Source organism: Rattus norvegicus, chromosome 1, assembly GCF_036323735.1.
Source record: "Rattus norvegicus strain BN/NHsdMcwi chromosome 1, GRCr8, whole genome shotgun sequence".
Classification (NCBI taxonomy): Eukaryota; Metazoa; Chordata; class Mammalia; order Rodentia; family Muridae; genus Rattus; species Rattus norvegicus.
Window position 1 is genome coordinate 243,973,596 of NC_086019.1, and position 61,891 is coordinate 244,035,486.

The 61,891-nt window shown below is 40.8% G+C and overlaps 1 protein-coding gene and 1 pseudogene across 4 annotated transcripts; one reads left to right on the top strand and one right to left on the bottom strand.

Moving 5' to 3' along the window:
• Window positions 1-3,035: 3,035 nt before the first annotated feature.
• Window positions 3,036-3,192, bottom strand: LOC120100493 (small nucleolar RNA U3; annotated as a pseudogene).
• Window positions 3,193-6,836: 3,644 nt separating this feature from the next.
• Tnks2 (tankyrase 2) lies at window positions 6,837-60,034 on the top strand. 4 transcript variants are annotated; one of them, NM_001107607.2, is made up of 27 exons: window positions 7,151-7,349; window positions 14,660-14,884; window positions 17,015-17,110; window positions 19,165-19,201; window positions 20,046-20,121; window positions 20,366-20,460; window positions 22,632-22,698; window positions 25,097-25,283; window positions 26,299-26,420; window positions 29,405-29,496; window positions 29,587-29,665; window positions 32,712-32,883; window positions 33,811-33,890; window positions 37,847-37,992; window positions 38,737-38,902; window positions 39,928-40,147; window positions 41,388-41,497; window positions 42,707-42,895; window positions 45,884-46,136; window positions 47,023-47,105; window positions 48,515-48,635; window positions 51,238-51,335; window positions 52,609-52,683; window positions 54,325-54,430; window positions 55,240-55,426; window positions 56,383-56,539; window positions 57,310-60,034. In NM_001107607.2, exons 1-27 carry the CDS (start codon window positions 7,151-7,153, stop codon window positions 57,370-57,372), a joined length of 3,501 nt encoding a protein of 1,166 aa, NP_001101077.2. In that variant the 3' UTR covers window positions 57,373-60,034. The 4 variants fall into 4 exon arrangements, with proteins under 4 accessions (XP_038936562.1, XP_038936561.1, XP_063121260.1 ...); XM_039080634.2 differs by lacking the exon at window positions 42,707-42,895 and having other exon boundaries at window positions 6,837-7,349; XM_039080633.2 differs by lacking the exons at window positions 29,405-29,496; window positions 29,587-29,665 and having other exon boundaries at window positions 6,837-7,349.
• Window positions 60,035-61,891: the final 1,857 nt, after the last annotated feature.

The window sequence follows — 61,891 nt, forward strand, 5'->3', positions numbered from 1 at the left end:
TGGGATGTAAAACCTTGCCAGGAAGTTTGGTAAGATAGAGCAAGTCGATACCTGGAGACTCCGTGGGCACACACCTGAGGCTGAGGTGACTCCTGGCCCTGCCAGACTCCTGACTTGGAACATGTGCCTTGCTTCTCACATAAAGGAAACGTGTCCTATGGTCCTGTAGGCTCAAAACAGAATTCTCCATGCTAAAGGCCCAGATGGCTCAGCCAATATGCTTCCCTTCCCAGACATTCCTCCCTGCAAAAGGTATTTAACCTCGGACCCACCCTGAGAAGTGGGGCATGGTCTTACACATGCACTTTCTGCCATGACAATAAACTGTTTAGAACCATGGACTGCCTCTTTTCACCAAGATCCACTGTGCAGAGTCATGAAGAAGGTGTTCACTTACAGAGCCACAGCCTAATCTCCCAAAGAAGGCCTCTCTGTATTTCCAGCCACGGACCACCACCAAGCCTGCCCCTGCCAAGCTAAGGACAGTCATCCCTGTGGGACAAGCCTGAGTTCCCCTTTTCCCCAGGGCCCTGGCTAGATGCTGTCCCCAGCCCACAGGCCCCAGACTCCATTCTCTGCTCTTCTGAGACTCCTAGAGGTGCCTGGATGTCCAAGAGTCTGAGAACCCCATGGTCCAACTTTGTCACGGGCCCAGGGACCCCCAAACCAGTTCCAGCTTTTCCACACCAAAGACACCCCCAGAGTCTCTGAGCTTCTCTACAGCCCAGCACCTGCCCTGGTGGCGGCCTGCATTCTGCCAACCCAAGGAGCAGACGCGGGCCTAGAATGAAGTACCAAATCTTTAATATATTCTCATTCTCTGTCTTTCTCTTTCTCCTCCCCCCACTCCTCTCCCTTCCTACCTCCCCCATACCCTTCCTCTTCTAGGGATCAAAATCAGAGCCTCACACTAGGGTATATGTATTATAAATAGACTGATGTATTCAACTTTATTGTCCCATCTTCACCAAATTATATAACATACTTTAATAGTATCGTTATGCAATCTGTTGATCTCCAGAAACTTTCCATCTTTTAAAATTGAAACCCTTATGCACTAGCTTGTTTTGTGTACCAACTTAACACAAGCTAGAATCATGAGCGAGGAAGGAAGAAGCCTCAGTTGAGGAAATGCCTCCATAAGATCCAGTTGTAAGGCGTTTTCTCAACTAGTGACCAATGGGGAAGGGCCCAGCCTATTTTGGGTGGTGCCATCCCTGGGCTGGTGGCCCTGGGTTCTATAGGAAAGCAAGCTGAGCAAGCCAGGTAAAGCAAGTCAGTAAGTATCACCCCAATATGGCCTCTACAACAGCTCCTGCCTTCAGGAGTCTGCCCTGTTTGAGTTCCTGACCTGACTTCCTTTTGTGATTGAGCAGCACTGTGGGAAGTATAAGCTGAATAAACCCTTTCCTCCCCAGCTTGCTTTTTGGTCATGGTATGTTGTCAAAGCAATAGGAAACCTAAGTAAAACACTCCATGACCATTAAATATTCCCATTTCAATCCTTCCCTAGTGCCTAACAATTATTCTGTCAATTTGGATACTTCATAATCTTACGCTATGAATCACACTCTGTAACAGGACTTTCTGAACCCGCCATCCATTAAGTAATGACGCACAGACTTATGACTTATTAATATTTATAAAAAGCCTAGGTCTTTAGCTTGGGCTACCTCCCAACTAGCTCAGCTAACTTAATTTTACTATCCTAGCCCACCACCCACACTGTCTCTCAGTCCTGGTACATTTGACCGCCTTCGTATCTGCTGGCAAAATACCGGCTCCTTGATTCTTCCTCCAGAGACCTTCTCTCAGCCTAGAAGTCCTGCCTTCCCTTCCCTGCCTAGCTGTCGGCTGTCAGATCTTTATTAAGTCAATAAAGGTCAATAAACAGGTAAAGGAAGAAGAGTGTTTACAAAATACTGAGGCAGGTGACAATCCATAGGATATCAATACCAAAATCCAGCCAGTACTCAGCTCTCGAAGGTGTGGCAATCAACAATTGACTATACAGAGACAACCTTCACAGAGTACACCCCAACAATGTTTCATCTATGCTGAAACCCTCACCTCTGGTGCTCCAGAATGTGACTATATTTGAAGAAAGGCCTTTAAGGAGATAAAGTTATTTCTTTGTTGTTTTTTAGATGTCACAGGGTGCATTGAGGCTAGCACCCAACTTGTGGTGGAGTTACAGAAAACCTTGAACCTCTGCATTTTTTTTTTTGGTTCTTTTTTTGGAGCTGGGACCGAACCCAGGACCTTGTGCTTCCTAGGCAAGCGCTCTACCACCGAGCTAAATCCCCAACCCCAACCTCTGCATTCCTTATTTGATGTTAGCCAGATAATGTCACACTTTAATTATTTAGTGCTAGACTTTGAGCGCAGGGCTCCATGCATGCTGGACAAACACACTTACCAATGGAACTACTATGGTGTGATGTCATTCGCAGAAAGATGTGAACACACAGACCAAAATAAGGGTCCTACCAAAACCAAACTTGGCAAGCCAACGAGGAAGAGTTACTCATAGGAATGTGGGTTTGAGGTTATTTACTGGAGAAGAAACAAATCAAAGATGGTTACTTCACCAAAATCCCACCCAAGTATGGGTGACAGCTCATGAAAGCCAGAGGTCTGAAGCTCACTATACAACGTTCAGGCTGCTCAACTGGTTGGAAAGTATCTTTCAGACAACCCCAGTGGCCTGAGACTCTCCCAGGCAACATGTCTGTCTTGTCAGCGTTCTATTGTTGGGAAGAGACACCATGACCATGGCAACTATTATCAAAGAAAGCATTTAATTGGCACTGGCTTACAGTTTCAGAGGTTTGGTCCATTTTCATCATGGTGGACAGCATGACAGCATGCAGGCAGACGTGCTAAAGAATCACTCTACATCTGGATCCACAGGAAGATGGAAAAGAGGACACCAGGCCAGTTATGGGCTTTTGAAACCTCAAAGCCCACTCCCAGTGACACTCTTCCTTCATCAAGGTCACATCTACTCCAATAACGTCAGACCTCCTAACTCTTCAGGTAGTGCCACTCTCTGATGATGAAGCATTCAAACATATGAGCCTATTGGGGCTATTCTTACTCAAACCACCACATTGTCTCTACAGCTTTTACACAGTCAGAGAAACTTCTCTAGTAACAAACTATAGAAATGACCCCTGAAAGTGTAGTATTCTCTATAGCTTTTATATGTTTGGGGGAAGGGAGGAGCCTAGTGAATCTAATCAGTTTCAGACACTTCCTGAAGATAACCAGTTGTATGTCCTGAGCTTCCTGAGCTTAAGGAGGTTTCCTAAAGGATGGAATGTTTTATATCCTGCATCTTGAGGAGCATCCTTCCAAGATGGGATGTTTTATTTCTGAGGAAATTGCTACACAACAGCTACTTCTGTTATTTCTAACTGCTGATAGCCAGGACGACTATAAAAGTCATACAAGGTGAGCTACAGTCCAAGCTGACTGGGATCCTTTTTTTTTTCTTTTTTCTTTTTTTCGGAGCGGGGGACCGAACCCAGGGCCTTGCACTTGCTAGGCAAGCGCTCTACCACTGAGCTAAATCCCCAACCCCCTGATTGGGATCCTTAAACAACAAAGAAGCTTCAATATGCTAAAGAATCTTGATGTGCATGTAGTGAAAAGATCATGTGAGGTACAGTGAGGAGGTAGCCATCTATATCCAAGGAAAAGGGTTTTGAGGAAACCGAAATAAACCAACCAACATCTTGATCTAACTTTTAAAAAAGGGGGGGATTTAAACCATCTATTTTGTGGTTCTTTACTAAGGCAGCTCTGTGTACAAATACAAGTGAACCTGTTTTCTCTTTGTCAACTGGCTTATCTTACTTACATTATGTCCTCAGAAATCACCTACATCGGGGCCCATGATCAGATTCCTTTTTTCTGAAGGTTGAATGTTATTCCATGATATGCATTTATCACATTCATAGTTATAGTCATGGAACAGTTGTGTAGATTTTTGTCTGTATGCAGGTGAGGGCAGGCACAAGATAAGGCAAGGCCTGTGGTTGGGCAGTGAAAAAGTAGGGTGGGCACAGAGTTTTGGAGAGAGGAGAGGGAGAAGAGAAAGAAGAACCAAATTGGAGGAGGAGAAAGATGACCCAGACCTGTGTGACCTTAAAGGGCCACAGGTAGCTATGAATATTTCATAAGGGATGGATTTTTATAAGACAATTTGTTTTATCTAGGTGGACAGTTTTTAATCAATATTAATTGGCTCTGAGTTTATTGTGTGGATGCTTTGTGGAGTGAGAATTTACTGATAGAAATCTGATTGATATATTACAAGCTTATTGAGTTTTGATTTTTACAGGTCACTTGGAGTTGTGACTGTAACCACAGGGGGCAGATGCTGGGACTGTGAACAGAGTTCACAGCAGAGTTGCAAGAGGGTGGCTGCTGCTGGGGCCAGAGAATAGCCAGCAGCAGTGTAGGATGGAGATTTGGAGTTTGAAATGCTTTGCTGATTGAGATGAAAATACCCCACAGATGCCATGTGGCCCACGGTGCCAGCAGTAGTGTGGGTTGGTGTAATTTTTTTTTTTAATATTTACCTCTACACAGTTGGATTGTTTATTTCTCTTTGCTTTTGTGAGAATGATATTATGAACATAATTGTAGAATGGCTTAAGATCCTGGTTTCAAATTGTTTCTCTGTGTGTATATATACAGATATACATATATACAGTGTATATATAGATAGATAAGATGGTAGGTTTATCTTGGATTTTTTTTTTTTTTTTTTGAGCTGAGGACTGAACCCAGGGCCTTGCGCTTGCTAGGCAAGCGCTCTAAATCCCCAACCCCTATCTCGGATTTTTTAATTAATTAATTTTTAATTAATTTTATGTTGGGTGTTTTGTCCTTACCATGTTTGTACCTGGTGAGGGCGACAGATACCAGGACTGGAACTATATGACTGTCCTTGTGGTTGCTGGGAATTGAACTCAGGTCCTAAGAGGAGTAGATAGTGCTCTTAACCACTGGGCAATCTCTCCAGTCCCGATATATTTAGTTTTGTGAGAAACTACCAAATGTTTCCTATGATAAATACACAATTTATGATCCCATCAAGAATACAAAATGATTCAAATTTGTGCTGTCTCACCAACATTTATTGTTTGCTGTTTGCTTTAGAATAGCCATCCTAATGTGGTTTTTAACTGCATTTCTCTAGTAATCATGGGTTTGTTTTTTTTTTAAGTTAGAGTTAGGGAGATGGATCAGTGAGCAAATTTTTGCTGTATGATATTGTTTAGATAGACATATTGGAAGGAAATATATAAGCAGCAATCACTAAATAAAAAAATAATAAAAATTGGAAATATATTTAGCAAGTTGATGAAATGAAAAATGAGACAATCATATTAGTAATGTTCTAAACCTTAGCTATGTTCACGAATAGTTATTTATAAATATACATCAATTTAAATTTACACCAAGTAGTCTAAGAACATAGTAAACATGTAAGAATGTTCATTTACTAAAATGCTCAAAGAGTCCCTGCTTTTCTCCCACAGAAGTGAGTCAACACTCCCTAACAAAAACTGGATTTCCTGAAAAACAGGTTAAGTCAATTCACAGGGGAAATGGCTTGTCAGAGTGCCAAAAGCCAGCGCTTGCTTTTTCTTGAAAGCAAAATCTCTATATTCTTTTCTTTCGGGTTCCTGAAACAAGATCAAACACAAAGATGTACTACTACCTTAAACAATGTTAGCATTCCTCCTAGGCTCCGCCCAACAGTTACCTGGCAACAGCCAGGTTAGCAAGGCAGTTTGGCCCCTTCTCTCTCTCTGACTCTTCTCTCCCTGACCCCTTTCTCCCTCTCTCTCCTTTCCCCCCCGCCCCCGCCTCTCTCCACGTGTTCCTGGCCTTTTCTCTTTCTCCCTCTCTCTATGTCCTTCTCTGCCTCTACTCCCTTCTCTACTCCCCTTCCCATGCCCTAAATAAACTATTCTACACTATACCCGTTGTATGGCTGTACTTCAGGGAAAAGGGATGCCTCAACGTGTGCCCGCCGAGACACCCCTCCCATTTCACCATACCTGGCTCTCCAAAACACGTCTTTGGCTTTATATAAAGCACAGCAAACGCGAAAATGAATTGTGCGTTGTATTCTTTGATCACTGGGAGAAAAAAAAATTCAGAAAACTTTCTTGATGTGCATGCTCAGTGTACTAGCACCTGGGCCACATCCGGTACAATACTGATTTATGTATAGATCTTCTAGTCAGCATTGAGTTAATAATTTACTATGGGAAATGTAGCTAATCAGTATCACCCCACCCCCCAATTGTTGCTTTAGAATTGAGATTAACTTTCTTGATTTTATCTTGGGGCCGTTTATCCAAACTTCTCAGTTTAAGAGTAACGGATTCACTTCTGAGAAGAGGCTTATAAGAAAAACAAAACCAGATGCAGAGGGTTAAGGGAAGAGACACTGTTTAAGAAAGCTGGAGGGGGAGAGAATCTCCCAGGGGAAGGTATGGAAACAAAAAATACAGAAATTTTCCACGCTAAAACTTGCAAAAGAAAACGCATAACCAGAACAAAACTTCCAAAGATTCCAGTGTATGAGCAGTGAAACTCATCTTGGGAAGTCTAGGCTTTAAGAAAAAGAGAAGGCAGCAAGCACTCTCGTTTTCAGCAGAGGCTCGGTAAAGATGGCGGTGGGCCGAAGCCCCCTTCTTTTACTACAACCAAAGCCTCTCGCTGCACATTTCCCACAAACCCCTCCGCGCGGCCCCGCTTGCCCAGACTGGCCCGGCCGGAGTGCAGCCACTGCGCACGCGCGAGCCGACGTCACGCGCGCTCCCAGGACCCGACAGAGCTGGCAGGAGTGGTCTCCGCAGCTTCCGCCGTCGCGTCGCTTCGGGGCTCGGCGAGTGGGTTCGCGCTGCCTCCGCTGCGGTGGGGCAGCCGGGGCTCACGGAGCCGAGCGTGGGGCGCGCGGCGACGCGGCCATGGGACTGCGCCGGCTCTGGTGACAGCGGGGAGCGGAGCGGCCCGGGCCCTGAGCGCGTCTCCTGCGGGGGGCCTCGCCCTCCTGCTCGCGGGGCCGGGGCTCCTGCTGCCTTTGCTGGCTTTGCTGCTGGCGGCGGCGGCGGCCCGGATCATGTCTGGCCGCCGCTGCGCCGGCGGGGGCGCGGCCTGCTCGAGCGCGGTGGCGGAGGCCGTAGAGCCGTCCGCCCGCGAACTGTTCGAGGCTTGCCGCAACGGGGACGTAGAGCGAGTGAAGAGGCTGGTGACGCCCGAGAAGGTGAACAGCCGCGACACGGCGGGCAGGAAGTCCACCCCGCTCCACTTCGCCGCAGGTAAACGCGGGCCCCCGGTCGCCTCCCGCACGCCTCACCTGCAGGCTCGGGCTTGCAGGCCGCGCGGTACTGCCCTGTCTCCGACCTTTCCCCAGGACTCTCACCCTGACCACCCGCTCTCCTCTCTCCGGGCTCGTGATTAGGGTGGGGTGAGCGTGCTCTCGGGAAGTTGTTTTTGAGGTTATGGGGTTTTTGTTTTGTTTGTTTGCTTGTGTGCTGCAAGGGGGGGAGCTTTGTTTTGTTTTACTGTATCAACAATACCTGCACCGACTTCCGGTCTTGCTACCCTGAAGGGCCTCTGCACACAAGAAAGGTTTAGTAGATCTTGTGATTTGAAAGAGTTAATTATCTCAAAAATTGACCTGCCTTTGCAAGTTACATCGAAACTCTTAGTAATCCCTTAAGTTCTAGTGGCCATCGTACACTGAAATTTTAATTTAGGAGTTATTTTATTGGCTATTGGCTCATTAGAGTTAATTGGATTAGGTTTCTGGAGAGACTAAGACCGGAAATAGGCAGGTTTGGGAGACCTGAGATCTACTTAGGCAGAGTGTATGTGGGTGGCCTCTGCCACACTCCCGCACAATTTGAGATGGAAAGTAAGGTGAGAGACAAGATAGGACAAGCACTTGAGCTTGGATCTAGGATTTTGAGACTCATTTTGAGTCATCCTGAGATTTATTTTAGAATAATTAACTACTGGGTTCTCTTTATGATACCTGAGTGTTAAAGGTGGTTTGTTGAGTTATTTGAAACAGCGGAGAACCAGCTTATTGATTATTCATCCTAAGGACGGTTTGTAACTTTTTCAACCTCATAGTCAAAAAAAGGTCTTCATAGCTTGGTAACATTTGGTACAGAGTGCATCAGGACTGTTTAGCAGTTCTTTGTAAAGGGAACATTTTAGTTTCTTGTTTTCCTTTGGGGCAGGAATGGTGGACAAGAGAACATGAAGAAATAATTTTTTTTTTATTGTTTACAGACATTGATTTTACAGTTCTGCCAATGAAGGTCTGTTTGCTTTGACCTGTCGCTATTTCAAAATGTATGTGCTGTCAGGAATCATGCTTCCTTAATTGATTGCCAATTTGGGAGCAAGGGAAAAGTTTGGGAAAACCACAGTTGGGCAGACTAGAAACAGCCTGTGGGCACTGAGAAGTGAGAGCCCGAAGCCAAATCTCTGTTAGCAGTGTTGCCTTTCTTCAACTAATTTGAATAGTCTTACTTGACTATTTAGCCAACCTACTTGGCAACTGGTCACAACCAACTGCCAGATAATCCAAAGGGGTAATGTTACTTAGATTCTGTTCTCTTGATAAAAATAGCCAAGGTCGATCTTAGTTGCCACCTTTCAAGAATTTGATGTATTAGTGAGTTCATGTCTGAAAATAGTATTTTGAGGTGAAGGTTTATGGTGTGACCTTGTTGCTCCCACACCATCCCACCCACAGCTCTGCCCCAGCCTGCCCCTCCCCCACCCGCTGGCACAGATGGAATCTAAGACCTTGCACATGCTGGACAAGTGTTTTACCACTGAATGAGGTAGATTAGACCCTGCTCCTGCCTCAACATATCAAGGAATATTTCACGTGTATTTTATATTGTTTGTCCAGATTGAAATGGGAATTTAAATATCATGGAGACCAATTCACCACTCAGAATTCACTTATATTGCCAGTTATAGGTTATAAAATTTAGAAATTAAGGTGTAAAAAGGAAATCATATAATAATTACTAAAGTAGCTAAGGAGATGGCTCGGTGGATAAAGTGCTTGCTTGTCTTGCACAGAAGGACCTGAGTTCAGATCCCTGTCACCCACGTAACAAGGCAGCAGTATTGATGCACACCTGTACTCCCAGCCCTAGGAGGTGGGAACAGAAGAATCCTTGGGGCTTACTTGCTAAGGCCATGAGCCCCAGGGTCAGTGCAATGACCCTGTCCAAAAAATAAGATGGAGGAGAGCCATAGATGAAAATGCTCGACCTGCCACCCATGCCCACGCACACATACGTGGATATACCTAACCTCCTTTACACAGAGAATAATAAATCAATCACTAAAGAATTAATATGAAGTCACAGTTTTAAAGTCCTGCATGAGAAAACAAGGAGCTTAAAAAAAGATGGCTTTGTGTATAATACATTCAAATTATTAGATTAATGAGGCACTAATTAATTCTCTCTTTTTTTTTTTTTTTTTTTTGGTTCTTTTTTGGTTCTTTTTTTCGGAGCTGGGGACAGAACCCAGGGCCTTGCGCTTCCTAGGTAAGCGCTCTACCACTGAGCTAAATCCCCAGCCCCTTAATTCTCCTTTCTTTTGCTGGGTATGGAACCCAGAGCCTTGGCTCTACTAAACACACATGCAACCGCTGAGCTACGTTCTGTCAGACCTTTTTATTTTTAAGTAGATATGCCCACCAGCATTTTCTTTGTGGGTTACCATTTGTGTTCGTGTAAGCATACTTGTGGATCCTGGTCTTTAGGTGATGGTATTTGATAATTGCCTGACCAAGTAGTATTTGTGTTTATATTTTATAGGGTTAGAAAAGCAAATCCATTTCTTTAAAGAAAAAAAAAATATTAAAATAGCCAGTTAACATTTGGAGGTTTGAGGAAGGAAAGCATGCTTTGTCAGTAGGAATAAGATGTGTTCATGCTACAGAAAATGGTCAAGGGCTTTGTATTTCCACCCCTGCCAAAAAAACAAAAAAACCCATAATTTAATCAGTTGTCAATCCTTAAGGGGATTAAGTTCCATTTGTGATAAAGATAATTACACAAACAGGTATTTTTCTTCTGTTAGCTGCCTTTTCTTATTAGACTAGGTTATATATTCAGATAGTTATGATCATTAAGAAATCATTTCTAAGGAACCAACTACACAGAAAAGATTTCCTATTCCATCTCTTCTTTTCCTGCCCCGAACTACACAGATACAGGGTATAAATTAATTCTTTTCTTTTTTACCAAGCTCTTCTTTTGGTGAGAATTGGCCTTTAGGTCATCATCTTTACTGCCTTGTTACCAGTGAAGAAATAGGAATGTTCTTCTAAAAGGGCATGTTTTAAAAGATGTTACAATGAAGAGGGATACTGAACTAATTTTTCCTTAGTCTGATTCTTTTACTTTCCAGTTTAGAAAGTGTTTCCTCCAGGTGTGTGGGTACTAAAAGATCACAGAAGAGCAGTAGTAGAAGAAAGTACCCATAAAGCCAGCAGGTAATGGTAAGAGAAGGCTAGACCTCATAGCAGTAAGAGAAGGCTAGACCTCATAGCAGTAAATTCACTGTCTCCTTGAAAATTTCCTTCTTGGCTACTTAGTACCATTTTTAGTTTTCATTCTTAGCCTTCTTTCTTACACGGTGGTATATTAAGCAAACATCAACAAACTATTAAGCATCTCATCCTCTGAAGGACTCGGGGAAACAAACAATAAACCAAGATATTCACAGTCCTCGTCCCCTGTAGAATTGGTAGCCAAGAGCTGGGTTTGGTAGTCCATGTTGGTAATCAGCCCTAGGAGGCTAGGTAGGAAGAGATTGAATTTAATGCTAGTCAGACATTGAGACACTATACAGAGTAGGGGATGAGTCGACCATATATTAGTTTACACATTTTAGTAAACACCAGAGCACTGCTGTGAAGAGCAGAGACACAGTCCCTCTCCTATGGCGCGTTCATCTTAGCAGAGGGAAAGACAGTATAGCAGAATATCAGTGTTCTCTAACGAGCTTCATTAACGTTTATGTCTGCCTTCATAGCTAGTACTCCAGAATAGCTGTCTCCAGCTTGGACCAGTTTACTGAGTTTAGGATCCACGGAACCTACTACTTACTGGGCATATGTCCCATGAGCACTTACCATTAAGCATTTTCAGAACCAAATCTTACCTGTTGTTTCAGCTAGAGTTATTACTGTGATGAAACTCCATGACCAAAAGCAATTTGGGAAGGAAAGGGTTTATTTTGTTTATACTTCCACACCACAGTTGATTACTGAAGAAAATTGGGACAGAAATTCAAACCACAGGAATCTGGAGGCAGGTACTGAGGAGTGTGCTTACTGGCTTGCTCAGCTTGCTTTGTTATCACACCCAGGACCTTGAGCTCAGGCAAGTGGCACTGCTTCTAGTGGGCTGGGCCGTCCCACGTCAACCACGGAGAATCTGCCCTACGAGTACCATAGCCTCTTACTGAGGCAATTCCTCAGTTGAAATTCCCTCCTTTCAGATGATTCTAGCTTTTCTCAAGGTGACAAAACAACAGCAAACCAACTAGCTGGCATACCCCACAAACCCTGTTTCAGGCTGTGTCTCAGATCAGAGTAGCCGGTGGGATCTATTGCCTTTCTTGTCTTTCTCTCTTTAGTTATTTACAGTGTTGTGTGCAATAGTAAAAAGATTGGGTGGAACTAGTTAAACTTTCATATTCCAGTAAAAAGTGTGTTTACTAATGGTGGGTAATTTCTAAGATATTAATAGATTTTTAAATAATAGAAAAAAGGGGAATATGCTAATAGCATCTATTAAAAATAATGGTGGGATATAAGTGAAGATATGTGCAAAAGCAATAATCACAAGCATGTATGGGAGACTGGGAAGGGATGGGAGGAGAGCCCGTGGTGTGTGAGTGTGACCTAGCTGAACCGCTTACCTTGCCTGACTTTGGGCACTCAGCTCGTGTCATGTGACTGGGACAGCAGCTATGGCAAGTCTTAGCTCTCTCCTGTCTCTGCAGTCTTTCCATTACACACCACCAAAGTGATCGTTCTGAACAAACCTTCAGTGCTCATGCTATGCTATAGCAGTATTGTTCAGACTTTCTCATGTGCTCACATATACAATATATTCTTTTGAGTTTATGATAGAGAAAGCTACTGAGTGCCAGCCATGTGCCAACCATTGCGAATTTGTCAGTAACTTGCATAAAGTTACTAGACTCACAGATAATATTTCACTGACATCTGCTGTCTGAAAAACACACGTTTGTAGGACAGAATCTAAACACTAACTTGTGTTCTTTTTCAAACTGCCCTCTGATTGCTTAGGTAGTATTAGGTAGTATGTATGTATCCTGACTGTCATGAAGGATTTGCTCTTTTGTCTCTAAAAACAGCTACTCTTGGTTTCTTCATGCACAACAGTGTGTTTTCAAGTTGTGTCCTTGTTGAGAGGGAGAATCTAGCTACAAAGGAAAGACTGAGATTGTAGCTTAGTTGGTAAGAGTGTTTACCTAACATTTAGAAAGCTCTAGGTTTGATTTCCACAAACAAACAGAGCATGGTGGTGCATTTGGAAGGAATAAGAGGATCAGAAGCTTAAGGTCATATTTGGTTACATAGCAAAGTCAAGGGTAAACTGGGCTATGAAAACCCAAAGGGGAGACTAGGGAGATAAGATGGCTCAGTGGTAGAAGCCCCTGCTGGGCAAACATGAGAGAACCAAAGTTTTAATCCCAGTATGCAAGGTTAAAAAGAGAACAGGCCAATCAGAAAAGACATACATTGTGTGCACTCACTGATAAGTGGATATTAGCCCAAAAGCTCAGTTTTCCCAACATACAATCCACAGACCACGTGAAGCTCAAGAAGGACGACCAACATGCTTCAGTCCTTCTTAGAAGGAGGAACAAAAATATTCATAGGAGATATGGAGACAAAGTTTGGAGCAGAGACTGAAGGAATGGCCATTCAGAGCCTGCCCCACCTGGGGATCCAGTCCATATACATATAGCCACCAAACCCAGACAATATTGCTGATGCCAAGAAGTACATGCAGACAGGAGCCTGATATAGTTGTCTCCTGAGAGGCTCTGGCAGAGCATGACAAATACAGAGGCAGATACCCGCAGCCAACCATTGAACTGAGAATGGGGTCCCCATTGGAGAAGTTAAAGAAAGGATTGAAGGAGCTTGCAACCCCATAAGAACAATACCAACCAACCAGAGCTCCCAAGGCCTAAACCACTACCCAAAGTCTACACAGGATAGACCCATGGCTCCAGCTGCATATGTGACAGAGGATGGCCTTGTTGGGCACCAACGGGAGGAGAAGCCCTTGGTCCTGCCAAGCCTCGACCCCCCCCCCCCAATGTAAGGGAATGTCAGGGTGGGGAGGTAGGAAGGAGTGAATGAATGGATGGGGGAATACTCTCATAGAAGAAGGGGGAGGGAGGATGGGATAGGGAGTTTATGGACGGCAAACCGGGAAAGGGGATAACATTTGAAATGTAAATAAAAAAATCAATAAAAAAGAGAAAACAGGCAGGCAGGGATATAAAGAGGAGTGGCAGAGCAGGACATTCAGTGTCCTGAACTCCATGTACGGCGTGTGTGTGTTCTTGCATACATGCATGCATAGTGGGGTGCACATGTGTGTTTGATTGTGTGCTCATGCTCAAGTGTGTATGAGGGAGGGTGGGCATGCTCAAGAAGACACACGTGGTATTCATTTTCCCCACCAAAAAATACTGGAAAACTCTACCTTCTTCTTCCACACACACTCCTGGCACCCCAATAAACAGCTAACCTCCTCGGTACTGTTTCCTATCAGCCTGAAAAGACTATACAATTCGTTTTATTATCTACATCCAGCTTAAAAGGACTACATTCAGACTTGATAATCCTGAGAATATTATGGAGAAATTTTAGAGGAAGGGTAGTTGAGGTTTTTCTCCCTGTCTTGACACACACACACACACTTTAACATATGTTCCAAATCCTTTCATTTCACAAATACTTTTTAAAGGTATTGAGTATTAATAGTATGAGGATGATAAGAAATACAGAATAATTGTTACCAGACCTTTTTGCTTCATTTGGTTGGGGGGCAGTTTGAGCATTCTAGTACCTATCTAAAGAAGGACCCCTACCTAGAAAGAGGTTTTTGTTAATCGTGTTTTCTTGCTGGAGCAGAGAAAGGGGCTCTACAAGACTTAAGTCTGTCACTGTTTTATTAAATATTCATTTGCATGCTTGTTACATACATGAAGTGTCTGAAAATGTGTGCACATTAAATATGCATAACTTGGTATTTACAATTAGAATATCATATGGTTTGGAGTCATTTGGGGTTTGAGGTTTTGGCCTCCTTTGGAAGTTTCTCTGATGTTAGTAGCAGCAGCAACTAAGAACGTAAGACAGGTGTGGCCCCTACTTAGAGGGAGAGAGACCTTTGGCTGAAACATTAAGATTAGTTGTATATACTTCAGGTCACCTTTTCAACAGTTCTTAAATTGTTAAACTTGTTGTTTCCCGTTCTAAAGCATTTTAGCATGGCTTGTCATTTTTCTTGGTAAATTTGTTTTCTTTTAGGTTTTGGTCGGAAGGATGTAGTTGAGTATCTGCTTCAGAATGGTGCAAATGTGCAAGCCCGTGATGACGGAGGTCTTATTCCTCTTCATAACGCATGCTCTTTTGGTCATGCTGAAGTAGTCAATCTTCTTTTGCAACATGGTGCAGACCCAAATGCCCGGGATAATTGGAATTATACTCCTCTCCATGAAGCTGCAATTAAAGGAAAAATTGATGTTTGCATTGGTAAGCCTTTATTTCTTTTTCAGAATTTTCTAGAAATTCACTTAAACCTGTTTATGATTTATTCTAAACTTTTCTCTAGCCCTCAGTCTAACCATTTTATTGGGTATCTGTTTTTAAAATCTAAAAATTCTGAAATGGGGGTGGAAATCATTGTCTAGATGCCTGTGTTCTCTTGAGAGATAAGATGCATAAAGTAGCAAATAAAGGCAGCATGAAATAGAAATTACCCTTATCAAAGAGCGGGGATGACAATGGGGGTAGGGTAGGTAACAGGTCAGCGGTGGACTGCTGCCCAGCACATGAGGGACCGAGGGTTCAGTCACCACTGCACAAAAAATGTTTGTTCCCATGTGCAGACAGGAATGGAGGAATTCCTGATAGAGTTGCCTGTTTTCCACCAGCTCCTTATTGATAGATAGAAGTCTTGGCATATTTTTATATACAGGTAACAGCAGAATATGCTAACATGAGGCTCCTTTCAAGTGTTAGTACCTTTGATGCCAACACTCAGAAGGCAAAGGCAAGCAGATCTCTGAGATTGAGGCCAGCCAAGGCTATATAGTGAGACCGTACCCTGAAAAAAAAGAAAAATTTGGTATTTGAACTCAAAGTTCAATGTAATTAGCCTTTTTTTAAAAAGCCTCAGCTGACAGTCATATATCCCTCTGTTCCGATGTTTCTGGGGTTTTTTTGTTTTTTTTTCCCCCCGGAGCTGGGAACCGAACCCAGGGCCTTGCGCTTGCTAGGCAAGTGCTCTACCACTGAGCTAAATCCCCAACCCCTATTCAGATGTTTCTGAAGAAAAGTTGTGCTGGTAAAGAATATTTTACACTAAGCTTGGTTATGATATGGTCTTAGCTACTTGATGACTGTAGCTAACTAGTGTACCTCAACGTGTGTGGTTCCAGTAGTGGCCAGCTCTGAGCTCCTCATGCTGTTGGTTAATTTAGTCCGTTTTGTTAACAAGTAGAAAGGTAACTAGTAGCCTTGAGGGAGGGATCAGTTGGAAGAATAGCATAGCTATCCCATTTCCTTTTTGAAAAAAACAAGCAAACAAAACAAAAAAACAGCTTAGGTTTCTCTGTGTATCCTGGATGGCCTGGCACGCACTGTGTAAGCCAGGCTGGCTGCTGGCTCACACACAGAGCTGACTCTGCCTCCCCCGTGCTGGTATGAAAGGTGGGTACCGGGGTTGGGGATTTAGCTCAGTGGTAGAGCTCTTGCCTAGGAAGCGCAAGACCCTGGGTTCGGTCCCCAGCTCCGAAAAAAAGAACCAAAAAAAAGAAAGGTGGGTACCACCACAATCATCAACCGTTTTCTTTCTTTCTTCTGTGTGTGCACAGAATGCATGCTTGTCTTCACATAGGTTTTAAATCCAATTCCTCTACCAATCTGCCTGGTGTGTGGACAGCAGTAGGCATTTCATGATAGAAGAGTCTAGGGTAGACAGGGCTCCTAGAAGTTAGAAAAGCTTTTGAACCAGTCTTCCCTTTTCCCTTGCATACTTCTCATCCTTCATCACCTGTCACCAGCGATAGCAGCAGTCGAGAACAACCCTCCATTGAACAGGGGAGATTCACCAGGCTGTTAGTGCATTACATAATTGATTGCTTTACTTATTTAGCTCTATTTTTCAAGTCAAGGTTTCTCTGTGTATCCTTGGCTGTTTGGGAACTAGCTCTGTAGACCAGGTTGGCCTAAAACTCAGTGATTTGCCTGCCTCTGCCTCCTGAGTGCTGGGATTAAAGGTACTACCACCGCTGAGCCACATTTTTTTATTTTCTTAAATTTAAATGTTTACCATATTAAGATAGAAAGGGTTTGAGAATTCTGTACTGAGACTTTTAAGATGGTGGTGGTGGTGGTGGTGGTGGTGGTGGTGGTGGTGGTGATTGTATGTGCCTGCATGATATGGAAGACATGTATGCTAAGACACATTTATGGAGCTCAAAGAGCAACCCTATGGGCTTGATTCTCTTACCTTTACATGGATTGAGGTTTGCACAGCAAATGCATTTACCCACTGAGACATCTTACTGGTTCCTGTGGCAGAGCTGTTAAGAAACTGATTTATTAACTCAGAGTGCCATGAGTGCCATTGTAAAAGGTAGTGCTTCTATTTTTTTGTAGTGCTTTTACAGCATGGAGCTGAGCCAACCATCCGAAATACAGATGGAAGGACAGCATTGGATTTAGCAGACCCATCCGCCAAAGCTGTTCTGACCGGTAAGTCTGTGTGTGTTCTTTGGTTATTTCAGGAAGAGTGAAATTACCTAGAAGGGCTAGGTAGACAGACTGCCTCTTGCAGTTAATGACCTCAGGTAGAATTTTAAACAGTTGTCAGTTCACTTACTATTTTGCTGTCTCTCAACAGTTGAATTTGAATTTTGCTAAAAACGATAAAACTTGGTGCTGGAGAAATGGCTCCGTGGTTAAGAGCACTGACTGCTCTTCCAGAGGTCCTGAGTTCAATTCCCAGCAACCACATGGTGGCTCACAACCATCTGTAATGGGATAGGATACCCTCTTCTGGTGTGTCTGAAGACAGCTATACTGTACCTCATATACATAAAATATATAAATAATTCTTTACCCTGCACCCCCAAAAGAGATAAAGCTTTTATTTCTTTCAATTTTTTTTTTTTTAAATTTGCCATCGTGGGGCTGGGGATTTAGCTCAGTGGTAGAGCGCTTACCTAGGAAGTGCAAGGCCCTGGGTTCGGTCCCCAGCTCCGAAAAAAAAGAACCAAAAAAAAAAAAAAAAAAAATTTGCCATCGTATTGGTGAGTAGAGTGTGATAATCATGTGTTGCTTCAGGTACTCAGGATATTTTTAAAATATTCCAAGTTTTTCAGATAATATGTACCTCTTTATAAACTATTTTATTTTTAGCATAATGATTTTTTTTTTAATGGAATCCTTTCAAACGGACTAATTTTCTTCTAGTCATTTTAAATTGATATTTGGGACACATTTCGGTGCTGTGGGTATGATTATTACAGCTATAAATCATTTCCTTGGAATCTGTTGATGTAAGTACAGATCTGGTTAACTAGCAGGCTTGGTTTGAACTGAACCTGTCTCATAGTTTTGCCTTTACCCAATATGCTATCCATTTAAGCAACTGCCATATTATTTATGGATTCTTTTTGTGTGTGAAAGATATAGAGTGAATATGTATGTCCACATGTGTGTGCAGTGCCTGAAGAAATCAGAATGGGCATCAAAAAGCCCTGGAACTATGGTGTAAACAGACGGTTGTGGATGCCATATATGGGTGCTCAAAAGCAAACCTGAGTCTTAACCACTGAGCCATCCTTCCAGCCATATTTATTAGATGCTTACCTGTTGGATACTGTTAGAATTATGTCTGATCTAAAAGGCAAAGGCCTGAGGGTCTGTACTGTGGGCCTTTTACACTTTGTGATACTTATGGCATTGCTAAGGAAATTTAGGCTAGTCCCTGAAGATGTCTTTAGAGTGTGTTGTCACTGTAATTGTCAATCCTATATTTGTTTTCCTCTTTACCATTCTGCTATTCTTTGCCTTGAGTAATCTATATAAATTCAGTGGTCTTCAGCTTGAATATTCTTTTAGCAAATCTTTATATTTATTGATTTTTATAGTTCTGTTTGTATTCATTTGTAAATATAAAAACTATCCCCATAAAGTATTATATAATTAATATTTTTTTTCTTTTTTTCGGAGCTGGGGACCGAACCCAGGGCCTTGCGCTTGCTAGGCAAGCGCTCTACCACTGAGCTAAATCCCCAACCCCTATAATTAATATTTTTAAATATTTATTATAAGGTAATTTTAAGCTAAAATCCTAGTCTAAATCTAGATTCCTAAAGATATTAGTGATGATGTTCAATTAGTGATGCTGAGGAAGCTTTCATCAGTTTCTTAATGTTGCTATGTAAGATCATGGTGTGGAGTGGGGGTTTTATTTGGTTGGTTGGGTTTGAATTGATACTAGGAATTGAACCCAGAGCTCGTGTGTAGGCAGGTTTTCTCCTCTTATACTGTTGAGATGCACTTTGTCATTTGGGTTTTGAATGAAGTGATGGATTGCTCTCCTCCCCTCTTATTAGCCTAATAAAGTTATTTTAGGGGAAAAGGGAAGTTTACTGTAGCCTAACTCTACATCAGCTTTGTTAATCCTTCCTTTTGGACCTTGCTTTATCTGTGTATATTGTTTTATAGTTGCTGTGGTCATAAGACTCTCACTGAATTTTTTTTGAAAATTTCTGATCATCCTTTCTTCCCCCAATTCACAGGTGACTATAAGAAAGATGAACTCTTGGAAAGTGCCAGGTATGTGCTAATGTTGCATATATGTGCCATGAAAACTTGACAGTGGGGGTTGCGGATTTAGCTCAGTGGTAGAGCGCTTGTCTGGCGAGCACAAGGCCCTGGGTTCAGTCCCCAGCTCTGGGGGGGGTGGGGGGGGCTTGACAGTGAGAGGATGGAACCCTTAATGCAGAGGACCCAGGTTGGTTCCCAGCGCTCATGGCAGCTCACAACCATCTATAAGTTCCAGTGGTTCCTATAACCTTTGGTTCCAGGCATGCATGCACATGTGTGCACCTAGACAAGAGTACTCATATACATAAAATAAAAAATAAATCTGTAAAAAACAGATTCTTCCCAGACATGGTGGTGCATTAGAAATACTTGCAAAGGACACAAGTTCAGTTCCTAGGATCCACATCAGTAGGCTTAAGACTGTTCTTGGGGGCTGGGGATTTAGCTCAGTGGTAGAGCGCTTACCTAGGAAGCGCAAGGCCCTGGGTTCGGTCCCCAGCTCTGGAAAAAAAAAGGAAAAAAAAAAAAAAAGACTGTTCTTAACTTCAGTTCCCAGGAGCATCTGATACTTCTAGTCAGTCTGTCTCTGCACCCCCCTCAATAAAAAGAAAACAGATTTCATTTGTAGTGGCACAGACTTGTAATCTCCACACAGAAGAGGCAGACTCAGTAAGCCTACTATGAGTTCAGGATAACTTGGGTTACACAGAGAGTTCCAGGACAGTCTGCTACAGAATGTAGCAGACCTCATCCAAAAAAGGCCGCAAGCATACTTTAAAGAGAAGACTTTGTTTCGATGGTCATAATACATAGTATAAACTACTACTGATAGATGTTTTAAATGTGTTTCTAGGAGTGGCAATGAGGAGAAAATGATGGCTCTGCTTACACCACTGAATGTCAACTGCCATGCAAGTGATGGCAGAAAGGTATTGGCTTTGATTGACTTTATATCATCTGGTAATGGGAATGGAGAAGTTGAAACATTTAAAGAGCTCTGGTGTCTTTATGTTATGCTTTCTATATAGGCTAATCTTATAAAGCCAAATTGATTGTTTATTAATAATGAAGTCATGGTTAGATTTTCTTGTTTTGTGTTTGGGTTTTTACCTTTCCATACATTTTATATGGCCATTATGTGAATTTCATTAGTTTATTTGGTTACTGTTTCAGTCAACTCCATTGCATTTGGCAGCAGGATACAACAGAGTAAAAATTGTCCAACTGTTACTGCAACATGGAGCAGATGTCCATGCTAAGGATAAAGGGTAAGCTGTGAGCTGACGGCCTTGCTAGGGTCCTGGCAGTGCACTGTCCTTAGAAAGCATTTTGCTGTTGCTATTCAAATTCATGTTTAATATTGAGCTTTTGTAACATGCAGGTTGTTCTGAGGGCCATAAGGAATTATAAAGCAATAGGCATACCACTCATACAATACAATACAATACAATACAATACAATACAATACAATACAATACAATGAATAGCTTGTGAAGGGTGCCTCATATACTTGAGTGATATGTAGAGATTGATAGGTGAAGTTATAGAAAAATCCTTTAGAAGGATGTATGCTTGAATTTAAGGCAGTGTTCATTTCAAGAAAGTTCAGGGCAGGGTGTAATACTACATGCCTATAATCCTATAATTTGGAAAGTTATAGTTGGAGGGCTTAGGAGTTCAAGGTCATTTTCAACTACATAGTAGTTTTGGGCTATATGAAACCTAGACTCAAAAATAATCAAAGCAGAGTTTCCGGAACATCATTCTATAGGAAGATATAAATAGCACAATTAAGGTATAGTAACCAAGCTGACTTTGAAGACACAGGCTTAAAATCCCAGGTCCTGGGATGATGAAGGAGGGAGATCTCAAGTTGAGGCCAGCCTGGACAACTTAGTAAGACATTCATATCCCTTCTTCCCTCCCTCCCTTCCTCCCTCCCTGCCTCTTTTGAATGGAAGGGATTGTAGCTCAGTGGTCGGACACTTACATAGTGTGCACAAAGGCCTAAATTCAGTTACCAGTCACACACACACAGACCAAGCTAAATTGGATAAAGCAGATGATTCACATGGACAGATAAAAGAATTGGAGAAGGTTGGCGATTTAGCTCAGTGGTAGAGTGCTTGCCTAGCAAGTGCAAGGCCCTGGGTTCGGTCCCCGGCTGGGGGGGGGGGGGGGGGGGATTGGAGAAACACATACAAAACAAACAAAAAGCCCACAAGTTTTAGGTTTGGTGTATTAACATAAGAAATTCAGCATTGTTCTGCAGTTATAAACATTTTATGATCTGAGATTAGGAGTGATTTTTGTTTAATCCTCAAAGGAGCTTAAGGAGGAGTGCATTCTGGGATAATACACGTTGGGTTAGTTGGGGAAAGAGAAGACTAAGCAAGGAGAGCAGTATCTAAGACTGAGTGCTGCAAGGTTTTGTTCAGCTAAGATCTGTAACGGGGAATGAAAAGGAATGCATGGGTGGGTACTGCACTCGAAGAGGAGTAGTAGTGAAATCTGGAAGTGAAGCAAGAGAGGAATAAAGAGAAAACCTCTGTATCTGAAACTAAGTGAGTTAGATCGTACAGGAGGGGAAGTGGTTTGGCAGAAGACATTGTGCTGATTTTTAGAACTCTTGGTTTTATGAGAATGTGTGGAAATTCAAGCAGAAGTGTTTAATGAATGGCACTGAAATTGGTATTCAGGCAAGGAAAGAGCTGTGTGCATTACTAGAGGCTGCTCTGGCCTGGTTGTACCAGCTAATAATGCTGCTCCCCAAGGAGAAGAGAGGGCAGGAAAAGCTTACAGGTGGAAGCCAGAATTTTAAGGTTCAGCTCTGTAGGAGTTCTGTTACAATTCCAAAGAATTTGATTTCAGTTTACTAAGGACTATAGCATTTACCTTACAGAGTTTCAAAAGATGTTTCAAAGAGGACCTAACTAGTATTCAGAATAGATCTAGAGGACATGTAAATGTGAGCCAGGCCAACAAAGAGAAGGAAGTCTACAGCTGGAAATAGTACATGTTCCTATACACAAGGAATTGTAAAACCAGAGAGAAGCTCAGATACTTGGTGTGTGTCATGTTAACTTAGAACCAGGCATACCTTTAATCCCAGCACTAGGGAGATAGAAGTAGGTGGATGTCTGTGAGTTCAAGACCAGCCTGATCTACATAGTGAGTTTTAAACTAGCCAGGGATGCACACTGAGACAATAGTATTAAAACAAAATACCTATAAAGATTTATTTTTCTAATGTTTGGCTAGAGCTTAGAGAATAAATTGGTTTAGAGGTTGTTTCAGAAGTACAGAGCTTGGTAACATTATATAAGACTAAATAAGTAACCAGTAGTAGTGGGGAGAAAATCAGGAATTATAATTTGTAGATTGCCCTAGACTTAGGGACTCTGTAATAAGAGGCTTTCTTTCCTCATTGTCACCATAGTGATCTGGTACCATTACACAACGCCTGCTCCTACGGTCATTATGAAGTAACTGAACTTCTGGTCAAGGTTAGTTCTTTTGTACCTTATTACTTCCTAAAATTACATAAAATAATTTGAAATGTATAGTGTGCATAGCTTATTCTTTGTCTGGGTACTTGGTAGAAAGTGGGATAATTATAGTCATGATGCACATTATTGATAAGCTAGCATTTGATTTCCTTCAGATTTCTTAGTACTGTACAATGCTAAATATAAAGTAGTAGCGCTGAAGAAGTCAGACCAAAGGTGTTGTCTAAGCTGGGCGTGATGGTGCATGCCTTTAACCCCAACACTGGGAGGCAGAGGCAGGTGGATCTTTGAGCTCGAGCCAAGCCTGGTATTCAGAGTCAGTTTCAGCACAGCTAAGGCTACACAGAGAACCTCCATCTTAAAAAACCAAAGCGGGGGGCTTTATCTGAGGTGAGGGAGCAAGGACTTCCTGGAGTAAGATTGAAAATACGAAGAGGTCCTGGGCCATCACCAGGTTGACATCCCTTACCTAAGAGTAACTGACTAGAAAACATTCATGCAGTGACTGCATTCCATCACCAAAACACTCGCTGTATCTAGGAACAGAGGGTAACAGATCACATCCCTCAGTTAATTCAAGTATGACACCAGCAAACACAGAGATAGCAAGGAGAGCTAGCAAGATCTCTCAGTGCGTCAAGCCCCTTGCTGCCACCCCTGATGACCTCAGTTCAACTTCTAGTCTCCACATAGTTGGGGAAAACTACTCCAGTTTGTGTTCTGACTTGTACATGTGTACCATAGCACGTGTGTGTGTGTGTGTGTGTGTGTGTGTGTGTGTGTGTGTGCATTTTACAATAAATGTACTTGTAAAAAAAATTTTTGAAGAGTAACGAGGTTGGCACAAGCCTTTAAACCAGTACTCTGGAGGCAGAGGCAAATGTGAGTTCGAGGCCCACCTGGTCTGTGTAGTTAGTCCCAGGCCAGCCAGGTATACATAGTAAGACCCTGTATCAAAGTATCATTCATAAGTAAATAAATAGTTTTGAAGAATGACAGGGCATTTTTCTCACCTTTGATCTTTGTAAGCTCTTAAGTGCAAGGAAGCAAGTAGTCTGATCCAAGGAGGTGGAAATTCTGTGAGGTTCATAATTAAGCAATTCTACCAAGTGTTGACTTTTTTTTTCCTTGCTTGGGAGGGAATGTAAGAAAGTCTAATAGACTCCAGAATGTTCTGTCTGTAACTTTATTGTGATCCAGACTTTAATGTCTTGACACAGAATTAGAGGACATAAAGGTAATTGTTTTTCTGGTTTTAATTCCGTTGTTCATTTTTCTTTGTGTGTGGAAGGGGCAGTTATGTACATAAAAATATAATCGATGGTGAAAATATATTCTAACTGCGTAGGTCACTGAGACTGGCTTTGGGTCTGACTAATCTCACTCAGTAATGTTTTTATTTGTGAGTTATTTGCAGTAAAGTTCTGAACATAAAAAAATTAGAAGGGGTATCTAAAAAATTGACAGATTAACAAGATTATAAGAATAAATGTGAGCAAGTTTCAGTTGAAGCAAATATTATTACTATATCTAGTATAGCCAGTATATCTAATATAACCAATATCTAATATAGCCAGTATCTAATCAGCAAAAAAGACCTAAGTTCACAAAAATACTGCAAAAGATGTGATGTCTACTTCGGGTTTTAAAAATTCTGGAGTTTGGGGGCTAGAGAGATGGTTGGGATTAAGAATGTACACTATCTTAGAGAAGAACAGTTTGGATCCAGCACCCACATGGGCACGCCACCAACAGCCTTAGAACTCCACATACCCACACACAGACACGTGCAGGGACACATAATTAAAATACATATTTTTAAATTTACCCTCTCCTTCAAAAAAAACAAAAAACAAAAACCCACCAAACTAGAACTTTTAAGTTGCCCAAATACAATATATGATGTTAACTATTAAAACCCGTCTTAATTTTGTACTACTGGAAGTGTAAAGTACATTAAGAAATCTTATCTCAGGCTCTTCTTTCTCTCTGCTGCCTTATGCTTGTCATTCCCTCTCCTAGAAACAGTCCAGTTGTAACAGACTGAGTAAGTTACAGTGGGATGGAAAGCTCCTCAGCACTCCAGACAGCGACACAGTGAGGCTCAGGGACGCTGAATGTGAACACTCCCCTGTAATGCAGAAGAGCAGGGCAAAAACCCCCAATGAAAGAAACACAGGAAATGCTCTGTGTAATAGAATGGATATATATTTGTCAGAATTCACTGTTACTCTCATTAAGAGTTGAACTTCTCTTTTTAAATTACACCTCCCAAGAGGAAGGGAGGTTTTTGCAGAAGACCTTTTTCAGTCTGTTGTGTTGTTGAACTACACAGTGTTGATAAGTTTAAATTTATTAAGCATCAAACAATGACTATGCGTCTTCTCTTCCCCAGCATGGTGCCTGTGTAAATGCAATGGATTTGTGGCAATTTACTCCTCTTCATGAGGCAGCTTCTAAGAACAGGGTTGAAGTGTGTTCTCTTCTCCTAAGTTATGGGGCAGATCCAACCCTGCTGAACTGTCACAATAAGAGTGCTATAGACCTGGCCCCCACAGCACAGCTGAAGGAAAGATTATCGTGTGAGTATGAAAGTGGTGCTCAAGATGCGTGCAGTGCTGCACGCCCTTGGTGCAGCTCTTAGGAGCAGATGCAAGTGAAGCTCAAGTTCAAGGGCAGCCAGGCCTGCGTAGTGAGAGCCTGTCTTGAAAAAGTTTGATACTCAGCTAAGATACATGACTCAGCCTTTTTTTTCTTTTTTTTTTTTTTTTTTTTTTTTTTTTTGTTCTTTGTAGATGGGTCTCTGTTTCTTTTAGTATAGTTAATAATTTAGATACTGTGTAAATATATTTGTGCTGTTTTTTTTGTTTGGTTGGGTTTTGTTTTTGCTTTTCAATTTAAGAACTGTAGATTATAGCCTTGGATTTTATACTCATATGTTTGGAACTTTCTAGTTGCTGTCAGAGAGTTGTTTATGGTCTTATAAGTACAGTCTGTAGGTTTTAACATAATATCGTTTACTACTTTAGCCAAATTCTTAAGCACTTATTCAGATGTAGTATTACATATCAATGAGCAGCATGATCTAAATTTAAATTATTCTAGAGCAGTAAATGATAATTAGTGACTTCACAAGTCAGATAAGTGAAAGAGAAACTTTGAGGAAATACATTCTTTAGTTTTGTTCATCCTGTGGGGAACTTGAGAGTCAGTGTGTTTGATCTGCAGTTATCTGATAGGTATAAGCAAGACTGTCTTCTGCCGTTGTACACTCATGGGGCTGTGTCGCCCTGGGTGAAGTCTCAGAATACTCCAGGAGTAGATGGTAACAGTGTTGGTGTCTAATCCGGTTAGAAAAGATCAACAGACTGGATCTGCCATAGCCCACGCTTATGAGACTATCTGAGAATGGATTGAGGGGAACTGGAATGCCATTGTGCCTGTCACTAATTATTGTTATTAGTAATGATACTGATTTTGAGACTTAGTCTGGCTATTTGGAGATTATTTAAAAACATTTACAAAAATTAGTATTGCACAAGGCAAGCCTTCTTACCAATGTAAGTCTCACGTAGATGCAAATGCTTCTTTGTCTAGATGAGTTTAAAGGCCATTCATTGCTGCAAGCTGCACGAGAAGCTGATGTTACAAGAATCAAAAAACATCTTTCTCTGGAAATGGTGAATTTCAAACATCCTCAAACACATGAAACAGCACTGGTAACGTTTCAGACTTAAGTTTTTAAAATACAATAACCCATAATGTCTAATTTTAGTGTCGGCACTGTTTTTAAAACACTCCTTCGTTTGTTGGTTTGCTGGTTGATGTTTTTGCTGTTGTTTTGGATTTGTGAATCTGGTTTCTTGCTATATTAGCCCAGCTTAGTCTTGTAAATGTGATAGTCATGCCTTAGCCTGTCAAACGTTGAACTAGACATTTGTGACCACACTGAACTAACGTCAGTTAACCATCTATATATAAAGAAAAAGAATTTAAATAGTGTAGAAAAATAGATGACCACACCGCCCCCAAAACATTGGTAGTTTAAGAACCCATCTAGAGAAGAAAATTATCCATGTCCTTGCATGCTGTATACACAATTTTATTATTGATGTAAAGTAATTGGTCATTTGTGGTTTCCCACAAGTTAAATAAAGCATCTAAGAGTTACTTCCATTAACAACCTGGGGATGATAGTGTGCGCCTGTAATCCCAGGGTCTAGGAGGCTGAGATAAGATAGAAGGACCACAAGTTTGAAGCCAGCCTGAACCACACTAGCAAGACTCTCTCAGATCACAGCAGGGTATGGGGTGAAGGAAGTATCCTCTGTGAAAGTGTAATAAAGCAGTTGTGAATAGCGAAGTGTTAGAGCTACCAGAAATCAATGGTGAAATACAGGGGAGGCACAGACTATTCTAAAAGGGAAGAGTAAAACTGTTGCATAAATTAAAGAATGTTCCTTAGGTAGAAGGAAACAAGTAACGTAGGTTGTAAAACTGTAGGAGTATTAAAATGGTAGGAGGACGCTCAAAAAGACTAACATGGAGAACTTTCTAGTGTGAAAACCTAATACGTGTGTACCCCATTATCTGAGGAGGGTATCTTGGAACACCCCAGTCACTGCCTAGAATCACAGAGAGTGCTAAACCCTACATGCATCATTTCTTCCTACATCCATACCTACAGTAGTTTATATTTCTACATCAATACCTACAGTAGTTTATATTTTATGCACAGTAAGATTAAAATCATACCAGTATCTCTCAGTAAACCTCCACATACAGTATCTTTTCTGTTCTTACTAAGTTGAAACTTTTAAGTTAAAACAAGCGATTGAAGCTTCTTGGCATACCATAATTGCCAGCAGAACTACCCCTGTACTTTAGAGCCACTGGGTAGGACAAGCATTTCTTGAACACAGACATTTCAGTCAATCCAATGATAACAAACAGCTGTAAAGTTACTAAGGAGTGGGCACGATACACAGCCTGCGTTTATACTGGGACAGAGATGGGGTTGCATCCCAGTGTACAGGATTTCATCACACTTCTCAGAATCATGTTTATTTCTGGAACATTTCTGTGTAATGTCAGATCGTAGTTGGCCTCAGGTAATGAAAGCAAAACAGTACAGTTAAAAGAATGTTGTGCTGTGTGTCGTTTCCTCTAGTATCCTGCTGTAAAGCATCATGTCTTTAACCTTAAAACATGCTAAGACTCAATTGTTGTGTAGGTTTCTAGAGACTGCAGGACCTTCTCTAGGCATCTAATTTGTGATGGGTGTAATAAAAACTTCTTGGAATAAATGTTCTCTGGTTTTTGTACTCAGAATAAATATCCTAGGGTTAGTATTCTTAGTGTGTCAAAAGAACTATTGTGTGTCACTTAGGCTTGGGTTTTGATGGTAAAGGAAGGCTTTGGTGACTGCAGCAATATCAAAATGAATCAGGAGCACAATCGTGAGAAACTAACAACTCACAGCTAATAACAGAAGAACAGATTTCATGATCATTATATACTTAGATGTATAGAACAACTTTGTTTTAATTTTTTTTTTAGTTTTTATTATATATAAGTACACTGTAACTGTCTTCAGACACACCAGAAGAGGGTATCCTATCCCATTACAGATGGTTGTGAGCCACCATGTGGTTGCTGGGAATTGAACTCAGGACCTCTGGAAGAGCAGTCAGTGCTCTTAACCGCTGAGCCATCTCTCCAGCCCCCTTGCTTTAATTTTTTAACCCACAATCTTCAGATTCTGATTCTAACAAATATGCACACTGATTTAATCAATTATCAATCAGACAGAATACCTGTCATACTCGAGTATTTTCCTAGATCTTAAGATTATAAAGACTGGTGCCATAACCATAGATAATAAGTTTATAAAGGGTAAATCCCTACCTCCTGTCTCTTTCCCTCCTTGATACTCAGAAATGCTACAGTCACAAACCATACACGTTGTGCAAAACAGATAACTGAAGCTCCTTGTTCTGCTGAGGTAACTAGATAAGGAAGAGCTCAACTTCACAGCTATCCCATCAGTGCTGTGAGACCAGCAGAATCCAGAACAGAACGGATGGGGACCCTGTCTTCATGTAACAGCACAAACCCAGGACTCAAGATAACCAGTCCAGTGGTAGAGCACTTGTCTGCCCTCTCTGAAGCTGTGGATTCTCTCTCAAGCACTAGAAAAATGCCAGCATTTGAATCTTAACATGTTACATGGAACATTTTTCATCCTATCAGTGGCTTTTTCAAAAATACAGGACAAAGTTTACCCAGAATATTTAATAGCGTATTATTTCATCTGTAGGATTTTCCTGCCATGCCAGAATTTGTAGTTATTACAAATTCTCGCCAATAGAAAATATTTCAAGGGCTGGAGGGATGGCTCAGCGGTTAAGAGCACCGACTGCTCTTCCAGAGGTCCTGAGTTCAATTCCCAGCAACCACATGGTGGCTCACAACCATCTGTAATGGGATCTGATGCCCTCTTCCGGTGTGTCTGAAGACAGCTACAGTGTACTCACATACATAAATAAATAAATCTTTTTATAAAAAAAAAATATTTCAAGAGCAAATTTGGATAAAATAAAGAAGTTATATTGTGTTTATTATCCGTGATTGGAAGCACGAGTATTCGTAAGGTAAATGGTCTGTGTGGTCCTTGATTAATGCTGCAATTTGAATTATTTAGCATTGTGCTGCTGCGTCTCCATATCCTAAAAGAAAGCAAATATGCGAACTGCTGCTAAGAAAGGGAGCAAACACCAACGAAAAGACGAAAGAGTAAGTGCGCCTTGACCAGTAGATGCTTCCTTTTATTTTCTTTGGTACAGAAAACATACTTATTGTGTGGCTGGCTTTTTTGTCTTTAAGATTCTTGACTCCTCTGCACGTGGCTTCTGAGAATGCTCACAATGATGTTGTTGAAGTAGTGGTGAAACACGAAGCAAAGGTATACACCATTTCTGGTCATCTTTGGTAATCCAGTGAGCTGCTTTCTGGGGAGTGGATGTTTAGTTCCTTAAACTATTCACTGTATCAAAAACAGAGTGAATTTTTTCCTCTTAGTTTTCTATTCAAAACAGTTCCAGGCTGGGGAGCAAAGTACTTGCCATGCACTTGTAAGGACCTGAGTTTAGATCCCTAGAACCCGTGAAGCAGGAGGTAGTAATGCTCGTGTGATGAGGTGGGAGGCAGAGAGAAAGCATTTGCAGGACAGCCAGCCTGCTGTGTGCAGTATTAAACCTGTTTCAAATAAGGTAGAGGTGAGGAGCTACACCCAGGGCTATGCTCACAAGTGCATGCATACGTGCGTGTGTAGATACACACCTTTTAAACAGAGAAAGACTGAGAAAAAAAATCCTGTGGACCAAGTCTAGTTTTTGTCACAATTAGAAAAAGTATGCATTTATTCATACGTACATTGTTTCTGTTATACCCTCCTCCACTCTGCTTGTAATCCTCTGATCCAAGTTATCCTTGGCTTTAACGTCACACACTCAAGCAGCTCTAACCTCAACAGGAGACCAGTCTTACTCTAATTTTCTTTTCTGACCACATCTGAAATTCCTTGGTTAATATAACCCCTCTTACTTATCAGAACAGAGTTTGCATTTTGACTATTTCTGTAACTAAGACAAAAAACTTGAATGAATGCAAAGAAATAATTTGACTAAAAACCACATATGTAACCATGTTGATAAATTAAATTCTTTAATTGACATTTGTATACAGAGCACTTTACTCCTTGAATAATACTGTTATGCAAAGGTGTAAGTCATTTATTTACCCAGTAACTTTAAAATATAATTAATAATGAGTCCAGAGAAATGGCTTAGTGTAAAACACGTGCTGTTCAAGCCTGACTACCTGAACAAATCACCTAGGATCCATGTGAAAAGCCAGATGTGACATTCATCCGTTATCCCAGTGGTCCTCCTGATGCATGGGAGACAGACAGGGAGATTGGCCAGATCACCAGTCTGCTAGCAGAGCTGCAGAAACGGTACAGAAATCCTGTGTCAGCACGGTAGAGAGCTCGGCATGCACACACACACACACACAACATCTTAAAACTTTTAATTAAAAAATGCTTAATAGTACGTGGCAGAAATGACAGTTAATAGTTTCCACTTTTTAATCCAAAGACTTTTGTCTTCCTCAAAGAAAAATTTTAGTGAAAAATCAGTATAGGTACAGAAATGGAGCTGCTGTGAGTGAAGGAAAAGAAAGAACAGAGGCCCTGAGTGGCCCTGAGGCCTTTTCCTTGCTGGTTTCTGCAAGTCAGTTTTCTTATTTGTCCTTCTTGGATTTCTGCCCACTCAAGGAGTCACTTAGAATTTTCAGTTTCTTTTTCTGTTACCTTTAATGTCCTAATCTCTGATTTCGGGAAGTTGTTAATAATGTATAACCGCGATTTTTTTCCTACTGTGTTACTGAATCAAATAAAGCTCATTTCTGCTTGACTGCTTGGCATCCTCATTTGTGTGCTCTGTGCCTTCCTGTCGGCTGCTTTTGTCTTACACATGGCAGGCATATTACATTTGAAGAGTATACAGATGCACCTTGAACCCGAGTTGTTAGACTTAGTGAGACAGTTCTAACTAGAGACCAAACCCATATCATAGTGTGAAGCCGGAGGAAGTCCCAGGCAAACCAGCAAACGTTATTCACCGTAATGTATGATTTGCAAAGTGAGTAAAGCGTGCCCTGAGCATTTTAAATGGGTTTTCAGTTCTGTTATTGGAGACTCTCCTGGTTTTGTGCTCATTGAGATCTTGCTGTATCCATCTTCAAATATCCTCTGATGATGTGAACATTAGCTGTCCAGTGTCTCAAAAGACACTGGTGAACATAGAATGGGTTAATTATGGAAGAATTATTTTCATGGTAAAGAGGCAAAGTGGAAATGAGATGGTCGTAGAGGTAATCTTATCTTATTGTGAAGAGTTTCAAAGATAGAGCCAAATTGAAAGAATTTTACAAAAAATAGTTAAGTGCCCAGTACATGGATACTATCACCGGCTATGTTTTATTCATATCCATCAACATGTCTTATTTCTTGACATATTTGCAGATTACTATGCACATACTAAATACTCCATGTGTATGTGTGTATGTGTGTATGTATGTGTGTGTGAATACATATATATATCACTAGAGTTGGATATTTATAGTTTTCTTTTAAGTACAAAATTTATATGGGGTGAAATAGGCAAATCTTCATTGTAAATTTGCTGAATTTTAACAAATGTGTACATTAGTGCACTCTGCCTATTATAGGACAGGCTAAGGCAGAAGTGAGTGGTGGTTAGCTGAATGGTAGAGTGTCTCAATGCGTAAGACCCTGAATTCAATCCACAAGGGGCCCCGCATCTCAGGCAATCTCTATCCCGAACAGTCACAGCTACTTTAGGTTTATCTGTCACAAATGTGTGCTCTTAGTGTAAGGTTAATGATTTGGAGATTGATCGCCCTGTCAACAGTGCCTTTGTATTGCTGGCGAGTATCTGTTGTGTATATGTAGTGTGCTGTTCACATAATAAATACTCACATGATACATGGGGTAGAAGATAATTGAGTAGGAATGAGTGTTTCAACACTAATTCAGCTCTGGACTTGTTTGTCCCTGGTTGTTGTTTATCTTGGAGTCAAAAACTCTGTACCTCAGTGACTCATAAAATTTCATGGATGCAGCTTTTCATTTTCTGTCTAGATCTAAATAGGGTGAAGGTATAAATGCTTTAATGCTAAACGTAACAAGTTTACTTAAACATAAACTTACTATACTTGACAACACGCATTCTAAGTTGGATCGTCATTCTCGTACCAGTCTTCGTGGGCTGGTTAGTTTGTACTCTAGTTCTGAGGGCATATTGCCTACTTTGGCACTAGACAGTTGATTTAAAAGATGAGCTTTTAATAGCATTCAGTAAACAACTGGATGGTTTTAGGTGGTGCAACACAATGCTAATTTCAGTGTTGTCTATCTTGTTAAGGTTAATGCTTTGGACAGTCTTGGACAGACATCCTTACACAGAGCTGCACACTGTGGTCATCTGCAGACTTGCCGCCTTCTCCTGAGCTATGGGTGCGATCCAAACATCATCTCCCTTCAGGGTCTCACTGCCTTGCAAATGGGAAATGAGAACGTGCAGCAGCTGCTTCAAGGTAACCAGAGCTTCCTGGCATTCTGTGGGAAGGTTAGCCTTTGAGGTTTCTCACATAGCAGGTGTGCTGTGTAGGAGTGGGTAATAAGGATTTTTTTAGCCTTCTTAACTTATTCTTAGCTCATTACATTGATACTTAAATGTCATTAAATTATGACTTGTGTACAGTAGCATATTCTGCCCAGTTTCTCTGTAAATACGGGGCACTCAAGTTTTAAAGTTTATAAAACTGATTTGCCAGGCATGATGGTACACACCTTAACTCTAGTACTTGGGTCACAGAGGCAGGCACAACACTTGAGGTCCAAGACAGACAGACAGACAGACAGACAGACAGACAGACAACATAGGCCCTGTCTCTTTTCTTTTCCTTCCCTTTTCCATTTCCCTCTGCTCTAGATGTTTATCCTAAGATGCAAATATTTATCTCTGTTTTCTTTTAGTTCTTTCAAGGTTTAATATTTTTAACTAAATCTTTACTTTGGAACTTCCGTTGTTGTACATATTCTTCAGAATTTTAAACTGAAAATGAGTAGGCACTTGCTAATCCAACTTCACTCTTTAAATTTGAAAAAGATGTGAGGGTCAGGATATTAAAGGGATTTCTGTGAGTTCAGAAACCAAGGTAACGGCAGAGGCATGTTGGATTCTGCTAGTGCTGTGCATGTCCACGGCCTGGCTAGGACTCAGGCAAACCTTGCACTTTGGTTATGTTTCTTTATGCTGCTTACATGACATTTTATAGTTAGTACATGTATATATTTTGCTCAGTCTGTATTCTCAGAAGTTTTAGTAGCTGTAGTTAGTGTTTTCCCCTGTGGCAATACTGTATAAGCTAGCAGTCTAGAAAAGCTACTTTTATAAAAGATGAGCCTTGCAGCTTGGTTTCTGTTCTACGCGGAAATGAACCTCTTCTCTCTCCTTTCAGAGGGCGTCTCACTAGGTCACTCAGAGGCAGACAGACAGTTGCTGGAGGCTGCAAAGGCTGGTGATGTAGAAACTGTAAAGGTAAGATACCAGCAGATTTTTTTTGTTAATCTTCAGTTTTTCCTTTGGCATTATTCAATAAATCTCTGCTGTTACAGCAAATAGCTTTATTAAAGGATAAAAATACCAGTTCCTCAGCAGTAGGAAATAAGAAACACCAATGGGGGGCATTGGTTTCATGTGTGTTTTAGAGGATAATCACATCCACTAATGTAATGCTCCTCAATATTAACTTACAGAACTCATTTGTCCGCATACCAGGAGAATGAGGAGCTTCGGAAACCCTTCAGCTCTGGCAGAGGCCCTTTGTTCAGTTCCTAGGACCCGTGTGGTAGCTTATAATGAGTTACATAACTCTGGTTCCAGGGATTCAACACCTTCCTCTGACCTCCATGGGCACTAGCCGGGCACACATGTGGAGCACAGACATACATACCAGCAAAACATTCACACATAAAATAACCTTTTTGTTTTTTTAAAGATTTTATTTATTCATTTTATATATGATGAATACACTGTCACTGTCTTCAGACACACCAGAAGAGAGCATCAGATCTTGTTGCAGATGGTTGTGAGCCACCATGTGGTTGCTGGGATTTGAACTCATGACCTCTGGAAGAGCAGTCAGTGCTCTTAACCGCTGAGCCATCTCTCTAGCCCAATCTTTTTGTTTTTAAATAAAAATATTTTAAGGTGAAATACCCATAGGCATAGTAGTGTACACCTATTTTCCAAATACTAGGGAGGCAGAGATGGGAAGTTTAAAAAAACAGCCTGAGGGGTTGGGGATTTAGCTCAGTGGTAGAGCGCTTGCCTAGAAAGCTCAAGGCCCTGGGTTCGGTCCTCAGCTCAAAAAAAAAAAAAAAGAAAGAAAGAAAGAAAGAAAGAAAGAAAGAAAGAAAGAAAGAAAAAGAAAAAGAGAAAAGAAAGCAGCCTGAGCTACCTAGGAAGACCCTGCTTACTACTACTGTTTATATATGACACACAAAACAAAAGGAACCAAGTGCCCTTCTGTGCACAGGCTCCTTCTGGTTCACTCACTCCATTACCCAGCTGCCCGTGGAGCGGTTGTCTGTGCTGTATGAGCACAGTGTTGGCACTGCTGGGAACTTGCAGCCTTACCCAGCTGGACTGCACATTTCTTTTCTCCCACAGAGCACCCAGTTTCTTGCCTGTCCGTTCCAGCAGCAGTCTCCCCAGAGTCACCTTCCCTCAGATACTGTTTTGACGCCTGCCGTACACATCGATGTCATACTGCCCGTAGTTTGTGCTCCTGTTCTGTACAGAAATGTCTGTCTGGGAAATAACCCAAAAGCCTGATGTTTTGAAAGAGCAGGACTAAAAGTTCAAGTAATATAAACCAGATTTTGAATCAGCTATTTCATGAACTCATTGATTCTTTAATGCTGCATTAAATGTTTCAGTTTTTAAAATTAGCCTGGGATAAAACCCTTTCTTTTCCTCCTTTATTAAAGACTTCTCAAAGCTAGACTACTCTAAATTTGAGAGAGCGCTCATATGTACTAATTTGTGGTAGAATGGCTGTTCGAAATAATTTTGTTGGATTTCTACATAGTAGATTTCCTGTAGATTTATATAGATTTCTTTTTTAAAGATACACAAGCTACACAAGCCTTTAATTCCAGCACTCTGGGAGGTGAGTGAGTTTAAGGCCATCCTGATCCACATAAGAGGTCTGTCAGTGTTACCTAGTGAGACCCCGTCTCAGCATCGACAAAAAAGACTTAAAAATGTCAGTCTCATTCTAGAGCTCTGAGAGTTTTAAATGGGTTCAGTGTTGGGAAGGATTATGCTGCGCTTTCTCTCCTTCAAGCTTCACAGACGTTCTCGTGCCCATACTCAGGTTTCTAGGCTTAAACCTGTACCAGCTGAGCCATCTTGATAGCCCCGAATTTAACTTATTTATTGAAATTTCTTTTTAAAAGTGCACGTGATCCTCTCTCTACTGTGCCCAGTGTGAATAATATAGATATCACATGTAACAAGGCTTTCTGACTTGTTTTTCATGATTCAAGTGATTTATGTTGTATTAAGTTAAAGACATTGATTTTAAACTAGATGATTTTATGTGTGAGAGTAAGGAGACTGCCGAGTTTTAAATGTTCATTTACTTACAGAACATATTTAACAAGCATAAGACTAAATGCTAAAGAAGTGGTGGCATGCTCTGTGATGCCAGCACTTGGAAGGCTGAGTGAGATATCATTAGTTTGAGACCAGCTTTGTTTCCCCTTTTTTGTTGTTTTTGATGGTAGTTTTACTTTAGGTTTTTTTGGTTTTTTAAACTATAAACTTTGTTTTCAGAGGTATTCTAGAAAAATAGACTAGAGGTCTAGAGGTAGACTAGAAGAAGACATAAATTTAAAATATAAATTGGATTCAGAAAACAAAGTGTGTTAAGGAAGACACCCATTCTATTGGGTGTCTACAGTACCTCACAAACACAACTTAAGAAAGGTTTATTTCAGCTTACAGTATAGGGTACAGTTCAGCATGACGGCAGGAGCGTGAGATAGCTTCTCACATTGCGTCTGCAGCCAGGAAACAGAGACCAAAGAATGGATTTTTAGTTCATTTTCTCTTTTTATTCATTCTAGGACACTAGCCCATAGAGTAGTCTCATCCATAGTTAGGGTGGGTCTGATTCCCTCGGTTAACATAATCTAAGTGGTCCCTCAGAGGCACGCCAGAGACAGACTTATTGCTGTCCTCAGACTCACCAGAAGAGGGCGTCAGACCTCATTTCACATGGTTGGGAGCCATCCTAGGTGATTTTAAATCATGCAACCTGACTGTATTAACTGGACAAAGTAAAGCAAAGGATAGTAAAATGATCTTTGATAACTAACCACACGTGCCAGCAGCTGGTTCACAATTGAAACACTCATTCCTATCATGTTTCAGACCCACTGAAACATTATGTTGGGACGGGAACCTCATTCATCATCAAATCTTGCTGATGTGTTTCATAAGCTCAGAAGGGCTTTGCCAGTTCATTGGCTCCCTTGGAGATAAAACTGCTAGTGGGGCTTACTGAACTTGCCTGGTTTTTGTTTTTGTTTTATGTTGCTATTCTTTTGACTCTTGTGATCTGTTAACTTTATTATTCTCTCATTCTTTGCATAATCATCAAGAATATTTGGGGTATCACTTTTGATTGAGCTAGACTTATTTGAACCAAAGAACATAGCAAAAGAAAACAAAACAAAACAAAAAAAAAAAAAAACAAACAGTTAGTCACTATTTCCTTAGATCTTCAAGATCACATATAACCAGAAATACTTTCTTCACTCGTTATCTATAGTGCAGCACAAGTCATTGTCTTAAATGTGGTCCCTTGACCACTAAGTAGCCTAGAAACTTGGTGGGAATGCAAATTTACAACCCTAGGCACTGCCTTAACAAAATTTGGAGATAAGACCAGTGTACATCAAAATTCAGAACCACTGGTCTGCAAAATTACATTTTAAACTTTTAATATGCTTATAGATAGATCTTATTAAAATACAGATTTGCTGTTGGGTTTTATTTATTTGTTAGAAGTATTATGAAGTTCAGGCTGGCTTTGAACTCAACCCTTCATCTTCCAATGCTGGGATAACAGGCATATACTTCCGTGTCTGGCTTAGAATGCAGATTCTGAGTAGACATGGATATGGGACTCTGGATTTTTCCTCTCTGTACTGCTGAGATCCAATATGCTACAACCTGTGTTTACCACCAAATGAAATTAGTCTTTGAAGTTAGGTTATCGATGTATAAATACTAAAGTTCACTATCTTTCAAAAAAAGTAGGAAATATAACCATAGATGAAAGGACCAGAAGAAATCTCAGTAAATGAAAAGCTGGAATAAGAATAGTTTCTGAAATACTTATTTAATAAGAAAATAAGGCAGACATTTAAAATTTCCGATAAATTGTGGAATGAATGTGTATGCTGTGTTCAATCCTACAGAAACTCTGTACTGTTCAGAGTGTCAACTGCAGAGACATTGAAGGACGGCAGTCAACCCCACTCCATTTTGCAGCTGGGTACAACAGAGTGTCTGTGGTAGAGTATCTCCTGCAGCACGGAGCTGACGTACATGCTAAAGACAAAGGGTGAGAAACACCAGCCATGCCTCTACCTCACCTTTATAGAACCTTAATGGGGAAATACAAGAAGACTTCTATGATAAATTGTAAAACTGATTTTGTTTTTTAACATATAATTTATTTCCTAAAATTGGTTCAGTGATAGCTTATTCAGTTAATAGTTTATGCTGAGTATGGTGGTGCCCACCTAAACTCCAAGCACTGGGGAAGTTTGAGACTAATGTCAGCTCAGTATGAAACCCTTTCCTTTAAAAAACAAAAACAAAAAACATGCAGATGGCTCAAATTTCCATTACAATTAACTTGTGTGATGTCTTGTTGTTTTATAATTGTCAAGAAAAATTCATTTTTGTCATTTTCCTAACAATTAATAGTTTTCAGTGTTCATTAAGAATATGCTACTTTTTGTTTATTTTGAAATTACTTTTGTTTAAAATACACAGTGCTAGGGGTTGGGGATTTGGCTCAGTGGTAGAGCGCTTGCCTAGCAAGCACAAGGCCCTGGGTTCGGTCCCCAGCTCCAAAGAAAAAAGAAAAAAGAAAAAAAAAATACACAGTGCTAGATGTTAAGTCTATATGTGAATGCTTATCGTAGTCTTCGTATTTAAGGCATTTTGAAATCCCCCCCCCCCCAAGTCGTCTACTCTCCATAGATTAAAGTTTTACGGAATACTGTCTTAGACAGTTCAAGAAATAAATGTCTTTGGTTAGCATAATTGCTGAGATTAAATCACTTGTTTAACTTTTCAGAGGTCTTGTTCCTTTGCACAATGCATGTTCTTACGGACACTATGAAGTTGCAGAACTTCTTGTCAAGCATGGAGCAGTAGTTAATGTAGCTGACTTATGGAAGTTCACACCTCTACATGAAGCTGCAGCAAAAGGAAAATATGAAATATGCAAACTTCTGCTCCAGGTATGCCTAAGTACTGCTGTGGACAATGCAGTTGCCTACAGTACTCAGATTGTCTTTTGAATAACACTAATCTGAGTCTTAAACCAATGAAAGCAGAAAAAATGCTTTCTAATACTAAAACTAGATTTCAATGGGAAATGTCATGAGCATTTTTATATTTTAATCTACATGTATATTTACCAGCACAGGGGTTTGTTCATATAGCCACCTATTGTGTGATAGTTCTAGTTGCTGTCCAACTTTCCTGTTTGGTAATCTAACCTCAAATTACTTGACTCATATGTGGTCAATAAGCCCAATTCATATAGCCTTTTATAAAAGTGATGGTGCTGGTCTAATATATACAGATACTTAGCTGTAAAATATTACAGCATAGAATCATAGTGCAGTAGTAGTAAAAAGGAAAAATGCAGCTGCATGTGGTAGTGCACACCTTTAAACCCAAGCACCTGGTGGGCAGAGGTAGGTGGGTCTCTGAGTTCATGTCCAGCCTGGTCTGCTGAGTGAGTTAGTTTCCAAAAGGCTAGCCAAGGCTGCACAGTTAAGACCCTGTTTTGTTTTGTTTTAAAAAGAAAATTGCAGGGGTTGGGGATTTAGCTCAGTGGTAGAACACTTGCCTAACAAGCACAAGGCCCTGGGTTCAGTCCCCAGGAAAAGAAAAAAAAAAAAAAGAAAAGAAAAGAAAATTGCAACAGTGCACTGTACGGTAATTCAGTCAACCGCATAAACCATTGTGTAGGAGGTAGAGCCAGGACAGTCAATGATCAAGGTCATCTTCAACCATAGAGCAAATTTCAGACCAATCTAGATACTATCTAAAATAATAGTGATTAAATTTAAAATTATATAGCTGAAAACTGTCACTGTAGCTTTTATTCTTAGATGCATACATATTAATGTGTTGTGGGTACCTATGGTATTTAAGCATTTATAACAATAGCAGTCTTTGCTCTCAACTATTTTCTCATTGACAAAACACTAAGCACTTCCTACCATCCCTCCTCCTCCTTTTTTCTCCTGCCTAGCATGGTGCAGACCCTACAAAGAAAAATAGAGATGGTAATACTCCTCTGGATCTCGTTAAAGATGGAGACACAGATATTCAAGATCTACTTAGAGGAGATGCAGCCTTACTAGATGCTGCCAAGAAGGGTTGTTTAGCCAGAGTGAAGAAATTATCTTCACCTGATAATGTAAATTGCCGTGATACCCAAGGTCGACATTCTACACCTTTGCATTTGGCAGGTAAATGAGGGAAACTAGATTTAATGATGACATCTAAGATTGTTTTTATTTTATTTACTTTTTGGTGGGAGGTGGTGTGGGATCAGAGAACTTCTTGCTAGAGCCTGGCCTTCCATCATGTGGGTTCCAGGGACCAAGTTCAGGCTTGTCAGGCTTAGCAGCAGGTACATTTACCTGCTGAGCTGTTTTATCAGGCCTATAAGTTATTTTTCCTTTCACTCTTGCTTAAAATGTTTCCTCTAAGTAAATTTGAAAGACGCAAATCAAATTCTCTGTCAAAGCTGTCATTCTATCCTAGTATGTGTGTTTATGCTTAAGCCATTATTTGAGCTTTACTTTCTGTAGTACTGATTATTTGAGTATGTACAGTTGGTGGAGTGGTAGGTGTCACATGCCTTTGATCCCAGCATTCAGGGGAGTGATGGGGGACCAGTGGATCTCCTAACTGGATGCCAGCCTGGTCTACAGAATTTCAGGACAGCTAGAACTGCACAGAGAAGACCCGTCTCAACAAAAGTGTGAAGAGCAGTAGAGGAAAACACTGTGTTTACCTTTCACTCACAGGACTCACCCACATATACACTCACAAATACTGTACCTTGTGACAACTTTAGTGCTTTAAATCCTTCATAGGGGTGACATGTGCATTAAAATTAGCATGATAAAACTTAAAACCATTAGAGAAATTACAAACTTACTTTCTATCTATGATTATGTGTCTAGAGATAATTTGCCATAGAGAGCTTGCTGAGCTGACTGACAAGGTCATAGATTGTGTCATGCTTCCAAAGCAGTAAGCTTATTCTTTGGTTTTAACAATGCTAAGCTCTGTCTTCAGACTGAATCTTGTCTCTGCAACTTCCTGAGAACGGATGCTTCCTGTTTGCCCATAGATGATTGCAGATGCCTATGATTTTTGACCCTCAGATCATATGCTTGAGTTTAGCATGTTATATGTAACAATCACGAAAACAAGGCCTTTAATAGGGAAATTTTAAATGGAAAGATAGGCAAATCTTTCAGCAATTTGGTAGGTCTCCAAAAACAATGGCTAACAATAGAAGCTTCTAACATTTTAGTCCACTGGAAGATTTTTTTTTCCAGAAGTAAAATATTAATAGCTTCAGATTTATATAAAATTTACTAATATCTATTTATAAATATTTAGGTATATGGGTGATAATGTGATTTTGCTACATTTACTAGTGAAAGTGATGTTGCTTTTTTTCCCCTGAATTAGCTGGTTATAATAATTTGGAAGTTGCTGAATATTTGTTGCAACATGGAGCTGATGTGAATGCCCAGGACAAAGGAGGACTCATTCCATTACATAATGCAGCATCATATGGAGTAAGTTCTTCTCTCTTATCTTGAAGAGCCTAAATGATTTTCAAAGTGGATATCACACAGTTCACATGGAATTTTGTGTTGCTTCTTGTTTGACAAAGAATTAAGTAAGACATTATATAACACAGATGTTCAAATCTGTATAAGTATGTTATGTGACATGGCCATGTATTTCTGTTTTTCATTGTAGTATCCTTGGCACCTGTCTCTTATTTGATGAAATACTGGGGTGTCGGTGTGTGCGTGCGTACGTGTGTGTGTGTGTGTGTGTGTGTGTGTGTGTGTGTGTGTGTGTGTGTGTGTGTCAGAAAATCCATAGGTTTCATAGGAATCTTTAGAGATTGTTACTGATTTCCAGCAACCCCGAAGGTTCTGATCAGCATTGGCCATTGTTGGTGGTCTAGTTTGAGTGAGGAAGTTGCCAGTTTGTAGATTGATATTCACCAGTTATAAGAATTAGTTAGTTCGAGGTTGGGGATTTAGCTCAGCGGTAGAGCACTTGCCTAGCAAGCGCAAGGCCCTGGGTTCGGTCCCCAGCTCCGGAAAAAAAAAAAAAAAAAAAAAAAAAGAATTAGTTAGGGGCTGGAGAGATGGCTCAGTGGTTAAGAGCACTGCTGACTGCTCTTCCAGAGGTCCTGAGTTCAATTCCCAGCAACCACATGGTGGCTCACAACCATCTGTAATGGGATCTGATGCCCTCTTCCAGTGTGTCTGAAGACAGCTACAGTGTACTTACATATAAATAAATAAATAAATAAATAAATAAATAAATAAATAAATAAATAAATAAATCTTTTTTAAAAAAAAAAAAAAGGAATTAGAGACCATGGAGTTGTATACTAGAATACTGAACTGTGATTTTGAAGCAACTACCCGTAAAGTGCAGTGCTGAGAAGAAATAGCTTTCTTTTTCATTCTAGAATACACTTGAAAATAAGACAGTAGGCATAGAGCTGGGTTTGGTTTTGAGGTTTGTTTTTTGTTTTTTGGGGTTTTTTTTTTTTTTTGGTTTTGTTTGTTTGATTCAGACAGGCAAGGCCTCTCTACACAGCCCTGGCTGTCCTAGAACTCACTATGTAGACCATGCTGGCCTTGAACTCAGATATCTGCCTGTCTCTGCCTCCTGAGTGCACAGCCAGCTCAAAACCAGTTTCTTAAGAAGGAAGGTTTCGTAAAAATTTCCACCTGTAACAGGACTGTTTTCTCTTGCAGCATGTAGACGTAGCAGCTTTACTGATAAAGTACAATGCGTGTGTCAATGCCACGGACAAATGGGCTTTCACACCGTTACATGAAGCAGCCCAAAAGGGACGGACACAGCTTTGTGCTTTATTGTTGGCCCATGGAGCTGATCCTACTCTTAAAAATCAAGAAGGACAAACACCTTTAGACTTAGTTTCAGTAAGTGATGGGCTCTTTGAAAAATCAGAAAGTTCACATGACATGTATAAAATGTCTGCATAGTGAATGTGGTTTTAGCCCAAATTTAAATTTAGGAATCGTTTGGTACTGTGATATATATAAATAATAGAGTTATTTAATCAGTTATTGTATACTAAGTAAATACTTTATATGTGGGAAAGCAAACAGTAGTTGAGAAACAACAGGCCCAGGTCCTCTGTAAATGCTGTTACAGTGCATGGTGTTCTAGGCTGAAGTCTTACCAACTTCCCCAGTTAAGTGCATTGCCTTAAAGGTGTTGCAAAGCCTGCTGCTAGCAGAGACTATCCTTCCTCACTACTTGCCACTGTTGTTGCACACCCTGCAAGCCTGCTAAGCTGATGGCTCAGCTGCTAAGTCTAACAGGCCTGAGTTTCATTCCTGGACCCATCTAATAGAAGAGAATTACCTCCCACAAGTTGACCTCCACATATGCATCTTGGCACACATGAACCTGTACACATATATGCACACAAAATAAATAAAATTAATGCTTAATTTTTAATTTTTTTATTATTTTTAGGGTTTGTAAAATAAGCTGTAGGTGTTTCTTTCTCCATGGCTGTTTACAAAGGAGCCTCCTTTGTAACTCCCAAACCGGTGCCAGTCACCGTCTGCCCCTGAGGCCATTAACCAGAGCAGTAAGGTAGAGGGAAGCCAAGTTCTGTCCTCCCTGGATCTTTGAGACAAGCTCTTATTCTGAAGTCCTGACTGTCCTGCAACTTGTCTTTAAGGCTGGCCTGGAGTCTCACACCTATCCTTTTATTCCTAAGGGGTGTGTGTGTGTGTGTGTGTGTGTGTGTGTGTGTGTGTGTGTGTGTGTGCATGCACGTGCGCACTTTTATGTGTACCACTTGCATGCTGGTGCCAGCAGAGGCCAGGGAGTGTCAGATCCTCTGTAACTGTAGTTGATGTGCTTCCTGGAAACCAAATCTGAGTCCTCTGGGAGAAAAGCGTTTATTCTTAACTATTGAGCCATCTCGGGCCCTTTGCATGCATCTCTGGCTTGCCTCCTGGGTGTGCTGAGATTATAGCCATGTGCCACCACACCCTGCAAGAAGCATTTTGAGTTTGAAAAGATAGTGTGTTCTATGGAGAGAGATTGCATTATTCCAACCAACTGACCAAGAACCTGATTAGGTTTGTCTGCATTCAGATTTAAAGCGATGTTTCCACACCATACCATATTTGCATGAGGGTTTCTTGGAAATGTCTCTTTGGTTCTAGTTTAGAAGTAAGCTGTATTTGTTCCTCCCAAACACTGATTCAGCCGATAGGTTTAGTGGCAAGGAAGATAGAAAGCTATAGACCACGTGCACAGAGCCTGAGGAGATGGACCACTGAGTAAAACACTTGTTGCACAAGTGTGAGACCTTGAGGTTGAATTCCTAGAACCCGTGTAAGTTCTGGATGCATAGTATGAACATATGTGGGAGAAAGGAGGCAGAGATAGGCATCCTCTGGAAACCCAGGGGCCAGCTAGCCTGGCATCACAGTGATGAGACCATCTCAGAAGTGAGAACCAACACCTTCGCCCCCTTTAACCTCCATGTGCACTGATTTGCACACTCATACATAAATACAAATTATACATATGCCCACAGAATAACATTTTAAAGATGGTTTTGAGAGAGTGAAAGCCAGCATGAGCCTTAGAGTGAAATAGGTGTGACCTACTGCTCTAGCCTCTGCCACTTAAAGTTGCAGTCTTTTTTTTTTTTTTTTATTCATTTATTATATATGAGTACACTGTAGCTATCTTCAGATACACCAGAAGAGGGCATCGGATCTCTTTACAGATGGTTGTGAGCCACCATGTGGTTGCTGGGAATTGAACTCAAGACCTCTGGAAGAGCAGTCGGGTGCTCTTAACCGCTGAGCCATCTCTCCAGCCCAAAGTTGCAGTCTTACTAGTTGCCCAGCCTCTACAGTTTAGAAGCAACATCTATAAGGGATAAAATATATCCGGTTAATTAGAGAAGCATTGTAAGAATATCTAAAGCCTAAAAACAGTTCCACATAGCATAATGTGCCCAAAAAATGGTCTTTTTTATAGGTCAGCAAATACTATACACAAACTGTAAAGGTCAAAAGATGCACAAATGAGGGAAGAGAAAGATAAGGGGGTGGGCACTAAATGAATAGCCCAGAAACATCCCCGTTAGTGATTTTTAGCTTCTCTTTAACATACTATGCCTTTATTGGAGAGAGGAGGCTGGAATGTGTTTCAGTACGCCTATAGAAGTCAAAAGGTAACTGGAGGTCTATTCTCATCGCGCCTCGTGGGTCCCAGGGATTAAACGCAGGCCATCAGGCTCAGTGGCACTGCTTTTCCACTGAGACATCTTTGTATCCCGTTACTTAGTTTCGTATTTGAGCAATGTAAATAATTGCATGTCATTAGTGGATATAACACTGAATTTGGAGGCTTTTTCGTCCTAGCAGTTTGATTAAAATTATCTTTTACAAAAAACAGGCTTTTCTGCATTTTGAATAACAAATCACTGTTTTCTAAAAATACAAATGGGTCTGTTTGCTAAAGTTCTGTACAGATTGAGTTGCTAATGTCAGAGTTAATTATAATAGGGTTGAAAGCTCGTACTTTTACATTAGTAGTTCTGTAATTAATTTTGGTGCCTTTCAGCCGTAATCTCAGAGTTGCCATTTTGTTCCTCCTACTTGGCACCATTCGGCAGTTTCTTTGTTCAATGGCATGTGGTCTGGAAAGGGTGTTCTGAATCGTGCTTTCCATTTAATGACAATCGAGCTAGCTGGGTATCAGCCTGTTTGTTTCACTTTTAAGATTTTCTAGTGTTTCTCAGTGTCAAATGGTAATAGGCCTGGTGTGAATTTGCTAGGTTTTATCCTATTTTTATCGCATCTTATCAGGCATAGAAGAATTGTAAACCATGTTTATGACAGATTTTGTTTCCTTATACTGTATCCTAGGCAGATGATGTCAGCGCTCTCTTGACAGCAGCCATGCCCCCCTCTGCTCTGCCTACGTGCTATAAACCTCAAGTGCTCAGTGGCGTGAGGAGCCCCGGAGCCACTGCAGACGCCCTGTCTTCAGGTCCGTCCAGTCCATCCAGCCTTTCTGCAGCCAGCAGCCTCGACAACCTCGCTGGCAGTTTTTCTGAACTGTCTGCAGTAGTTAGCTCAAGTACAACGGAAGGTGCTACCGGTTTGGAAAGAAAAGAGGGTGAGAGTTTATATAAATAACTGTAACTCACATTGTAGCTCCATGTTTGTCATTTAAAGTGGTAAAAACTGTCCTTTAAATCTTAAATACAACTTTTAAATGAAGTAATTAAAATATCCTAGGAATATTCACCCTTTATTTTCTTCTATTAGTAATATAAATGGGACTCCTACAGAAATTTCTTTCAAATCAAAAACTGATGAATGTGGTGTTAACTGACATTAATTTATTGTTTGCTGTTTTGTGTGCACAAGCGTGCATGTGTCCAAACCTGTGCTGTGCAATGTATGTGGAGATTAGAGGACAACTCTATGTCAAAGGTTCTTCATTTGTTTTTTGTTTGTTTCATTTTGGTTTTTTCATACAAGAGTGTCTATGGGTCAGTATCCCTGACTGTCCTGGAATTTGTTCAGTCCAGCGATTGACCTCAGGTTGCCAGGCTTGTGTAGCCAATGCCTTACTAAGCCGTCTTACCAGACCTGACCCATTCTTTAGATGTCAGCCTTTACCTGTCACATTCATCGTACTCTATACAATATCGTAAAGCTTTCTTTTATAACTTTGAAAGACTTGATCTTGAAAGATTCGTTTTTAAAGATGAGGCTAAAAGTAAATTTTTAAATGGAAACAAAATGAAAAATACTTAAAGTTGAGAAAGTACATGGCCAGGTAAATGTTTAAACTGAGCATGATAACATACACTGTACAGTGGATTTCTGAATTTGAGGCCAGCATAGCAAGCATAGAGTTCTAGGGTAGCCAGGACTGCACAGTGGGACCCTGCCTTAGAAAGAAAAGTTAGTACTTTGGCTGCACAGTAGATTCTCAGGTCTTTTATATTTACAATGTTGTACAATATTCTGATGTGAAATTTTATTCCTCCCAGATTCAGGAATAGATTTTAGTATAACTCAGTTCATAAGGAACCTTGGACTTGAGCATTTAATGGACATATTTGAGCGAGAACAGGTAAGTAGGTGAATTCTATTGTTTGGTTTAGTGTTTAATAGAAAAATCTAGAAAATACTTGAAGTTAATTAAATCTTCTAAGCTATTGAGAGATTTTTCTGTAGGCTGTTTGTTAATCCTGGACTCCGAACCCTGGGCCTCCTGGATGCTATGTGAACTGTGTAGTGGTGTTCTGTCTACTGCAGCTTTGAGAGCTTTTTGAGACTAGAAATCAGTCACTTTCTGATACGGCTTGACCTTGGAGTCTCACTTAGCTCATTATCTAACTCTTGTACTGATAAGTAGAGATAAATAAGAGCATTCTCCTAAATAACATGGTCTGACTCCGTCCTTTCCTGCCTACTGTGGACAGGAATATGAATGTGCCAGCCATATCATTGAGCCTTTCTGGGTAGTCCCAATTTAAAGTATCCATCAGAGGGTTGGGGATTTGGCTCAGTGGTAGGCGCAAGGCCCTGGGTTCGATCCCCAGCTCTGAAAAAAAGAATAGAAAAAAAAAAATAAATAAAGTATCCATCAGAATACATGTATTTATTCCTTCTAAAAGTCACTTAGTGTATATGAGTGTTTTACCTGCATGTATGTATACAACATGCATGCCTGGTACTCGTGGAGGTCAGAAGAGGATGTCAGATCCCTTGGAACTAGAGTTCCAAATGGTTGAGAGCCAGCGTGTGGTACTGGGAGCCAAACCCTAATCTTCTGACAGAGCAGGTAGCCCTGGCTTTCTCTAGCCCTGCACCCTCTGACAGACCGCGCTCTGAGCTGTCTCACTGGACCCTACAGTATTTACAGTTTGTTGCCGTTGCTGTCCTGATTGTTCACAGAATGAGTTTTATAAATGTGCATAACCTGCAATTTAGTTAGGGAGGTAGAAGAGAAACAGGAGACATTACAGTCCTACGAAGATTTTGATAAAGCTAAAGGAGAAGAAGATTACTCTTACTGGGCATCTTAGGGATGGCTTTTTAGAAGCTGTGTAATGAAACAGGATTAATGCTTTCAACTTGAGGAAGCCGAACAGTGATGCAGGGGTCCTTGAGGAACCATGCAAGCGCTCTCTGTGTAAAGGGCTAGCCGTATGGAGCAATGTGTGGAAGTACAGTAGAAAGATGAGTATGAAAGGGTGTTTATGACCCAACGTGTTTTGTTCCAACTTTTTGAGTTTAATAAGTGACTTGTTTTCTATTTTGCTTTTTAAAATACTGTGAAATGGGGCTGGTGGGTAACAACTGTCTTCTGTAATGCCAGGGGTGGGGGGGAGTGATGGGCTCTTTTGGCTGAAGGGTAGATAATACATGCGCAAACAGACAAACTTTCATATTATAAAATGTATCATTGAGACTGTCAGTATATGACTGTCTACCGAACGAGCCAGCATTCTGAACCGTTTGGATGTCTGTTCTAAGATCACCTTGGATGTACTGGTTGAGATGGGCCACAAAGAGCTGAAAGAGATTGGAATCAGTGCGTATGGACATCGACACAGGCTCATTAAAGGGGTCGAAAGACTGATCTCTGGACAACAAGGTACCTCATTTTAATAACTGGTTGACAGTTTGTTTATATGAAGGCAACCCTCAGTATAATACTTCAGAGGTCTGTGAGAAGCTCTCTAAACAGGACGAGTACCAGTAGGGGTTTGAACATAATGCGGCCTTGCTAATAAGACCTAAAACTTCCCGACACTGCTACTGCCAATGATATGACCTAAAGTAAAGTCTCTTGGTTCATGCACAAATTTTAGGATTATTTTAGCTCTTGGGAGTCGGAGGGTATAATTAGAAGTTAACCTAGGTCTAAAGTGTTCTGAATTTAAATGATCTGGAGCATAGATATCTCTTTCTCATATTCACATGGCTAGGTAATGATTAAGACAGTTCATAAGAATGTTTTCTATAGCTAAATTTTCAACAGCATGGGGGAAAGTCCTAAAAACGAATATTTTATAATGTTTAGCTTAAGAAAAATGCAAATTACATTCCCTCAACAGGTGTTAGCACTTGTATGTACCAGAGTTAGGTAAAAATTGTGAATTAGGGGCTGGAGAGATGGCTCAGCGGTTAAGAGCACCCAACTGCTCTTCCAGAGGTCCTGAGTTCAATTCCCAGCAACCACATGGTGGCTCACAACCATCTGTAAAGATATCTGATGCCCTCTTCTGGTGTATCTGAAGATAGCTACAGTGTACTTATATATAATAAATGGATAAATAAATCTTTAAAAAAAAAATTGTGAATTACTCTAGTAGTCAAAAAAATCACATTTTACCTTTATTGAACAGAAATGGTGATTTATCATAATGCTGATACAGCACTCAGGGATGTGAAGTGGTGCAGCCACTATGCACAGCAGTGAAACTAAATACCATCATGATATAGCACGACCACCCCTGGGTATGTAATAAAGGGGGCACAACAGCTGCATATCCATATTTACAGCTGCACAGTTCACAGGGACTAGGAAATGGAGCCAGCTTATATGTCCATCAACAGGTGAATAGACAAAATGTATACATACATACATACATACATACATACACATACATACATACGATGGGATTCTAGTCAGTTGTGGTAAATGAAATTATGACATTTGCAGGAAATTAGATCACACTGAATGTTATTATATTAAATAAAAATAAGCCAGACTCGGATAAATACCATTTGTTTTCTCATTGGAGCACAGATTTAAATCTGTGTGCGTGGCATAGAAGTAGAAAAGGGATGATGGGAAGGGGGAGGAACCAGAGGATAGTGGAGTACGTGTTACATAAAACCAGAAAAGGATCTGGGTGGTGGTGGTGCATACCTTTAATCCCAGCACTTGCACAGAGGCAGACACGTCTCTTTGAGTTTGATAGAGTGAGTTCTTAGACAGCCAGGACAACACAGAGAAATCCCGTCTTCAAAAACCACTACCACCACCACCACCACCACCCCAAAAAAAGAGAAAAATAAGGGGGAAACAGCAGAAAGGGGGGAGACTGCTTGAAAATAGTAAAGAGCTGCAAGAGAGAGGAGGGACAGAAAAGGACTTAGGTGAGGAAAGGAAGGACAGAGTGTGACAATGTGTGCTTAGTGCTTGTGAAGGGCTGGAGTAGAACCTGTCACTTGGTTTGCCAATCAAAACAGGAGGTATGCACCTAAAATTGAAAAAAATCTATTTGTAAAATGAAGAGAGTTTTCAGGGTGTGTTAGAGATGTGTACTGGCCAGGAATGGGCTTCAGAATTATTATTTTGTGTGTATGTGTGAGCACCACCTGCATTTAATACCAGAGAAAGCCAGAAGAGGGTGTCAGATACTCTGGAACAACAGAAGACTTTGGATTGAGTCCCACTACCCACATGGCTGTTTACAACTCTGTAATTCGAGTTTCAGGGTGTCCTTTTCTGGCCTTTGAAGAAATTCACATGTACACCCACAAACATACACATAAAGTGAAATGAATCCCAGGCCAGAGAGATGGCTCAGTGAAGAGAACTGGCTGCTCTTCCAGAGATCCTGAGTTCAATTCCCAGCAACCACATGGTGGCTCACAACCATCTGTAATGGGATCTGATGCCCTCTTCTGGTGTCTGAAGACAGCTACAGTGTACTCATATAAATAAATAGATAAATGCATTTTTTTTAAAGAGGAATCTTAAAAAAAAATAAGTGTGCAGACATGAGAGCTGCAGATGGCTTAGTGTTTAAGAGTACTGGTTACATAATATGAGAGCCAGAGTTTAGATATCAGAACCCATATAACAATAGAAAACTAGATGACTGCCTCTGACTCAACTCTGAGGGATCTGAAGATACCCTCTGGCTTCTGTGCACACAGACTAGTCGTCTGAATATCATGGGTTTGATCCTGATTAGTAGGGAAAACTGGTGCAGTCCAGATGAAGCCTGTGTTAGTTCTAAGCTCTGACAGTTGTAGTGTCTGTTAGAACACTGTATAGCCCTGAGGAAAGTTGGGTGTGGGTGTGTGCCAGAGCTGTCTGCACTTCTGCAACCTATAAAGCTAAGTCATTATGATGTGAGGATTTCTGGGAACTAATAGCATCACATAAATAAATCATCTCATTATTTTCCGTTCTTGCTGATTTTTTGGTAGTTTCTTTACTTGTAAATTTTATTTCATAGGTCTTAATCCATATTTAACTCTAAACAACTCTGGTAGTGGAACAATTCTCATAGATCTGTCTCCTGATGATAAAGAATTTCAGTCTGTGGAAGAAGAGGTATGTTCATCACGCTTAAATAAGTGGATGAGATGGATCGAACCACCATACTGTTGACTCAGTCGCTGTTTCCTTGGACATGCATTTTGTTTTTTAAAATGTCTCTTAACCACCTTGAAAATTTGAAAGTATTTATAATGAAACTCTCATTAATCTTATTTAGGTACTTAAATTGTTATTTCAGTTCAGGTTGAACCAGAATTTTGTTGGAAAGAAGGTTGCTGTCATTTGAAAATAACGCTAGTTTTCACTCCCTCTGAAGCAGCTTCAGAGTGAGGGGTCTCAGCCAGGACTCAACATTTAGATAATATTTTTATGAGAAACTTTCTTTCCAAAGAATTCTTAATCCACTGAAATCTTTGAAGAATACCCTCCCAATCCATCCCCTACCCCACCCCCATCCCCATCTTGTGGTTTTATTGAAACAGGGTCTCATTATGTTGCCCTGTCTGTCTTGGAACTCACTGTGTAGGCCATGTTGACCTCAAACTCGAAGCTCCACCTCCCTATACCTTCTCAGTGGTTTTTATTAAGGGTTGTACACTATTACACCCAGCCGAATCGTCCTCTTTACACTTTGATGTACACATACCTTATCTGTATGTTAAGCACAGATAGAAAATTGAATGAAATTTAGTTCTTTAACTCATAATCCCAAGAAAATGCATGTTGTGTTTTATTAGGCTTTTTTTTTTTTTTTTTTTTTTTTTTTGAGCTGAGGACCGAACCCAGGGCTAATATTAGCACAGATGAGTCACTGTTTTGATTTTATGTTTAACGTTTTTACATTCTCTTTTATAGTGGTTTATATCATGTAACTTTTCAGCTGTAAACATGTTTTCAACTATATAACTATAAATATCTTTAGATATACTCATGGTAATCCCAATATTCAAGAGGAAGAGGCAAGTTTATGGATCTATGACTTCAGGGTCAGCCTGGTCTACAGAGCAAGTTTCAGGACAGCCAGGGCTACACAGAAGAATCCTGTCTCAAAAGAAGAAAAAAGAGCACATAAATTTATAGAATTATGTTCTTTCAAGAAAAATATTAAAACTTATCTTGAATTCTCAGAAATAGTATCAAATGAATTTAAAACAAAACATGAGTCAGAAAAGACAAAACTAGGGGTTGGGGATTTAGCTCAGTGGTAGAGCGCTTGCCTAGGAAGCGCAAGGCCCTGGGTTCGGTCCCCAGCTCCGAAAAAAAAGAACCAAAAAAAAAAAAAGAAAAGACAAAACTAATGTGTATGTTTTAAATGGCTTTCCATCAGATGCAAAGTACTGTTCGAGAGCACAGGGATGGAGGTCACGCAGGCGGCATCTTCAACAGATACAGTATTCTCAAGGTAACATGACCAGAAGGAGGTTTCCAAACCAAGACTGATTTCCACAGCCTGGAGTCTTAAGAAAGGTTGAGGAGAACATAGTGATGTCTAATACAATAGCTTTCTAACATGGCTTCATGGACTATAGAGGGGGAGACTGTCCTCCAAATTTTAACTTCTCAAAAACTCTGTTCATTTTTGGGGCAGAATATCACTGTCTACCTAGGCTAGTCTGGAATTTGAGTCTCTTGCCTCAGGCATTCTCGTCCTGGGGCTCAGACTGTGGGCCACCATGCCCGACATCTGTAAAGATTCTTCTATTTTAGGTCAGACATGGTAGCTCACAGCAGTGGGGGACATCCTGGCAGATCTCGGGTTTGGAGACGGCCTTGTCTACAGAGCAAGTTCCAGGACATCCAGGGCTACACAGAGAGCTATCTCAAAAAAAAAAAAAAAAAAAAAGAAGAAGAAATAAAAATGATTGAACAGGGGGCTGGAGAGATGGCTCAGCGGTTAAGAGCACTGACTGCTCTTCCAGAGGTCCTGAGTTCAAATCCCAGCAACCACATGGTGGCTCACAACCATCTGCAACACAGATTCCCTCTTCTGGTGTGTCTGAAGAGAGTGACAGGGTACTCACTTATATAAAATAAATAAAATCTTAAAAAAAAAAAGATTGAACAGTATCAGTATTCCATGAATGAAGTAGATGTGGTTAATGAACTAAAGCTTACTTAGTGTGCTGTGGTTCTGTTACTACCATGAGGTTCTTTAGGCAAGGAGGAGTCACTTAAGCGTGAAATGGAGAGGCTGATTTCTAAATGTCCTCATTCAATATGAAAGGAATCCATTTCAGTACAGTATTTAATGATTCTCTGTGTGTGCTAGAATAGCTTTACTTTTGTTATATTTTATACATAAATAAGGCTGGTTTATACCAGCTATGGTTCTTGATTACATCTGTTATCCATATTTTGAGTCATTTTGTGGGGTTTTTATGTTTGTTTGAGCTAATACTAAAACTGAAATTCTCATGCTTCCTTTAGGGACCACCAGGGGGCTGTAGCACTTAGTGCTAGAAATGTCCATTTTTACCATAGTGATTCTCCAAATGAGACCAGCTTTCATCTTTAAATCTTCTCCAGATGAAAGTGGGGACTGGCAGGGAAACAGAGTAATAGGAAAAAAGCAGGGTGATGTGTGGTGGGTGGTCATTTCAAATCATGTTCACGGTGTTCTGAGTTGGATAGTCAGGAGAACAGGATGCTGGGCCTGGTCTCATGCTTCTACAAAACTTAGTATGGCTCAAGTATTTTAGTAACAACTTAGTGGTGATTTTTATTTAGCTTCCTATTGTAAGTAATTTAAAGTTGAAGTATTTCACGCAACTTTCAAATATTCGTGACCCCTTCTTGGCCACATGTAGTCTTTCTTTCTCTTTGAAAAACAGTGTTGCATGTATATGAACTCCTACACACACACAATTGCATGTACACAACCACATATATGTGGAGGTCGAAGGACAACTTATGGGAGATGATTCTTCTTTTAGTCTGTGGTTTTTTGGGTTTTTGTTTTGGTTTTGGTTTTGGGTTTTGGGGTTTTTTTTGTTTTGTTTTTTTGTAAGATAAAAGGTAGTGTTAACTTTTCTGGTTTTTATAGATTCAGAAGGTTTGTAACAAGAAATTGTGGGAAAGATATACACACCGGAGAAAAGAAGTTTCTGAAGAAAACCACAACCATGCAAATGAAAGAATGTTATTTCATGGTAAGTTTTTACACTGCTCTAAGAGTGTAGCTTGTGTCCTCTTAATAAAGCTAACATTTCTGTAACTTACATTCGTGTTCATATCCTCAGTTACTTTTGTGTTAATATTCCTTAAAACGAACATTTTTATAAATTAAGATTACCCTGTTGGTGGCCAGTAAAATGGCTCATTATAAAGCCTTGCCACATGAACCTAATGACCTGAGTTCTGTCCCCAAAATCTATGCTGGGAAGAGAGAAGTAAGTTCTGAAACAGTGGCACACTTATGCAAAACCCCACACACACCCAACACTGGGTCTCATATGCTTATGCTCAGTGCAGTTTTGGCTAAGCCTCTGAGCAAGGAGAGGAGGGGGCAGCATGTGCCTGTGGAATGTTCCGTAGCAGATGATGGAGGAGAAGTGGCCCAGGAAAAGAAGAGAGCATGGCAGGCTGCTCAGGCCCTTCTGGTTATCTAGAGAAAGCACAGAGGTCAAGCATGCTTGCAAGACCTGACTGATGTCTTAGCCTTACTGTATGCCATGAGCTGGGAGCCCTTGGTCCAGAGTTTGTATGTTACTGGAAAGCAGTAACTTTTGCATTAGAATTTCAAAAAATGTGTTGTTATTCTAATTGAGTCTATCTGTTGGCATATGAACCACTACCCTATTGGAATCATTAATCCCAACCTAAGGAATTCTTAGCTCTAAAGATGCAAGCTAGCATCTACAGAGATGATTTGTCAATAAAGAGCAAATATTGCTGGAAACGTTAACTTGTCTGGGGCCTTGGTTCTGTTTTGTGGACTGTGTTGCCTGTCTGTCTTCAGGGTCTCCCTTTGTGAATGCGATAATCCATAAGGGCTTTGATGAGAGGCACGCCTACATAGGGGGCATGTTTGGAGCTGGGATCTATTTTGCTGAGAACTCTTCCAAAAGCAATCAGTATGTGTATGGGATTGGAGGTGGCACTGGATGTCCAGTTCACAAAGACAGATCGTGTTACATTTGTCACAGGTGAGAGATTATTACTTATTTCGATAGTAATTAGATCAGAACTAATTACATATTTGAGAAACATGGAGGGCAAGACAAACCTGATAACTTGAGGGATGCATTAAACTTTGAATACTTGGTTCTCCACACAGAATGCCAAGGGGAGCCAGGAAGATAGTGCACGACCACTGCCTGGCTCTGTTGACAGAGATGGAAGTGTGGGAGTTGAAGGGGGCCTAAGCCCTATCTCCGGCAGGAAAACACAGCCAGGCATACTGGGACATGCCTTTAATTCCAGCACGCTTCCTCTCTCTCTCTCTTCTCTGTCTGTCTCTCATGCATGAACACGATGTGTGGGGGTTGGGGGAGGGTGTTGAGACACACTATCTAGGCTGTCCTGGAACTCAGTGTATTGCACAAGCTGGCCCCAGACCTGAAGTGATCCTCCTGCCTTGGCCTCCTGCATGCTAGGATTCACTGTGCCCAACTTGTTTTATTCTCACTGCCATTATTTTCCCAGTAAGTTTAGGCTTATGTTTTTTTTTTTTTTTTTGGTTCTTTTTTTCGGAGCTGGGGACCGAACCCAGGGCCTTGCGCTTCCTAGGCAAGCGCTCTACCACTGAGCTAAATCCCCAGCCCCTAGGCTTATGTTTTATATTAGGAAGTTCCTTTCTGGGTATGAATTACTACCATTTCTGTTTTGAGTCACAAGTCCATACTATTTAGGGGACTAAAGAGTTTCAAATTCTGTAAATTGAATGCTTAAAAGTCTTCTGTGGGGGTTGGGGATTTAGCTCAGTGGTAGAGCTCTTGCCTAGCAAGCACAAGGCCCTGGGTTCGGTCCCCAGCTCCGAAAAAAAAAAAAAAAATAAGCAGTGTTCTTCTACTCCCCCTAACATGTTGTTGGGATACAGTCCTTATGTAGTTATGTGCGTCTGATCTGTTTTCGGGGTGACATTTTCCTTTTCGTGTTTTAGGCAGCTGCTCTTTTGTCGCGTGACCTTGGGAAAGTCTTTCCTGCAGTTCAGTGCAATGAAAATGGCGCACTCTCCTCCCGGCCATCACTCAGTCACTGGCCGGCCCAGTGTGAATGGCCTAGCTTTAGCTGAATATGTTATTTACAGAGGAGAGCAGGTAATTCACTTGTACTTGTCATCTTCGACGCTGCATGGCTCTTACATGGACAGGACATGTTACCTTAACTGCATTTGGGTAGGTGGGGGTTGGGCGTAATAACTTCAGGCTTGAAAGTTTGTAAATAAAATGTTTGTCATAAGATTTTCAGAATAGTGCTGGAGAGATGCTCAGTGGTTAAGAGCACAGGATGTGCTTCCAGATTGCCCAGGTTTAATTCCCAGCACCCACACACAGCTCACAGTAGTCTGTAACTCCAGTTCCAGCGAATCTGACACCCTCAAACAGACATACATGTAGGGAAAACACTGACACATAAACTAAAAAAAATAATTATTTTAAAAAATATTTTCAAAGTCAGAGAAGAACCATTGATGTATCTAACGTATTCAGTTTTTCAGTCAATACTGGATCTTTCTCCCTTTTTTTTTTCTGTAAAATATAGCAATGATGTATAATAATTTCCTGCAGTAATTGACAAAGACTTTTAAAAAGCCAGTGTAAAGCAGCATTCTAAATCAAAGTAGGTAGCAGAATTCCCTCGGTTACTGACAACAGACAAATGTGTATTTAAATATCACCCTAGACCTACATGCTACTGAAGGTTTGAACTGGAAGGGTGGGAGTCACGAAGGGGGTGGGGAGGAGTTAGAGAAATATCCCTGGGGAGTTGGGGTGTACAGGACTGAAGGGAAGCAATGCTATTCAAGGGCATCTTAACCTGCAAGAAAACACTCTTTCCAACATTTAAACTCACCTTTCTTTTCCAGGCTTACCCTGAATATCTAATTACTTACCAGATTGTAAGGCCTGAAGGTATGGGTGATGGCTGAAACCAGTTCTCCCAAACATAGTGTCCTGAAGCGCTGACGGCCTCTTAAGTTTCACTCCTTGGCGGGAAAAGATTCATCCTGACTACAGGCCTGTGGCAGAAACAAAATGTGAAAGACACCTCATGTTGTGACTTGGTGAAGCTTTAACAGTGTACAGTGTTTCCGAGTGTTTCCTGTCTCAGCACTTTAACAGATGCCATTCCAGGTTCAACTGGGTCTGTCTGTCCTAAATTATAAACAGTTAACTTGAATCTTTTATACGTCATGCATTGATTCTAACAAAAATGGTAATCCCTCAACAGAACTCATTTTACTAATCAGTACTGTGTTCTTTAAAACACAGCATTTACACTGAAGACAGTTTCATTTGTAAAATGTAAATAAGAGCTTTTGTACTAGCCCGGTATTTATTTACATTGCTTTGTACTATAAACTGTTCTAGAGCTGCAGGTTTACAGAGTATTTTCATATGTGTTGCTCATCTGTGTTTCATCTGTCGTCACCTGAGTGATCGCTACGTTGGATTCCAGAGGCTGCTCAGTTGCTAACAGAGTTAGTGGGGAGACATCAACTTAATAAGTTCAATTTGCTGATGAAAGAATTTCTCTATCAATAGAAATCTTTCACGTAAGAATTTTATAAATACTCTGGGAATTTTATTGGTGATGCCTTTGTGTCTACAGGGCACACGTTCCAGAGAGCTCTGGTGTGAAGTGATGGGGGACTTGTGGCTAGAGAAGCTTTTCAATGGCCTTAAACTCTGGGTCCTGCTTGAGAGAGGTCTGAGGTTCTCAACATCAGAGCAGAGCTTCCACCAAGCTTTCAGAATGCTAAGCCCCCACTTCTCAACACTTAGTGCTCTGATCATGAATTGTGAGTGGAAGTTACATTTGGTACTGGGGAAGGCAATCATGGGTATTTCCAATCAGATCTAATTACCTTAAATCTAAAATGGAGGGGTAGGGATAGCAAGTGGGAGTGGATAGTTTTTTTACTTTCTAAGTTTTCTTGATCTTATGGTTATGTTTATAGCCAGTGTATTTATCACGAGTAAACACAACCCAAAATCATAGGTGTGAGTGTATGTGTCTGTGGGTAACCTCTGGAAAGGGCAAGCCCTGCGCTTCCTACTTCTGTCAAGGCATTCGGCCCAGTTGGAAAAACACTGTCACAGGCTTAAGTTCAGTATGGCAGCTGTGGAAGAAGTCACTTTCCATGAAAGGCCATTTTTACTGTTCTCTAACGTATCTCTAATGTAAGCCTTACACTTACTATCTTATCTTGCATTGCACAGAGATCTGTCTTACTGCACGGCAGTGCACTCAGAAATCAGAGATTTTTACCCACCTAAGCTTTTGTGAATGAGGATGTCCTCTTCACTCTCTTTACCACTTTATCTTTGTTTTATATTTGATTTGGTCTCTTAATTACCTGGTCCTTTATACAAACTTGTACATAGAGTTGCTCGAAAGTTAAGCTTAACCATCCTATGAGTTAAGAGAATTATATGTCTGGAGTTGTTCCTAAGATGTGAATTGTGGTCAAGGGTTAAGAGGTCAAATCCTAACCTGGAAATGCTTTTATACAGCTCTCTGCTAACTACAAACATCCTAAAACCATTTCTTGAATATAAAAGGAGTATGCCAAATTTTATATAAAATTTTCAGGTTCTGTAAGCTTCTGGGTTTTATAGTTAAAAGATAATGAAATTAATTGATGGGGTTTATATTTACGTACTTCTAAGGTTGGCCTATGTTACTCTGTGTATGGATCTGGAATTGTTTTTCATGTAAAATCATGGTCTGGTTATGAGCTGTGTTACCTCCTAACCCCATTGCTTACGTGTTTCCACTGTGGTCAATACGCTGGCATGGCAATGTTTATTGGGAGCTGGGAGTTTGGGGGTGTGGTTTAGTGCTTTGCATGAAATACCTTACTTTATAATGATGAAATTGCTTTTTCTTTTGCCTTGTGATTTTTTTTTTTGAAGTGAAATTTAGTTTGTGTGTGTGTGGTGATCTGCCCATCGGAGTGTCTCCTTGTATCACATTCCATGCCTCACTTAACTCTTAATAAACTGTTTACTTGTTTTATGGGTAGCATGGTAATTCATTGAGATTGCAGTCAATCGTTATTGCAAGAGAACAGAGTGTAGTTTTGAGTCTGATTGTGACAGGGTGCAACATAAATGTAAAATGTTGAATGTTGTGGCCATACTTAACTCAGTTGCTTCCTGATGAAGGTAACATGTGTCTGGGCGGCTACACCATCTAGTATGACTTTGGTAGTCCTTAAAATTCACCCATGAAATCAGTCTGCTTAACTTATAAAGAGAAATATATTTTTGGTTTTTATGTCATAAAAACATTCTTGATAAGTTTCCAAATCCCAGTTAGTCATATTTTTTTTCTCTAAAAGGAAAAAAAATTAGTGTATTTTATATTTCCATATGCTAATGACCTGTATGTAATTAGTCCTTGGTGTTCCACAAGAAGAGTCTCATCGAAGTCGATATAAGCTGCTTTACCCTCCTGCTTCTTTTAAGATGATACTGAAGTGTTTGCTTGCTATTTGCTGAGCGTGCATGCCCACGTATGATGTGTTCCAATTGTTTGCAGGTTGAGGCAAGAAAACATGCAAATAAACTTCCCAAACCTCCTAACGATTAGTTCTCTTGACTGTGCCTTTACCTCTGTCTTAGAGTTTCACTGCTGTGATGTAACAGTATGATCACAGCAGCTTGTCTGAAGGAACACATCTAATCGGGTCTGGCTTAATGGGTTCAGAGGGTCAGTGCATCATCATGGTGAAAGGCATGGCAGCACGCAGGCAGACATGGTGCTGCAGGAGCTAAGAGTTCTTGATGGGTGGGCGGCAAGGAAAGACTTCCACTGGGCATGGCTGGAGCATATATGAGACATCAAAGCCTGCTGCCACAGTGACACACTTCTTACAAGGCCACACCTCCTAATAGTGTCATTTCCTATGGACCAAGCATTCAAACACGAGTCTGTGGGGGCCATTCCTATTGAAACCACCACACCTCCTGTCCTGTGCAGACGTATGCAGTGATAGAAGGTTTGCAGTGGTTCCCCATCACCAGAACTGTTAGGATGAGAGCACTGCCTTTCACGGTCTCTGAGTCCCTGAATACCCTGTGTTTCCTGTTTACATGGGTTGTGGCCTGAAGTAGTTACATCTTCTGTTACTGTTACATGTCTTCTCCATTTAGACGTGGACTCATAGCTACTATCCCCACAACAGATGTGCAGGGCGCTCCTCCAGAATGGCATATCATAGCACAGTCTACACAAAAGTGAGGTCTGCTAATGGGCTTTAAATTTCTCTTTATAAAATTGTTGACCTGCAACAGACTAGAAATTATAATTTGAGCCAGGTGCAGTGGTGTACACCTTTAATCCCAGCAGCCAGGAGGCAGAGGCAGGTGGATCTCTGAGTTCAAGGCAGCCTGGTCTACAGAACAAGTCCTAGGAAAGACACAGAAGCTGTGTCTTGAAAAACAATAAGTACTTTGAGAAGTTTAAAAGCCAGCAAGCATCTATATACGAGTAAAAATCAATCTTTGGGAGCTACATGGTGGAAGGAAAACAAACTGACTCTTGTGTTGTCTTCCATGTATACATGCAGGCGTGCACCCATCCCTGCCACGTGTTCACACATGGTTACATGTTTTGGTTTTTTGACCCAGACTGCTCTCAAACTCAGCCATACCTCAGCCTCCGTGGTGCTAAGATTATGGGTCCTTGCCAAGCAGACGGTACACTGGTGTACATGAGGCAATGCACCCACATCCATAAAAAGCTCTGAGAAACTAAAAGGCAGTTCAACCCTTCATTGCCCTTGGAGAAGAGGGGCATGCTGACAAGGGAGGAAGAGAGTATGGTGCCCAATTTTACCAGTGGTGGTTGTCATTCCTAACCTCAAGAGGAACTCAAGGTTATTAACAGGGATTGACACTGCTCAACATGTACTGTAACCAGGAGTTATGTGGGTGGTTCATGGCTATTGCTGGGAACTGATCTACTTTGAGAATCAGAAAAGGGAGACAATCCTGTGTCATACAAGCCCTGATTATGCAATGCTATGTTATTTCATTACAAGCACCACTGAGCCATCTTCCCAGCCCATTCATTCCTTCTAAAGTCTGCTCACCCTTATATGGAGAGAGCAATAGCTAGTAAAAGACACTACAGCAGTAACAATATAGCAAGGTTACAACTAGTGATAGAAGCAAACCAGTTTCCTTTTCTTTTTTAAAGATTTATTATATTTATGTGAGTACACCGTAGCTGTCTTCAGACACACCAGAAGAGAACATCAGATCCCATTACAGATAGTTGTGAGCCACCATGTGGTTGCTGGGATTTGAACTCAGGACCTCTGGAAGAGCAGTCAGTGCTCTTAACCACTGAGTGATCTCTAGCCCATAAACCAGTTTTCTAAGAGCTACAGAAAAACAGGAATATTGGGGATTCTAAAGAGCCATGAGAGCTATAGG

Coding starts and splice junctions, on each gene's coding strand:
- Tnks2 (NM_001107607.2), top strand. CDS start 7,151: ATGTCTGGCCGCCGCTGCGCCGGCGGGGGCGCGGCCTGCTCGAGCGCG. Junction 14,885..17,014: donor AAAAATTGATGTTTGCATTG/GTAAGCCTTTAT, acceptor ATTTTTTTGTAG/TGCTTTTACAGCATGGAGCT. Junction 52,684..54,324: donor ACAGATACAGTATTCTCAAG/GTAACATGACCA, acceptor TGGTTTTTATAG/ATTCAGAAGGTTTGTAACAA.